This window comes from Bidens hawaiensis, unplaced genomic scaffold, assembly GCF_021521415.1.
Source record: "Bidens hawaiensis isolate Kalapana, Puna unplaced genomic scaffold, B.hawaiensis_p1.1 tig00419456_1, whole genome shotgun sequence".
In the NCBI taxonomy this organism is placed as follows: domain Eukaryota; kingdom Viridiplantae; phylum Streptophyta; class Magnoliopsida; order Asterales; family Asteraceae; genus Bidens; species Bidens hawaiensis.
This window is the reverse complement of record NW_027504869.1, coordinates 422,156-494,244: the sequence shown is the minus strand read 5'-3', so window position 1 is coordinate 494,244 and position 72,089 is coordinate 422,156. Positions and strand designations below refer to the sequence as shown.

The 72,089-nt window shown below is 35.2% G+C and overlaps 1 protein-coding gene across 1 annotated transcript; it reads left to right on the top strand.

Annotated features, from left to right (window-relative positions):
- Positions 1-27,801: 27,801 nt before the first annotated feature.
- Positions 27,802-32,480, top strand: LOC143608927 (GDSL esterase/lipase LTL1-like). Its single transcript, XM_077083824.1, has 5 exons — positions 27,802-28,520; positions 28,615-28,742; positions 29,211-29,453; positions 31,770-32,022; positions 32,175-32,480. Exons 1-5 carry the CDS (start codon positions 28,277-28,279, stop codon positions 32,411-32,413), a joined length of 1,107 nt encoding a protein of 368 aa, XP_076939939.1. The 5' UTR covers positions 27,802-28,276; the 3' UTR covers positions 32,414-32,480.
- Positions 32,481-72,089: the final 39,609 nt, after the last annotated feature.

Sequence of the window (72,089 nt, the reverse complement as noted above, 5' to 3'; positions counted from 1 at the left end):
TCTTTTCCAGCCATTCTAAGGAACCAAACTCCAATTCAAGGTTAGTTCTATACCAATGCAAGTCTTTTTCACCCTTAAAACCTTTTATTGAACCCTAAAGATGTCATAAACATGTTAGGGTTTGAGTTTTGATTAAAACAGTTGCTGACAGATTCGTACTCATTTATTGTTTAGTGTGTAACTCGATGAAAATTGATTGTTTTTTTATCTTTTCTTGTTTTCATGATGTTCTTCTTTGAGTCTAGTTTCCAGAAAGGTATAATTTTTAATTTTTTTTAGGTCCAAATTGGTTGGGTCCACTTCTGGAACATCATATTTTGAGTTAGGATTACAACCCAATTGGAATCTCTTAATTTGGTTTGCTAATGATTTTTAAACAAATAAAACAATTTTGTTGTGCACTGAAATAGCTGCACATACCTTTCTGTCTTGGAGGAATTTTTGTAATTTTCGTGTGCACTAGAAAAATATAATAAAACTATTTTTATTAACCTAAGACATTTATGCAACTCTGGTAAAAATTTCATAATTTATGTATATGATTTTCCTATATATTAAAATACATCTTTGAATGCTAAAATTTGCATTGTTATACTCGTTATTGATCGATACGCTCGTTTTAGGCTTAACCGGTGGCTGTCTGATTGTGTTCTTGTCGGGCTGCTTAAAGTGAGGTTTTGCACTGTCATCTTTCTAGGTATGTCATATGTTTTGTACTTTAGTATCGTGAGAATTGAAGCTCGTTTGGTTAGTCAATTGTCGATAGATTGAAAACTAAGATTTCGGTTGTCTAGTTTGTTGATTGTTGCGTTTAGCGCACTGTTTGAGGGGATTAACAACCAATTCAGATTGTGCAGCCTCGATATTTTACACGGGTTGTGAAAAAATTAATTTTTATGTTAATGGGGCTGAACTGGTTGTCGGTTGCTCAAATACAACGCAAATTTGCGTTTATTTGGTAGTTTATGGGTTGTACAAGTGATTTGCCAACCCATTCAACTTGTGTAATTTAGTGTAGACTTGTTGGCTGTAATTATACTTAATTTGGTGCACACGGGGCTGAGTTCGTTGCTAAGTGCATAAACAACTCGTTAGCGCGCATATTCAATACAATTAGCAACTTCCGGGGGTAATTTGGGAATTCTTTGTCCCTGGAATTATATAAGGGTGGTTTCGGTTAATACGAAGCCCCGGGGGCTGTTGTAATTGAAGTTGGTGAGGTCGAGGCTTTAAGTCAATCAAATCATGCTAGAACGCCTCGTAGGATAAACGATTCGTACGGTTTAGTTAGTAATCTTTGTGTGCAATCCGACAAGTTTTGAATTATGGATTTGATTAGAGATTCTCTAGCTCGTTGTTGATTGTGTGCCTCGTGTCAGGTGAGTTCATGATGCCCCTTTTAACTCTTTTTACATTTTGGGATGACATACACACTCAATTACAAATTTTACCCGATTTTAATCATTTAAAACTATTTGATGGATATTGTATAGCCTTGCTATTATTTGTGCATTTATGAAACTAGGTGTGGATTAAATTCTAGGCCTTAAGATATTTTAGACTTGTCTTAAATTCCTTAAGGTATATATAGTACTTATGGTCTACGCTCAAGGATGTCATTACTTCTAGTATTAACTGAATACATGTAGACCTACTTATATAAGTTAATATTTTGGACTGAATTATATATATATGTTACTCCATGGCCTATGATTTGTTTTATTAATTAGCTCTTTGTGTGTTTGGTGATTTTGGCCGAGCCAAACTATACAACTCGGGTTCTTAAATCCCATGGGGGGTAGGCTCGTGTGGCATAATCATCATTATAATTAGTTCTTTGTGTGCATGGTGATCTTGGCTGGGCCAAACTATACAACTCGGGTTCTTAAATCCCGTGGGGGGGAGGCTGGTGTGTCATAATCATCATTATAATTAATTCTTTCTGTGCATGGTGATCTTGCCCGGGCCAAACTATACGACTCTGGTTCTTAAATCCCATGGCGGGTTCTTAAATCCCGTGGGGGGGAGGCTTGTGTGGCATTATCATCGTTATAACGGGTTCTTAAAATCCTGTATCATGTGCTCAGGTCGTACTGTGTGCGGGTCAACTATACTACTCGAGTTGTTAAATCCCGTGGCGGGTTCTTAAATCCCGTGGGGGGAGACTCGTACGCATGTTCGACCGTGTTTATATTATTTGGCTATTATACATATATTTACTTATCATTTATTCATGTGCCTATTATTCCATATACTGTTTTATGCTTATAATTTTGGATTGATTTTTACATGTGATTTATTAAAACTTGAACTCACTCAGCTCAAGCTGACTTTGTATGTATGTTAGTTTGATTTGCAGGGTAAGATTTAGGATTATCGCTTGGACGTGATAGAGACTACTCGGACGGTTGAAGACATTCCTAGTCGAGACCTTATAATAAAAAGAACATCATACCTTATATTTGGTCATGGAATTTTAATACTTAAGTTTTTCCATTGTTTATCGTGTGGTATTTTTCCTGGTTTTGAGAAATTTTTGATACTAATAAATTTTCCACTGTTTATTTACTCTGAACTTGTTTTTAAGTAAAATGAATTGTTTTGGGTTTTAAATTTTTATGAATTTTGGGTATGATAACCAACTGTAGGATTCCTAGGATTTTGAGGTCTTACAAGTTGGTATCAGAGCCTAGGTTCGAGGGATCCGAGCATTCTTGAATGCTTGGACTCGAACTGTAACAGAAGGTACTAGAAATGCCAACCGCGAGTAGTTGTATGCCAAGTGGTAATTTTTATTTGTTTAACTATCCTTATAGGTATTAGGATTTCGTTATGTGCATAATTGTTTAAGTGCTAGATGGGATGCTAATATGGTTAGGGGCAGGGGGTGCTTAGGAAGGGTGGGTAAAGTAAACGATTAATAACACTTGATCAACGTTATTAGCAGTTTACCCTTACCTTCCATGTTCTAAATGCTATTTGTGCTTGACTGTGTTAGGGTTCTGTCTTTGTTGGGATAGGATATGGCTAACGCTCATGTCGTTAGCGTTAAAGTTCATCTCGTTCCTTAAATTCTCCCGTTCGTATCTCATCCTCTCGAAAGCTTTGCGCGTAATTGTTTAGCTGAGCCGTAGCATGCTGTAACTCCAGGTTTCCGTTTTACTTGTTGAGCTTTTAGCTTCGTTCCTGTTTGACTCGAGCGCCAGTAGGCGTTTTGCCTCTACCGTCCTCTGGTATGATTAGATGATTAGGTTTCGTCTCTATCCACGTCCGTTCCTATTGCAACGGGATTCGGGGACGAATCCCATTGTAAGGAGGGTGGACTTGTAACGCCCGTAAATTTTGTTAATCTGATCGATCATTTATAAATGTTTGTTTAAAATTTGGGGTTTCATCTTTCTAAATTAGAGCCTTGTAATACGTTTTAAAAGTCCATCTATCCATCCTTTTGCTCAAAATATCGCCTCTTATGACTTAAAGTGTTAGATTAGTATGTAGCACCCGACATTTTTGTTTATCGGCATGAGACATTTGTAGAGTTTGTATATCATTCGGGATTGTGTTGGCATTCTTCGGGGACCTCCTTGTCACACTCATAAGTTAAATTACTTAACATTTCATCCAAGTTATCACCACTTTCAAACTTGAGGGGCTAGAGTGCAAATTAAATTATTACCCTCCTTGCCACGTTTTTTTATTTTTCCAGCCATCCCAAGGTTCTAAACTCCAATTCAAGGTTAGTAATATACCAATGCAAGTCTTTTCATCATTAAACCCATTGTTGAACATGTTAGGGTTGAGTTTTGATTATAACAGTTTCAGACAGATTCGTACTTGTTTATTTTTTGGTCTGTAAATCGATGAAAATTTATTGCTTTTGATCGATTCTTGTTTCTACTATGTTCTACTTTGAGTATAGTTTCCAGAAAGGTATAATATGTAATTTTTGGACGAGATTTGAATGGTTTTTATGATTTTATACAAACGGGTGTCAAAGCTGATGTGGGGTGACGGATTCTGGTCTGTCTTCCCGGCATCATAACTCTTTTTTGACAAGTCCAAATTGGTTGATTTCACTTCTTAAAGTTCAAATTTTGAGTTAATATTACAACCAAATTGGAATCGCTTAATTTGGTTTGGTAATGATTTTTAAACAATTAAAACACTTTTTCTGCGCGCTGAAGTAGATGCACGTACCTTTCTGTGTTGGAGGAATTTTTATGATTTTTGTGTGCGTTGGAAAAATATAAAAAAAAAATTTTAAAAGCCTAATAAATTTATTAAACTTTGGTAAAAATTTTATAATTTATTTCCATGGTTTTCCTATGTAATTAAATGCATCTTCGCATGCTAAAATCTGCATGTTTTACTCGTTATTGATCGATAAGTTCGTTTTAGGCTTAACCGGTGGATGTTCAATTGTGTTCTTGTCGGGGATGTTTGAAGTGAGGTTTTTCTCCGCCATCTTCCTAGGTATATCATATGTGTTTTACCTTAGTATCGTGGGCTATGAAGCTCGTTTGATTGATCAATTGTTAATAGATTGAAAAACTAGGATTTCGTTTGTCTATTTTGTTGATTGTTGCGTTTAGCGCGTTGTTTGAGGGAATTAACAACCAATTCAGATTGTGTAGCCTCGGTATGTTTATACGGACTGTGAAAAACTAGATTTTTATGTTAATGGGCCTGAATTGGTTGTCGGTTACTCAAACGGGTCGTACAACGCAAATTCGCGTTTATTAGCGGTTTGTGCGTTGTGCCTACGAGTTGCCGACCCATCCAACTCGTGTAGTGTCGTGTGGGCTAGTAGGCTGTGAATTTATCAAATTGGGTCCACACGGGGCTGAGTTGGATGTTAAGTGCCTAAACAACTCTTAAACGCGCACATTCGTCTCCTTTGGCAACTCCCAGGGAAATTTTGGGAATTCTATATTCCCGGAAAGGGCAGTTTTGATGAATATAAGGCCCCGGGGGCTGTTATAATTTAACTTGATGAGGTCGAGGCTTTAGGTAACTCGAACCATGTTAGAACGCCTCGTAGGATGAACGAGTCCTTTCGGTATCGTTAGTAATGATTGTATGTAAACCGACAGGCGTTTGAGTTGTGGACATACTTAGGGGTTCTCTAGCTCATGGTGATTTCGTGCCTTGTGTCAGGTGTGTTCATGATGCCCCTTTTTAACTCTTTTTATGTTTTGGGCTGGCATACACACTCAATTACAGTTTTACCCTATTTTACTCGTTAAAACAATTTGAAGATCATTGTATTGTTTTGATAATGTTTGTGCAATTAAGAAAATCCGATGTGAGTTATATTCTGAGCCTTAGGATATTTAGACTCGTTTGGTCATAAATTCCTTAAGGTTATATACATTTTTATGGTCTAGACTCGAGGATGTTGATGGGCTTGGTAGTAATTGAATACGAGTAGACTTATTTACTTAGTTCATATTTTGGACTGACTATTATATATTACCTTATGGCCCATAGGCTTATTTGTAATATGGTATATTTTGGGATGATATATATATATATATATATATATATATATATATATATGTTTGTGTATGCGTTACCCTATGGCCTATGATTAGTGATGTTAGTGAGTCATTCGTGACTAACGATGGCTTACTTGTGATATGGAATATTTTGGGATTATATATATTCATCTATATATATAGGTATGAGCATGTGCTACCTTATAGCCTAAGGTTGTGTGATGATATTTAGTTCCTTGTGGCTAAGAATGATGTAAGTAGGCTTATTGATGTGTGTGTGCATGGTGAATATGGCCGGGTCAAATACATTACTCGGGTTTTCAAATCTCGTGGTGAAGAGGCCCGTGTGGCGTGATCATCATTTTGGCGGGTCAAATATTTTACTCGGGTTTTAAAATCTCGTGATGAAGAGTCCCATTGTATGTTAAACCGTGATCGGATCAAATATATTATTCGGGTTACACTCGTGGTGAAGAGGCCCGTATCACGTTTTTGGATGTGTAAGCGTGACCGAGTCAAATATATTACTCGGGTTCGACTCGTGGTGGAGAGGCTCGTGTCACATGCTTAGGTCTTACCGTGTCCGGGTCAAATATATTACTCGAGTCTTGACTCGTGGTGAAAAGGCCCATGTACGCGTGTTCGATGATGAATGTATTATTTGGTGAAATATACTTATTTATTTTATTATTATTCTCTCTACTGTTTTAGAGAATAATAATAAAATAAATAAGTATATTCCACCAAATAATGCATTCATGGTCGAACACACGTATACAGGCCTCTCCACCTCGAGTCAAGACTCGAGTAATATATTTGACCCGGACGGGTAAGACATAAGCATGTGACACGAGCCTCTCCACCACAAGTCATACCCCGAGTAATATATTTGACTCGGTCACCGCTTACACATCCAAACACGTGATACAGGCCTCTCCACCACAGGTATAACCCGAGTTATATACTTGACCCGATCACGGTTTAACATACGACGGGCCTCTCCACCACGGGATTTTAAAACCCGAGTAATATATTTGACCCGCCTAAATGATGATTATACCACACGTGCCTCTCTACCATGGGATTTAAAAACCCGAGTAATATATTTGACCCGGCCATAATCACCATGCACACACACATTAATAGGCCTACTCACACAAATCTTAGTCACAAGGAACTAGATAATCTCAACAATCGTAGGCAATAAAGTAATATATATAAGTCAGTCCAAAATAAGAACTAAAGTAAGTAGGTCTACTCGTATTCAATTAACACCAAGCCTAATAACATCCTTGAGTCTAGACCATAAACAATATATATAACCTTAAGGAATTTATGACCAAAACTAGTCTAAAATATCCTAAGGTATAAGATATAATCCACACATAGTTTCATAAATGCACAAATAATAACAAGGCTATACAATGTCCATCAAATAGTTTTGAATGAGTAAAATTGGGTAAAATTGTAATTAAGTGTGTATGCCAGCCCAAAACGTAAAATGAGTTTAAAAGGGGCATCATGAACTCACCTCATACGGGGCACCCAATCACAACGAGCTAGAGAGTCCCTAAGTATTCCCACGACTCAAACTCCCGTCGGATTACACGCAAAGATTACTAACGGAACCGAATCGACTCGTTTATCCTACGAGGCGTTCTAGCATGGTTCGATTTAACTAAAGCCTCGGCCTTACCAAGTTCAATTGCCACAGCCCCCACGGCCTTGTATTTACCAAAACCTCCCTTAGCTAATCCCGGTGGCAAAGGATTCCCAAAATACCCCCGGGAGTTGCTAGTTGAACGAATATGCGTGTCTATGAGTTGTTTATGCTCTTAAAAACCAGCTCAGCCCCATGTAGACCAAATTTAATAAAATCTCAGCTAACAAGTCCACATGACACTACACGAGTTGGATGGGTCGGTAACTCGTAAGCACAACGCACCAACTATCAAATAAACGCGAATTCGCGTTGTACCGACCCGTTTGAGTAACCGACAACCAATTTAGTCCCAATACTTACAAAAATCATTTTTCCACAGCCCGTATATCAAACCGAAGTTACACAAACTGAATTGGTTGTTAATACCTTCAAACCTTACACAAAACGCAACAATCTAACAATCTAGACAACCGAACACTAGTTTTCAATCTGTCACTAGTTGACCAATCAAACGAAAACCATAGCTCATGATAGTAAAGTATTATACACTAGACATACCTAGAAGTTTATGGAGCAAAAAACTCAATCAAAGCAGCCCCGAAAGTGTTCCAATGGACAGCCACCAGTAAGCCTAAAACAAGCGATTTTTTGATCAATACACGAGATATAAGGATGTATTAGGGTGCAAAAGACTAGCATGGACATTAATCCAACCTTGAATTGAAGTTTCACACTTATAACTTAGCTGAAAAAAAAAGAAAAATGAGGCTTTATTGCTGCTGCCTGCTGCCGATCTGACTCAATAGGGGGGGGGGGGTTAGGGGTTTTTTATTATAATATAATATGTTACGCTCTAGCCCCTCAATTTAGAAAGATGTAACAATTTGGATGAAAAGTAAATTAATTCAACTTACGGGAATGACAAGGAGGTCCCCGAAGTATGCCGGGTCAAACCCGAGAATATACGAGCTTTGTTAGGCATAACCCTTTTTACGAAAATGTACGGACGTTACGCTTGTGCCTCAGTTGGTTACACCAGAATCAAGCAAGGTAACTTGTTACATTTGGGGTTTTCCTAGAGAAATTCTAGACATGGTGAGGTCTCATATACCACAAGCCGCTGACTCCGCCATGGAATTGGCCAGTTATCTGAGAAATAGTTTGATTTGAAACAAGGAGGAAGATAAGAAAGGAGCAGATTGTGAGGGAAAGAAATATAATCATTTTAAGGGTAAACAAGTGGAAAGGAAGAAGGGAGGATTAACTCCAACCATCCCTTTATGCAAGACTTGTAAGATACGCCACATGGGGTGATGTAGATATGAAAGTTCTTCTTCAATAACCAAAGTCTGCGATTCATGTAAACGGGCAGGACATGTGGCGGCCGACTGTTGTAAGGGAAACATGACATGTTTTAACTGTAAAGAGTTGGGGCACCTTAGTTTTGATTGCCCCTAAGAAGAATTTTATTGGAGGACGTACTAGTGGAGGAGCTGAAGGAAGCAGAACCAAGAATGACCCCAAGAAAGGAAATGCTCGAGTTTTTGTACTCGACACTAAGTAGGCTGCAAACATACCAGGCGCCATAACTGGCACGTTCTTAGTTAATAATGTTTATGCAAGAGTTTTATTCAAATAAAAGTTCTATAGATTATAATTTTTATAGTATATTAAACAAACCTTTAACAAAATCAAATAAAACCTTAAACGTTGAGACAGCCAATTGTAAAGTAGTCAAAATTTCGAAAATCTTAGAAAATGGAAGAATCATGCTAGTAGGTTACGTTATACCTGTTCAGTTATTACCTATGGCATTAGCCGGTTTTGACATAGTTCTAGGTATGGACTGGTTATCCGATAATCATGCTCATATTATTTCTAACAAGAATACCATAGAACTTCAAGCCCCTGATAAAGGAATCATTCTAATAGTAGGTGACAAAATGCAGGAAAAGTTAGCCTAATCTCCATGATTAAATCTAACAAATGTTTAAACCAAGGTTGTTTAGAATTTATCGCATACATTACTGAAGAAGCAAAACCAAAAGAAATTAAAGATGTACCCGTCGTATCTGAATTTCCAGACGTTTTCCCAAATGAACTTCGTGGTATACCACCTAATAGAGAAGTACAATTTAGAATAGACTTAATTCTAGGAACCACTCCAATAGCCAAATCTCCTTATCGGTTAGCTTCGGCGGAAATGAAAGAATCAAAGAAACAACTGGATGAATTATTGGAAAAAGGATTCATTCGACCTAGTTTGTCACCATGGGGAACTCCGATCTTAATCGTAAAAAAAGGACAGATCAATGAAAATGTGTATCGACTATAGAGCATTAAACAAACTAACAATTAATAATCGATATCCGTTACCTAGAATTAATGACCTATTTGATTGATTGCAAGGAGCGGGTTTCTTTTCCAATATCGACTTATGTTCTAGATACCATCAATTAAATGTTTAAGAAGAGGATATTCCAAAGACAGCCTTTCGCCCAAGGTATGGAAATTATGAGTTCACCGTAATGCCATTTGTACTTACAAATGCACCAGCCGCTTCAAATACATGATAAATAGAATTTGCAACCCTTATTTAGATAAATTTGTAATCGTATTCATCGAAGATATATAATTATTTATTCTAAATCGGAACAAGACCATAAAATTCATCTGAGAATCTTACTTGAATTACTTAGAAACGAGAAACTGTATGCCATATTCTCTGTGTCACACCCCGATTTAGAGCCTAGGCATGACACCCGTAGTTGGTACCAGTTTTGAAAACATATCAGAGTTGCGGGTTATTAGCGGAAGTCTTTGATTATAATAAAATATTAATTTATTTTAAAATATCTTGGATAAAAACTATCCAAGTATTTTGGGTTTACAAACCTTGTTTATTCTTATTTACAATATTTTATTTATTTAAAAACTGAGCCATCTCCATTTGCGAGCATCTATCTCCATGAATGACTCTAATTCCTTGCTATCTGTGCTATACTTGTTTTCCTGTAATGTGGGGAAAAAATACGTCAGCGATATGCTGGTGAATCGTTGACTTTGAAAACATTTGACCGACAAGATAGTTTTGGAACAAACTCAGCACAAACGTCTCTTATTTCTGGGAACTTGTGCCACTGCCATACACACACAATTATGGTTCTCCAAGAACTCATGCCTATTGGAGAACTTTTGTTATGTCTGTTAGCCTGCGGCCACGTAGCCTTGATTGATAGGTTAACAGATATGTTTGGATCCAGACACATGTGTACTCGGTCTGAGTTGCTTTTATTATCTACCTTGTGACTTAGGGATCACGTAATCCCTGAAAATTTAGAGATCACGTAATCTCATATTTGACTAACTGTTTAAGATAAACAACCCGTTTATCTGACTGTAAAAGGTTTAACGTATTCACCTGTGATTGTGATTGTGATTGTCTTTTCTGAATGATGTGGTGATCTCGTTTGAAAACCCTTGTGAATGATTGATGATTGATCTATAATAAAATAATTTTATATAAATGCCCGGATTGTCTCTTCATCCAGCTACAGACCTTTAGTCTGGTTTTGATAGCTATAAACCTTGACTGATTATTTGTTTGAATAAAATATTTAAACCCGTAGTCTTTTCATTTGTTTACAAATCAAGTGTAAATTTCTTCTTCATGAAAAAACATCTATTGATAGGTTTCTTCTTCAAGAAGAAACATTGATTTGACTATAACCTTGGTATGTAAAATCTTACGTTTCTTTGTTGTGAAGAAACTACTATATCTGCTTGTATGTAAAAGCTTATGTTTCTTAATTATGAAGAAACATTATTTTAACTATAACCTTTGCATGTATAAAACTATTGTAAACGTAATTATGATCAAGGTTTTGGGCTATACCCCTGATTATGGTCTAAGCCGTATAATAATAAAATAATATTAAGGCAGAACCCCTACCTTATACCGGTACTCAGGAATGCTAATTACTAAAGCAGATTGACAACTTGACTGGCAGAACCTTGTTTTCCTATTCGCTTAATCGATCTACGAAGCGTCAGAACTCCGATTCTTGCACGAACTTCTGGAAAACTGAACCTCAAACTTCACGAAAGCTAGGCACACTCTCCAATGCTAAATGTGTGTTTGTAAGAGTGAGATTGTGATGAATATGGTTCAATCCCGTAGCCCCCTTTTATAGGCAAAGTTTTGGGGACCGTCGCGTAGCGCGATGGTCTTTTCTCAGGGCCATAGCATAGCGCGACGCCGCAATTGCTAAGGTGTTGCCACGTGGTGACACGTGGTTGGCCACATGTCCCTGGTTTGCTTAATGGGGTATCGCGTAGCGCGATGCCCTCTTGATCCTGGGTCGTCGCGTAGCGCGGCGCCCCTTTTTTCTTAGCTTCTGGGAATATGCATCGCGTATTGTGATGATCCTGTTTATCTGCCCATCGCGTAGCGCGATGGGTCCGGGAAAATAAAATTTTTCATTTTTAGTCCTTTAGGTTTCAGAATTGGCGTTTTTGGTCCAAAATTGAACAGGGTCTTCTCGTGGTGTTACATCCTCCCCACCTTGGAATGAATCTCGTCCTCGAGATTCGCTAACTTAGATTTAACTCCGAATTTTGATGTATTGTTGAAACCGTTGAATTCTTGCATCTTAATTGATATTATCAGTCAACGGTTCAGAATATCATAAGTAATTATAAATTGCTAAACACAGTGGCCAGTTGTGTTTAATTATTTACCATACCTTTTGTATTCTAAACATTTAACGATGTTAAATAAAATGTCTCTTGGATTCAGTCTTATCGAATCCTTTCAATTTATTCATCTTGATAACTTTCAATGGTACTTCTACTTTTCTCAAGTTGTCCTTTACTTTATGAACTTGACAGATTTCTTTCGTTTATATCCATCAGTTATATCTTTGGACTTTCAGTATTCATACAACCGATACTCATTTTTATCCAATTTATTGCATCCTTTTCTTTTCTTCATCTTTCTATAGATGATGGACTATATTAACTATATAGTCTTTACAATCTTTTTGTATTTCGGATAAAACCGTCTCTTTTATGAATATAAGCATTATTGTGTAAAGACACCTTCTATATGTTAATATCTTTCTTTATTTACATTAGGGATTTAAAGACCCTATTACGGTTACAAAACTTCTCGTTTAAAACGAGTTTTACAAGCAGTTTTTAAGAGCTAACTTAACTATTAGTTATTTCTAATGCCTTGGAATCTTGCACATTCATTTGGCATACTTTTATCTGCTTTTATTCTTGATTGCCAGATGCCTCTTGCATGTTCAACATATTTATTCTGGCGTTTCCTTTCTTAGCTCCGCTTCCACTTGCATTGTTTGTCTTCTTTGGACATTCTGTGCTGAAATGTCCTTTTTCTCCACAATTAAAGCACACCACTGTCTTTCTTCTACAATCATCTTTTGAATGACCAATTTTCTTGCAGAAGGGTGCATGTGATAAATGGATTGGTTTTGGGAATGTTATTTGATCTCAAACATCTCCCGTGGTGTCTCTTTCCACAATTTGAGCAGATTGGTCTTGTGAATTTAAATGATCCATCTTCCTTTTTTTGTTTTTATTCATTCTTTTTACCTCATTTTCTTTTTCCTTTCGCTTTTCATTTTTATCTTCTTCTTGATTTCTGATAAGTCATTCATGAGATAACCAGACAATCCATGGCGTTTGTGGTAGATTGGATCTCACCATATCTCTAATCTCCCTAGGCAATCCCCAAATATATCGGGTCACTTTGTTGTATTCGGGTGTTACCATGTGTGGTACCAGTCTACAATACTCATGAAACTTAGTATTGTATTCTCTGAGATTTGTGACTTCTACTTTGTGATTTAAAAACTTGGTTTGAATAAGATCTCTTTCATGCATGGGACAGAACCTTCGTATTACAAGCTCTTTGAATGCTTCTAATCCCGTTTGGTACAAGATTTCTCTACCCTTTGTCATGATTAGGTCATTCCACCATTCTAGAGCTTCACCCTTGAATAGTTGAGACGCATACTGAATCTTTTGAATCTCAGTACATTGACTTATGATGATGATAGACTCGAGTTCTTCAAGCTATCGTAATGCTGATATGGCACCTTGATCGCCATAGAATTCTTTTGGTCCATAAACTTGGAAATTCTTGAAATTACAACCTTGAATGACTAAATTCTTTTTAAAATCACGATTGAGGGACTGTTATCAGTGCTAGAACTATGAACACTTCCTTCATGGTCAGCAGGATTTTGTTATGGATGAGTTCTAACAGTTTTGTTTGAATGCAAAGATTTACTTTTATGTGATCCTCCTTTCATTGCATCGACGAGAGGAGTGATTGCATTCTTAATCATTTGTTGTACTTTGACCATAAATTGCTTAGGAATCTCCTGGGCATGTTCTGATACTTCTCTGTTGTCTCTTTGATTTGAAGCCTCATCATTGTTCCCTTGATTGATTGGATTTGACATTTCTGTAAACATAATTTATTTAGTATGAAAGAAATATATGTTATTGATAATAAACGTTCACAATAATGGCGTGATACTGAAATAGATGATATAAGTATGAAATATCTATTTATGCTACGTTTAATGATTTTGTCGTATTTCGAGAAAAATTATGAAAGATATCTTGTTGACTTTTCCTTTCCTTTTCTCAAATCTCATATATCTCTTTCTTGAGATTATCTATCTTACATAAGGCACACTCTCGATGTTTTCTCTTTGATTGAAGAATGATGTTTGGATAATCGTGTAAATGAAAAATTCATGTATCTCATCACCACTTTGTGATTTTCTGAATATCTTTGTTCTTGAATCAGCAGACTTTGAGAATTTCTCTTATTTTTCTTTCTAAGTCTGTTCCTATTAAAATATTTTATCTACCGTTGTCTTGGAGCAAATTATCTTTTGAAATCTGTCCACCTGGACCTTTCCTCAATCCCATTGATGGATTTTCTTTTACTTCCAATTACTTGGAGAATTTGTGCTTTCTATTCTTGACATACTACAATAAAATTAAATACAAGTTCAATATTCGGGGAAATTTAAAACATATCTTTTATTCATCTTATTGCAGTTACCCAAGAGTGCACAAAATTATTATGGCTACACTTGTCTATAGCTACTACTTTTCTTATTATCTATTTCTTCCAGCGGATAATTCATTTCTTGATCTTGCTATCCTTCTTGATATTCTCGGTTGTCTTCTTTTCTTTTCCTTTTTCTTTTTCTTTCTCCTTCTCTTCTTCCATCTCTATATCGTTGACCATTGCTTCGGCTATTTTTGTAACATCGACTCCATAACATGTTGAATCATCTTTGATGTACATTCCTTCATAATCGGTGCTTCGACGTTCATTGTGAGGATGAGCAAAGTAAGGGTCTTGATATATCGGATAATTGAAATATTCCTGCCCTTGAGGATTTTCTTCCTGATCGGTCATTATTCCTTTTCCCTTAGACTTTATTGATTTCTTTGATTTACTTGATCCACTTGATCTTGCTCCCTACACATCTTGTCTTCAAATGATATGAGCTAGTGGGATGTTGGAATCGAAGGAATCTGAATTTTCTTCCATTGAGGTCTGATACTAGTCTTCACTACTAGATATAGGGATCGGAAGTAAAGCTGTCCCTATAGGCCCTTTTCCTTTACCTGACCGAGGTTGATATGATCCTTGGCTGGATTGACTATCAGACATCTGTATGATGTTAGATGTGGAATAGGATCGCGTTCCTATCTTATCCGTAACAGTTTATTATTCAGCGATTGTATGTAGATACTTTTAATCAAGTACCTATAAGTATCGGTATGGTAAGATTGAGTCTTATGTTTAATCATTTAATGACTATATTAGTTAATATCCTTAATTGAATATTAATATTTTCAGCATAACCTTATTTCTGCTCAAAGCCTAGGTATACTCAATACCTAATTCGCTAAGAACGATGGCTCTGATACCAACCTATCACACCCCGATTTAGGGACTAGGCGTGACACCCGTAGTCGGTACCTATTTTGAAAATATATCAGAGTTGCGGGTTATTAGCGGAAGTCTTTGTTTATAATAAAATATTAATTTATTTTAACATCTCTTGGGTAATAACTATCCAAGTAGTTTGGGTTTATAAACCTTGTTTATTCTTGTTTATAATATTTTATTTATTTAAATATTGAGCCATCTCCATCTGCGAGCATCTATCTCCATGAATGACTCTAATTCCTTGCTATCTGTGCTATACTTGTTTTCCTGTAATGTGGGGAAAAATACGTCAGCGATATGCTGATGAATCGTTGACTTTGAAAACATTTGACTGACAAGATAGTTTTGGAACAAACTCAGCAGAAATGTCTTTTATTTCTAGGAATTTGTGCCACTACCATACAAACACAATTATGGTTCTCCAAGAACTCATGCCCATTGGAGAACTTTCGTTATGTCTGTTAGCCTGCGGCCACGTAGCCTTGATTGATAGGTTAACAGATATGTTTGGATCCAGACACATGTGTACTCGGTCTGAGTTGCTTTTATTATCTACCTTCTGACTTAGGGATCACGTAATCCCATAAAATTTAGAGATCATGTAATCTCATATTTGACTGACTGTTTAAGATAAACAACTCGTTTATCTGACTGTAAAAGGTTTAACGTATTCACCTGTGATTTTGATTGTGATTGTCTTTTCTGAATGATGTGGTGATCTCGTTTGAAAACCCTTGTGAATGATTGATGATCGATCTATAATAAAATAAGTTTATATAAATACCCGGATTGTCTCTTGATCCAGCTACAGACCTTTAGTCTGGTTTTGATAGCTATAAACCTTGACTAATCATTTGTTTGAATAAAATATTTAAACCCGTAGTCTTTTCATTTGTTTACAAATCATGTGTTAAGTTTCTTCTTCATGAAGAAACATCTATTGATAGGTTTCTTCTTCAAGAAGAAACATTGATTTGACTATAACCCTGGTATGTAAAATCTTACGTTTCTTAGTTGTGAAGAAACTACTATATCTGCTTGTATGTAAAAGCTTATGTTTCTTAATTATGAAGAAACATTATTTTAACTATAACCTTTGCATGTATAAAACTATTGTAAACGTAATTATGATCAAGGTTTTGGGCTATACCTCTGACTATGGTCTAAGCCATATAATAATAAAATAATATTTAGGCAGAACCCCTACCTTATACCGGTACTCGGGAATGCTAATTACTAAAGCAGATTGACAACTTGTTTGGCAGATTGACAACTTGATTGGCAGAACCTTTATGCTCATATCAATTCGATCACTACAAGTTTTTTTCTCCTGAAAAGAATAGTTTATTAATTTTTGCAACCTGGTAATTTAAGTGAATATGTTTGGATTTATCTTGTATTCTTAATAAATAATTCTTACTAGCAAGCAATTCAGTCTTGTTTTTACCATGGCATGGCAGTGTTTTGAAATTTGCATATATACATAAAAGAAATTAATTAATATTCATAACTTTAATATTTATAGAGATACAATTTGACTTTGTCTATGATATGATAGAAAAGACAATTATATTAGAAATAAATGATCTGCAAATATATAATCAATTATAATCTAAATATGTTTTAATATTCAAATATTATCATTAAGTTGAACTGACTTTAGATGGCTTCCCTAATATGATTTCTTTCTACTTGACATTAAATTAAATATTCTGATTGGTACATATGGTTTATGGTATTGTTTATTTATATTAATAGTATATTAACACTCTCATGAGAAAGTATAAATATACTTGGATATAACACCGAAGTTTATAATCTCATTATAAAGTTATAAATGGTCGTGAGATGTTAGACCGATAAAACTTATGACTCAGTCATGTAACTAATTCTCAATTTGTATTTGTCACATTTCAATTATGCTCAAATAGAAATATCAATGAAAGTGCTTGAAAGGTTTTGAAGTGACTTTATATCCATATGTATAAGGAGTTAATAAAAAAAAGCATTGAATTGTTTGGTTATACTTCATTCCCTGAAGTGAATGTGACTATGAATTGATCGTTGTGATCATTGAGAAAATTTTAATGATGGTCATGTTAATCATGAGATTGATCATTATAATTTTAATGATATTCGTGTTAATAATGAGATTGACCACCATTGACAAAGAGATTGATCATATATGTGAACAAAATATGGAGATGTGAATTGATAGAACATGATTGTTGAAAACAATAGTATAATGTTCTCTCATGTTTTCTATCTTGTGTTAAATAAGCATAACACATGTACAATCATAAACCAAAAGTTTATGGGTCATGATTATCTAATGGCATTGTTGGTTTGACAACACCGACTCAATGATGTGAAATATAATGAAGAACGAGAAGATACTCCGTGATAATTAAGCATGCAATGTTTGTTTTCAGAAAAGGCTAATTATTTACCAACTAAAGTAGGGTGTGATCCCCTAAAAATTTTGGAAGTGTGTATATATATATATATCGTTTATTGTTATAAAATCGATGCATCGTCTATACATTTATCGAATTTACAACTTGAAGTTTGTGAGAATTTCGGCTTAACTAATGAGATAGCAAGCACATTATTCCAGATTATCATATTTGACTTGGTAATAATGGTGAATTTAATTCATTAACCTTCAATGATCTTCTAAATAAGTGTTGAACTTATTATAGTTTATGTTCACATAAAAATTGCTTTTGTTGAGACAAGTGACCATAAAAGCAACTATTCATTTTTATATTTGGATACGTGTATTTTACAATCAATACTAATTCACATCAAGCCAAAGGTTATAACACTTACTTCCCATTGCTGTCGGCTTATTGTCAGAAACCAAGTATTTTTCATCTAATATTTGGTGTGTTTTATATGTTGAAATTAATCCACCACAACACACAAAGATGAGACCAGAAAGGAAGTTGAGAATTTATGTCGGGTATTAAATATAATGTATGATTAAATTCTTAGAGCCATTAGCGAGATATATTTATTTATGGCTCATTTGTTTTCACTTTAGTGAGTCAGCATTCCCAACATTATGGGGAGAAATAAAAGTAATTGGAAAACGAATTTAGTTGAAACGAATTATCATTGATCCTCAAACTTAACTATATAAACCAAAAGTTCAAAGGATAATTCATTTATAAAGATTAACAGATCAATTACTAGATGATTCACTTACCCAAATTGAGTGTCTAGCTAAGACACCTATACCAACTACTGATGCTCCAATTAATATATGTTCCAAAAGGATAAGCGCATATTGCTAATGATTCTAACGCATTTGTGTAGCGTGACTGATCGGTTGAAAAGGTAAAATTTCCTCAAAAATTGGAGCAAGTAATGAAGATGGTTAAGTTAAGGTATGGTAATAAAAAGTCTCTTGAAAGACATTAGATATTATAAATATTGAAAAACCTCATGTACCTGAAAACAAAAAGCTCTTAGTAAATTATGTCGTATCATGTCTACAAAGATATATGGAATTGAAATAAATTCGACGTCGTTATAATTTTATATATATAATTATTGCTTCAAATGATGATGATGATGATGATGATCAAGATTTAAGATCTGCTTGTGAATGAAAACATAAAAGTTTTTATATTGAATCAATAGGTTCAATATAAAATTACACATCTAATGAAACTCCCAAACTCCAATGAAACCCCCGATGTTTAACTACTTCCTTCAATGCTCCATTCCAATCATCCTCCTTATTTATCCATTCTAATCTGACACTATTTGATTCACACCCCAAATATAAAATTACCTTTTTTCTGTCATGCACACCAACTGTTCGACCTTTGCCTCAACCAAACTTCTTGATTTTTCACTCTTGTTCTTTCTATTTTCCTTTTGGGTGCTTAAGGGGGTATTTTGAGTTGGAGTTCTACCCATTTTGCTTTGTTTTGGAGTTATACCTTCCTCCTCTTATGCCTTAGCGGTTGTTGTGGGGTGCTAGATGGGGGTGAGCAACCCGTAGTTGCTCCCCTCCTTCGAGTGTGAGGGGTTTGGTCTCTGTTTTTTGCTCTAACTCATCTCGAGTCGGGGTCTTTAGGGGTCCGGTGTCTTTTGTGATTTGTTTGTTTCTGTTCTCGTGTGTACATGGCTACCATAAAAAGAATTCGAAACGTAAATACAGGAGGGCTTGGTCCTAGCTCCACTTACGGTTTAAGGCCATGCCCCTTTAAGCATTTCCACGAGTGTAAGGATGGTAGACCTGGGTCCTCGGGGTTTTTCCGCCTAATTGAGCACATGCAAAGTACCCATTTCAAAACGGATACTCGGAAGAACCTTTTAAAAGACGCTATCTCTAAGGATTTGGACCTTTTTATAGATGTTGGGGAAGCCCTTCGGGAGGGGGATAAATGGTTATGTGGGAGGTGCATGACGTTGCATGCCCTTAGCAGGGGGTGCAAGCATGCTGATGGTGTCTATTCTTTTTCTGTGGATTCTGGAGATACTGGAGAATTCATTGTTGGGATCCAGAAACCTAATCGTGTGTCTGTGGATAGGGACCCAAGTCCATCTGTAGGAGTGGTTGGGGATGTATCCCTTTTGGAACGGGTTTTCTCCCTTCCCATTCAAACGGTTAAGAGCATCCCCCCAAGTTGTCGTTTGGCGTTTGCTCAGACTTTGGCATGCGCTTTACGCAAGGTAGTGGATTCACCAGGCTCGATTGAGAATTGGGTCAAATTACTATTGTTGCCGCGTTGTACTTTAAGGGTGGTGAAACCTTCCACTAGGCAGGAACGCAGGTCAGGGAATCGAAAGTCTTTGCAATGTAGTAGCATTCAGCAAGCACTTGCGGTGTGGAAAGATGGATCTGGTTTTGCTGACTTGGTTCTTTCTCTCTTTGATAACGTGGGGGGAGCACTTTTTCTAAAAGAGAGGTCAGAGGGGAGGAGGGTTCTGAAAACAGCCTTAATATTAAACAATGTCTCAGGAAAGTCAGGGATGGTCATTTCACAGCTGCAGTCAAGGTATTATGCTCAAGTGGGGTTGCCCCTCTCGGAGATTCAACCATGAAAGCCCTCATTGATAAACACCCAGTGGTGCCGCCTCCGTCCTTGCCTTCTAGCTCTGTCGTCCTGCCTACTCTCTCTGTGGATGGGGACTGTGTGCTTAGATGTATCCGATCATTTCCTAAAGGGACCTCATGCAGGAGAGACGGGATGCGGGTGCAACACTTGTTGGACGCTCTTAGTGGTGAGGGATCAGTGACTTCCATGGGTCTGCTCTCAGCCATCACTGAAGTCGTCAACTTATGGCTAGGGGGTCTGTGCCCCAAGGTGCTCGCTGAGTTTATTGCTTCGGCCCCCCTTACCCCTTTATTAAAGCCGGATAATGTAATTCGGCCCATTGCTGTGGGGGCTATCTGGCGTAGGTTGGTTTCTAAAGTGGCTATGAAGATGGTTGGGAAGGAAATGACTCAGTATTTAGGGGACTTTCAGTTTGGGGTGGGGACACCTAATGGGGCAGAGGCGGTGCTTCACAGCGCGAACCGGTTTCTTAACTCCTTTCACGCGGACGGCTCTTTAGCTATGCTTACCGTGGACTTCTCCAACGCCTTCAATATGGTCGACCGCACAGCCCTTCTCCGAGAGGTTCATCATCATTGCCCGTCTATCTATCTATGGGTCCAGTTCCTTTATGCCCAGCCGGCTAGGTTGTACATTGATGATGACTGTATAGGGGCTACTACTGGGGTTCAGCAGGGAGACCCCCTTGGGCCCCTCCTCTTTGCCTTAGCATTACACCCTCTTGTTCTCCGGGTACAAAATGACTGTAACCTCCCATTTCATGCTTGGTACTTGGATGATGGGACTATTATTGGTGGTGCCAACGAAGTCGCTAAAGCCCTAGACATTATCAACTCGGAAGGGCCATCATTGGGGCTGCAACTTAATATTAAGAAAACCGAGGTTTTTTGGCCAGCGTGTAATGGGGTGAAAGTCAAAGATGGGCTCTTCCCTAGTGGGATTGGTAGACCAGAGAGAGGGGTAAAGCTCCTTGGAGGGGCTGTTACTCGAGATCCCTACTTTATTAAGGAGTTGGCGAGGCGGAGAGCATCTCGTGCGGTTGATCTTATGAAACTCTTACCTTGCCTTAGGGATCCCCAGAGCGAACTCCTCCTGCTTAGGTCTTGCATGGGGGTTGCTAAGTTGCTTTTTGGGTTACGAACATGCCACCCCCATATGATGGATGATGCGGTATCCTGTTTTGATAAGGGGCTACGAGAAGCCATCGAAGACATAGTTGTATGTGGAGGCCCGTTCTTTGGTGATTTTCAGTGGCGACTTGCATCTTTACCGATGCGCTTAGGGGGTTTAGGCCTTCTTTCGGCTCATGATGTTGGGGTTTACGCTTTTGTAGCGTCGAGGGCTCAGTCTTGGAAGCTACAGAATCACATCTTAAGGAATAGCGGAGTTGTCGACCTGGACCCAGACTACGTGCAGGCCCTGGAACACCTAAATGGCGCTCTCCCAGACTTTGACATTGGCGGTTTCTCTAATATGGACACCGCCCCACCAAAGCCTCAAAAAACTTTGGCGAATGCCCTTTTTGGAAAAATCGCTCAGAGCCTGGGAGAAGTTTTTGGATTGTCCCCTCGACAGAAGGCGGTTTTTGAATGCTTACAAGGTCCTCATGCCCAAGATTTTCTGACCGTTATCCCGATTGATGGCTTGGGCCAAAGCATGTCTGCGGTCGAGTATAGGGCCATTCTTAAGTACCGTTTGATGGTCCCAATGTACCCAGAAGACGAAACATGTCCGATCTGCCGTAAGGCCTGCCTGGATAAATTCGGAGAGCATGCGGTTCATTGCAAGGAGATGCCTGGGTTCAAATACCGACATGATTGGGTGCGGGACGTTCTTTGGGACATCTTAAGGCGAGCTGGGATATCAACTAAAAAGGAAGCCCCCGTAAACTTCCTTACAGACCCCACGGAAGGGAGATCCACTCTACGACCGGCAGATTTGCTCGTCTTTGGTTGGGCCGGGGGAAAACACGCTTGTGTTGACCTCACAGGGGTATCTCCCTTAGCTGGTTTGAGGGATAATGGGTTTGTAGCTGGGCAAGCAATGAAAAGGGCTGAAACGAAGAAGGTGGAGAAACATGCTAAAGCCTGCGAAGAGAACCAACATGTTTTTGTCCCTCTGGCTTTTGATACATTTGGCTCCTTGGCACCGGAAGCTATCCGTTTTCTAACCAGGGTCCAACAGGTTGTGCATAGCAATGTGTCGACTCCAAAGGGGCAGGGGTATGTCTTTAGCAGGTTAGGGTTTGCAATTCAGAAAGGGGTGGCGGCGCAACTTGTTGCCCGCCTACCTGCTATATTGATGTAATATCTATGTTTCTACATATTGGAACCCAAATTAAAAGACGCGAGTAAGGCAAAATTAAAATTCTTAAAAGAAATGTAAATTTTTCGGACCAACAGTCCATACAACTGAAGTTGTAAAAATGCTAGGTACAAGCGGGTCTTTTATGGGAACCGCGTGAAAATCTAATTAAGTGATATAAGATAAAATTGGTGACACAAGGATTTTGTAAAGACTCATGATTGATTATGAGGAGACGCATTCTCTAATGGTGGAAGCAAGGACTTTTAGATACCTAAATAGTATGGTAATATAAAGAGACAGTTGATATACTTCTAATAAATGTTGTGATTCACTTGATATTGAGGTTTTACATGAAAGTCTATGAAGGATTTAGATTGTTAAATCATGAAAAATAAGTTCTTAACAATACTATGACCATTATGTACATATTCAAATTTAAATACGTTATTGTTATTGAATATGTTGAATATAAATGGAAATCATGAATATTTTTCTAAAGTAGTTGAATTTTTGAAATGTTAATTGAAACCTCTTAAGGATGTAATTATTATGCATCAATAATTATACACATAATATAATGTACATGATGAGTACAATATCTTAATAAAGGAAGAAATGGTACAATATGGATTTTTTATATGTGATACAAAAAATTGAAGTATTAAATGAGTAAGTTTATGCAACAAAAATCCTGGAAAAGTGAATGCACATGCATAATTTGTGAAGATGGAAAGACGTCCATAATGGATTGAAATTGACTTAAAAATTGATATAAAAACCTCAATTGCACTCTATGAAGTTATGCTTATTATGATAGATTAAATAGTTTGGTTAAGCGTGGTACAAATCACAATATATTTTGATAAAGAGAGATATATGCTTTTATCAAAATTTCACTCTAAAAAGTTCATATAATCAGAGTTTAAAGTGATTATGTACACATCATCGAGAGAAACTGTAAGGCCCCGATCCGGGGAGCCTTACTTTGACGTTGGATTTACTCATAAACACAGTTCTAAATATCAAAGTGAATTAAAACCTTTCACGAAATCATAAAACATCAACGAATATATTACAAAACAATAAATCTTGTCTTAAAAAAATTAGCTTGTCTCAAACATGACATAAATTTCATAATCTTTCTTCTCAAAATGCCAGTCTTCCAGTCCCTACCATGTACCATCCTCAAGCCATCTCCTTTAACCTATTTACCTGCGTGCATACTAAAACTCAGCTACGCTGAGTGAGTTCTAGTTAATCGGTAACATACATTACACTAACATTCTTACATATACATATCCGAAGATACGTAATACATACTTAACCTGTTTACCTTTCTTTTAAACATACTTACATACATTCTTACTTTCATACTTTATCTTACTTTCATTAATTAGTACATACATGATCGTTCTATGTTTTAAAGAGCCTTTCACCCTATAACCTTCGCAGATATTATTTGGGTCTGCAACCCTTTATTCTTCGCATATATTATTAAGGTCTGCAACCCTACACTCTTCGTAGATATTATTAGGGTCTGCAACCCGTTATTCTTCGCATATATTATTAGGATTTGCAACCCTTTACTCTTCGCAGATATTATTAGGGTCTGCAACTCTTTACCCTTCGCAGACACTATTAGGGTCTGCAACCCTTTACTCTTCACAGGCATTATTAGGGCATGCAACCCTTTGCTCTTCGCATATATTATTAGGGTCTGCAACCCTCATTAACCATTCAATCATACAACCATACAAATTATACATTCTTGCCATACAACCATTCATGCCATACATACATACATATATATATATATATATATATATATATATATATATATATATATATATATATATATATATATATATATATATATATATACTCGTATACATCTTCATACGTACTCTTAACTCTTTCAATAACAAACAAGCATCAATTATAACATTCATATGTCTTACACTTACCACTTAAGGTAAGTGTATTAACTAAACACATAAAAGTATGCACACAGCCCCGAAAACATAACAGAGAATTGGGGCTAGAAACTCGCCTGTAGTCGGTTCCGCTCGGAACTAATAGTAATGCTCTTCTTCAATTGAGCTTGGCTAACAGTTTAATAATTACACGTATTAATTCTTAATTCTAAATATCTCATATTATTCTTTATTTGACGATCCAATCTTATAACTTTAACGAAGCCGAACTTTATCGGTTAACGAACTGAACGCATAAGTTAAGAAATTGATCATTTATAGGATAACGGTAACTTAACGAGTCAGGTTACTTAATGAACAGGGGGGTTTCTGGCTTGAAAACGCCCGACTCAAACCATTCGAGTCGAATAGTCCATTCGAGTCGAATCTCCCATTCGAGTCGATCTGCCAATAGAGTCGAATCTGCCATTCGAGTCGAATCTCCCATACGATGCGAATCTCCCATTTGAGTCGAATCTCCCATCGAGACGAATCTCCATTCGAGATGAATCTCCCTTTCATTTCGAGTGGTCCATTCGAGTCGAATGTTCCATTCGGCTTGTTTGGTTATGGCTCGGCTAGATTTGGGTCCTATTTTGCCACTTCTTGCGTCATGTTATGCCCGATTTATCGTTTGGACAAGTTTCAGGTTATAACAACTCCATTTCCTTGCTCGATACGACCTGAACAATACTTGTTCAAACCAACTAAACCCAAGTAACTTTCTTACTTTAAAGTTCACACTTTTATTGTTTAGCAAGACCCGATCCATCTAAATCTTTGAATCTTACACCATCTAACACGAAAACCTAATTTTTAATCTACAACATACCTTTTAAGATTTGGCTTGGTTTTGGATTGAACTACTTGCATATGTAGACGGGTTTTCTTGTTTCTTAGGTAAGTATTAACTTGCTACACTTTAGACCTTGGATGAAATATGGAAGGAAAGGGAGGGTATGTTTGTGTGTGTATAGAGAGAGTATGTGTTTGGATGTTGAAGATGGATGAATGAGGATGCTTGGAGTCTTTAGGGAGAGTAGGAGCTTAAATACTACCAAGCTCATGAACCTTAGGCATGTAAGCATTCTCAAGTCCATATAATGAATCTAAGCTTAACACTCCGTCCCATGATTATTTATCCGAAATAAAAGCACGACACACAATAAATAAATAAGAACTTCTCTTATTATGATATTCTTAAAAACACGGATGTTACAGAAACTAATGATCTTTTAGAGGGAGAATTTTTGAAAGACCTTAACATGGTATGAGTATTACTCGACCCGCAATTCGGGTGTATATATACTCATATGTTAATCAATTCATCAAAATGTATCTAGAAGCCGATGAGACATTTTACCATGAATAAATTTCACCCTCTTAGTGTGTTAAAGGATGTCCAACAATACACTCTAAAGCATTTCCTAACAAATAATTAATTAAACATTATTGGTTCAGAAGCACCATAATTAAATGCATATGCACATTAATAGTTATTACTAACTATATGTGATTTCTATATCTTTTATTTATATTTATCAACATGTGTCCAACTAGGAGACATCGGAATGGGTTAATACACATATTTCAAGTATGAAAGATATGGGCTTATATTTGACTAACATATTCAAACAAGTTTGGTTAGCCTTGTTGATGCAGAGAAACACAATAGGATTATGGATACAATTGATATATTTACAAGATGAAGCAATAGATGTATTCACGTGAAGATCATACAACATTGTTCAACTTAAGGATTCCCATGCCAAGGGATAAAGACACAAATGATTGACTACAAAAGTCTTGGGAAACTTTTACAGAAGATCGATATTTATCATTTTAAGGGATATATAAATCATGGGGAGACAACATGCCTTGTACTATTTTTCTCTTAGCTATGCTTTTGTCCCACTAGGTTTTCCTAGCAAGGTTTTAAATGAGACAACATCTCCAGGCATATTAAGTTGATAACCAAGTGGGAGTGTTATAAATATATCAATATTATAGCTATCAATACTTAATAGATTGGTTTCCTCCCCAAAATTTTCTATCCTATATACATACATCCTATTCATTGTAATACACACCTGGTTAATGAAACATGTCTTTCTCCCTACATCTCTTTCTTTTATTTATTTACTACTAGGGTTGTTTCAAACCAATTTTAAAATATTAAAGAACTTTTTATATAGAAATTGGTTTTATCCAAATAAGATATGAGTGAGAAAGAGAGGGCTTTTAAAAGATACTTATTCTGGTAAACAGCTTTAAAATTTATTATTTTATTAAATACTTTTTCCATTATTCCTATTTTGATAAAAAGAAAAAAGAACTCAAGAAATAGGCCATTTTATAATCATTTCATTTCCTAAATTTGGGGATTTGGGAATATAATGGGTTATATGTACCTTATGTATTAATCCTTGTAATAACTTAAACTATCAAATTTATGTAAAATAACTTCTTGTCCTTAGCATATGCATTATAATTTAATAATATAAATAATGCCCGGTTAGAATTCAAGCCTTGAAAAGAGTCAAATCAAAAACCACAAATTCGTATTTGATTACCTGACTCAAATTCCAATCGAATATTCAAAATCCACATTCGCATCTGAATTAGAATTTGGAATTGAAATTTGAGTTTTTCGTGTTGATTTATATACTTAACAGTTAACACCCTTAACTAGGAGTGGAGTTACGTGCCCATAACCAGCGGGCGAAAAGGTCTCGACGAACGATTTGACCCACCTGTGCCTAAATTCTTTTATTTAAGGCTCTACTTTCATCACTCAATTTTTTTCTCCTATTTGATCAATTTTCAATGCTTTTCTTGCTGGCATAAAACTGGTGAATTGTTGGTTAGAATAATCTACACATCTATTTATCATTTCCATTTCAAGAACTATTAGGTTGATTGTAAATTTGTTTAATTTGTCAAACCTGTCAAATTTAGGCTTCCTATAAAACGGTACCTCGTGTTGTACTTTTGCATTCCAATTTCAATCAATCTCTTTGAGAATTTCTTTCATTTATCTTTTGTGCTTATGCTCTCCGTCATAGTCACCGGCAGCACTATTTTGTCGACTAATGTGTCCGTCAGAAGTACGTCGGTGAAAGCAGGCCTCGTCCATGATACTCTCTCGATGAAACAAGACATGCGTAAAATTTTACCAATGGATAATTATATATTTAAGTTTTTATCTTTTATTTCCTTCGTTTATTTGTCCGAAATTACTGATAACAATGTGATATATACTCACTCACTCAGTTTTCTAGTAGTGTGGCCAATGTGGCATTCCGTGGGGTTTACTTTTCCAATACTAAAGGTACAGATGCATGTTTTTCTGTCTAATAATTTCACATAAATTAGCCTGCAGCCTTATTTCTCTAGAGAAGAATAAAACAAAACTGACTTTGTTTTTTATGCTGTTCTAGAAAGTAAAAAAACATCTTGGTAACACAATCTAGAATCCAGATTTGAAGATTGTGGGGGCTGACTCAACCAGTGTCTGTGTTTGTGTAAGAGTGGCTGGCAACTAACTGTCCAATTAAATACATCAGAACAACTGCAACTTTGTTAGTTGGGATTGGCTCTACACTGACTACATTGTATGCCATCATCAATTCCCAAAATGCATATATATAGACTTCACTCCCTTCCTTGTTTTTCAGAAAACACCCCAAAACAAACATTTCTGTGTGTTTTTTATATTCATTGCCACTTATAGTTAATCACATACAATAATGGCTAGCTCAAAATCCTCACTTGCCATACTATTGTGTCTAATGTTAGTAGTTTTCGGTAATGTTGCTCTTGAAGCTGAGGCTAGAGCTTTCTTTGTGTTTGGTGACTCGTTAGTTGATAATGGAAACAATAACTACTTGGCTACGTCTGCACGGGCCGATATGCCTCCTTATGGGATTGATTATCCCACTCATCGCCCTACAGGCCGGTTCTCCAACGGATTTAACATTCCAGACCTTATCAGTTGAGTTTTATGTTTTTATTAGCTCTATAATTTACAAATTATCATTAGTTTTACAGATAAATTTTTAATAAAAATTGATTAATTAATTATCAGGCCAAGCCATTGGTGAAGAATCAACATTGCCATACTTGAGTCCATTTCTTACAGGTGAAAGGTTACTTGTTGGTGCCAATTTTGCTTCTGCTGGTGTTGGCATACTTAATGACACAGGAGTTCAGTTTGTAAGTTCTCTCTTCCTTCTGAAAGAAACAGTTTTCATGTATACTTTTACTTAATTAAAGTCTTTTCATGCTACAACCCACCGGCGAATGCAGGAACTTTTACTAAATGAATCGAGTCATAATAAGGCTTTCCTTGAAAAAATAATTTTGAGCTCCAATAGAAAAATAATTAACAAATAAGAAAGTATTCAACTAAAGCAAAAGACAAAAGACAAATGAGAACGACCTTCAAACAAAATACAAATTTAGAAACATGTAGGGTTGCAAAAATGAAAATTAATTTCCAGTTTCTTTGTGTGCACCCTTCTAATGCTTCTGATTCCCAAGTCTCCGTGCCATAACAATTAATTACACTAAAAAATCCAGACCTGTCCAGTAAGGCTGGATCTGCCGGTGAATGCAACCTACATTAAAAATGTATTTTTCTGTATACTCAAGAAAACTTCTTAAATGATTTTTGTTGTGCAGGTTAACATAATAAGGATCACTCTGCAAATGCAATACTTTGAACAGTATCAACAAAGGGTGAGTGATATAATTGGCCCTGAGCAAACTCAAAGCCTTGTAAATCAAGCTTTGACACTCATCACATTGGGAGGCAATGATTTTGTTAACAATTACTACTTAGTTCCATTCTCAGCAAGATCTAGACAGTTTTCTCTGCCTGATTATGTTGTCTACTTGATCTCAGAATACCGTAAAGTGTTAACGGTAAGTAAATACAATTCTTTTAGCTCATAATTCATTTATTTTAACCTGGAAGAAAAAAGTTTTAAAAAAAGATTGGTACCTTATTGGCATGTTATGCATGGTTCCTTGATTGCGGTCCATGCATTTTTATGACTAGCTTTATTATGATTTCTTGAATTAAATGTTATGGTCTGGTTTTTAGGTCAGTTTTGAGTATTTTAGCTAGATTATGATGCATTCTTGCATGATATGATGCTAAATTTGCCATAAATCTATTGATAGAGAAGGGAAACACATAATATAAAGAGACAAAATTCTCCAAGAATAAGTGATATATACTAAATGATTGAAACATTTGTATTAAGGTCTCTTTCATAAGGATTTCTTAATTTGATAGGTATTGCTAAATTTTTGGAATTATAGATGTCTAGTATTAAGGATATAAATAACGGATATATTAAGAAAATTAGAGACTTGCACGTTTTAGAATAAAAAATAAAAGAATAAAATAAACTAGAGCATGATGCAGCTTGTCGAGACTTTTCTGTCCAATACTTAATAGTGACGGCCCAACCATTTTGGTGGCCTAAAGTGGAGAAAAATTAGAGGCCTTTTACGTTGTCTTTGTTTAATAAACAGTTTTGAAATTATTCAATAGACCCATTAACAAAGTTTGATCTATTAGCTATACAACACAATCCAAACCGATCTTCTCAAGCCCACCTACAAATATATGTAATTTGCTAATAAAGATTCTAGTTTAAGTTATGTTCGATAATTTGATACCAAAATATCTTAGTGCGCGTTTATGTAAGTAACAAAATAAAATATCCCTTTACAATACAAATGGTGGATAAAATATACACATTATATAATTATATAAACAACAGCATAAATATGTCATGAGGACACAAAATAATTGATGGCTATACCTAGTTCAGTATTAAAAGCTAGATAGGTAGTTGAGGAGTAATAAAATTAGACATCCTTTTTTGGCCAACAGGTAGGCCTGCAAACGAACTGAATGTTTAGTGAACATTCGTGAACCATTTGGCGGAATGTTCCTTTATGTTCGTTTATTTAATAAACGAACGAACTTGAACAAAAAACTTGTAACGAACGAACATGAAAACATGTTCCGTTCGTTCAACGTTCGTTTATGTTCGCTTATTTATGTTCATTTATGTCTGTTCATTTATGTTCGTTTATGTATTAATAAAAAATAATTAAATATTATCTAGATAGGTCATCTGCTTAAAGGTTTTATATTTGTCAATTTATGTTCATTAAGGTGTCTTCATTTAAGTTCGTTTATGTTTGTTTGTGTTCATGTATGTTCGTTTATCTTTGTTCAGTTATGTTCGTTTAGATTTTAAACAAACGAACACAAATGTCCCTTTTTAAATAAATGAACGTGAACATAAATATTTGCTCAATTAAGTGTCTATGTTCTTTTAAATTAAATGAACGAACACGAACATGCCATTTTTCGTGTTCATTCGATTTGTTTACAGGCTTTCAATATTCACATTGATGATTACATCAGTCTCATTCTCCTAGGCTTTTCCAATTTTATTTGTGTTCGTTTGTGTTTGTGAACCGTTCGTGAACACATTAATTTTCTTAATGAACGAACACGAACATAAAATCTCGTTCGGTAAGTGTTCGTGAACTATTCGTAAACACATTATTTTCTTAACGAACGAACATGAACAAGGCCTTGTTCATGTTTGTTCGGCTAGTTTACAGCCCTACCTATAGGCCTGTCCATAGGGAAAAGGAAAAACACAATGAGCTCCTATGGTTCGAACGTGGATATTCAGGTTCCTAGACAGTTACCTTACCACTATACTACACAAAGATACATGTTTAAGATATTAAACTAATACTAATGTACATGATATATATGATTTACATTTTTACTTCAAAAGCGAGGCCTAAAGCCCTAACTTTACTTGCTAACCTTGTAGGGCCGGCCCTGATACTTACAATCCCTTTATAACTCTACTCGTAGCTCAAGTTATGTCAGTATTATGGGGGGCCTCTTTCTACCTTGTTTTCCCTTTTTAGCTTATCCTGTCTAGATGGTCCATGTAAGAGCCTAAATATCATCTATTGAGGGAAGCTAAAGTAGTTTCATGTCATTATCATATTTAATTGCTAAAGAAAGTAGCATGCACCTATACCATGTGCTACAATCATGTCAGTATTAATGCATTTCATAAGAATCAAATGAATCCTTCAATGCACTCACTTAATACCGGTCCTTTTGATATATATGTTTAAAAGTTCACCAAAATTTAGTTGATTGAACGTGTTCTTAAATAATATTTGCAGAGGCTTTATGAATTGGGATTACGACGTATTTTGGTCACGGGTACCGGGCCATTAGGGTGTGTGCCTTCAGAACTAGCCCAACGCAGCCGCGACGGCAACTGTGATCCTGAGTTGCAAAGAGCAGCAAGTTTGTTCAACCCTCAACTCCAATCAATGCTTGATAGTCTCAACAGTGAGATTGGGAGCAATGTGTTTATTGGTGCCAATATTAGACAATCCAACATTGACTTCATTTCTGATCCTGGAAGATATGGTAAAGCTCCATTTTAATTAATATTATAAATTTTGTATATAAGAAAAAAGAAGTTTATTCTAATCTAAAGAAAGTAGGAAGGATATGAAACCGAGAGATTGTGATTATAAGTTACAATGGTGATAAATATAAATGTTTATTTTGGTGAGCAGGGTTTGTTACATCAAAGGTAGCATGTTGTGGACAAGGGCCATATAACGGAATTGGGCTATGCACGCGGTTATCAAATTTGTGTCCGGATAGAGATTTATACGCGTTTTGGGACGCTTTCCATCCGTCAGAGAAAGCTAACAGGATCATCGTGAGACAAATTCTAACCGGCTCAACCGACTACATGTCACCCATGAATCTTAGCACCATTATGGCGTTGGATGCTGCTTCTAACGTGTGATTGCGTACACCATTTATAGGCTAAAGTATCTGCACCGTACGTGCACCTATTTGGAATGATATATTGTCTGTGTATGTCTTATTTTTTGGATTGATTTCAAGTAGTAATGTTATAACTTATAGATTGTAAACTTTAATATTTTGGGTAAAAATGTAGCTGCATCTGTAGCACCGTCAAATGTTTGTATGTTTAGTAAAGTCAAATAAAGAAACAGCATGTATGCAAGCTAGCATGCATTCACAATCCAAGACTCCATTTTTTTAGTTTTCTTCACAAATTTAATATGATTCATATGAATCGGTGATAAGATGAGTAAAATATATAGATAATATTTTTAATGTTAGTTATGTCTGAAATTATGTCTCTGTCAATCACATGTTGTTTTAGGTGGGAGCCTTTAATATATGGAGATATTTTTGAATTGAAGTAGTTATGATAATACATAATACTTTTATGATCAGCAACAGCAAGCATGATAATCTAAAAATGATAGAAAAAAATAATAAATCAAAAAATAAAAAAAGACAGAGTAATGTAGTACGGTGTAAGTTATAGCAATGATTAAATAAATGAGGTTATTATTATTTGTGTACAAAAAGTGTGTTACTGTGAGTAATAATAATGTGGCATAATCCATTTAACTATATATGCTCTATAAAAATCATGATATTAAATACATTTATTTGACATTTATATAATTTTGTTATTCTTTTCTAAATACAGTAGATCATTATCTTCTTCAAGTTCTGATTACAGTTTTGGGTTTGGGTTACAAATAGTATTTGAATAAATGAGTAAATATTAGTTAAATGGATGAAGTTGATTTTCAGATGATTAATAATTTGTTTTTTCAATTTGCCTAACACAAGAGTATACATATAAGACAAAATAGAAAAGATATAATAATGTGAAAAGTCTCTAGGCTACAAAATACACATGAACTCTCATTAATTTATAAGGAATTGAACCTGACATGTATGATGAGAAGTGGTGTTTGCAGGATTTGAATTCAATGATGTTATGTTTCTGCAGTCCTGTGACACATGAAAGCAAGGAATAGCAGACATGTAACCTCTGCCCCACCGGAAGCAGTAAATTAAGAGGAAGTTAAAGATTTTGAACTTAGCATGCAGCATTTAAGGTTTCGGGTTAATTTGACTATAATGAATTTTGTAGATTATTTAAAAAAGGGTTAATGGGTAAATACGTGATTAGCGATTAGTAAAGCCTTAGCGTCTATTCAAGCGTTTGATTATGGCAGGCAGGCCCAGACCAGGGGGCTACGGCTCTGGGCCGGCCTTCCGAAGGGCCTAAATCCTTATTTTTTTAATTATTTATGCTTAAAGTAATATATTTAGTTTATACATCTAGTTGGTGCACATCATGGCTTCCATAGTTCCGTTTATTATAAGAAAATGCAAAGATCACAAGTTCAAATCTTGGAAAACAACATATTATATTTTTTTATTGTCTTATTTTTCTTTTCTCTCTTTAAAAGATTGTCCCACAACAACCAATAATAATTGTTCAAACTATTAATGAAAACAACATAATGTATTTTTTTATGTGTCTTATTCTTTTTTTCTCTCTTTAAAGATTGTTTCACAAAAGAGAATAATTATTTAAACTATTAAACCAAATCTAAAGACCACACGAAAATCTATCACTTGTCCTGCATTTTTATTAATTGTTCCAAGCCTAAAACGTTCCGAGGATTCTTAAAGCCAGCTCTGATGACATTGGTGGAACTACCCATATTCAATGAGGGTCGGCTGCACCCCATGAAAAACTAAATTTTATCAACTATATATACCCTATTTTGACACTAACCCAAAAGAAGTTTTCTAGAATTACTTGGATTTTTCGAAAAGCTCTTGACGTTTTGTTGTGTAGAGATTAGAGAAGGCTGATGTTAATATTAAAATATATTACGTGACAGTAACGTGACGAATAACAAGCTCTTGCTATGATCATTTAGTCCCGGTCTACCATAAACAAGGTCTATGTGTTTAAAGTTTTATACTTTATTCATTTATTTTGGATTAAATTTTTCAAACCTCATATAATATATATTTCATAATTAAATTATCCACGTCCGTCCTATCATTTCCTATCCTACTCTACTAACAAAAAAATAATGGTGGTGATGATGTGTCAAACACATATTCTTTCCTACCCTATTTTTCCCTCCAAAAATCCTAGGGTGTGTTTAGTATAACGTAATGGAACTGAGAAGGGAATGGAATGAAAGAGGTCATGGCATGAAAAAAGGAATAGGAATGGATCAATACCATTCCATTGTCTTGTTCGGTTACCATGTGGGAATGAAATGAAACGTTACTTTGTGTTGTTTAGTATGCATAAAAAGGCGAAAGAATAAAACAAAATTGATAAGGAGTAGTGGCGATGGTGGGTTGTGGTTATGGTAGTGGTGCGCAAGTGCCGATGGTGGATGGTGGTTGGCGATAGCTGATGACGATGAAAGTGGTGGTGGTCACGGTTGTCACACCCTCAAATTTCGCCTAACGGAGTTTTACCATGAGGCATGTAACATAATAGGATCTAGCTCATTCGTTATACCAAGCAACCAAATTAAAGTACTCACAACATTATTTAAGTCTCATTCAAACATGAGAACAAATCCAAACCAAACAACTTAAAAGTCTTACGAAAGCGTTAAAGTGTTTAGATAAACAATAAACCTTATGTTTGAACATGCACAACCCATCATATGTAAACAGTTGAAACAAAAGTTCATGCGACAAGTGTGACTCCAGACACATGTAATGCAATCTGCTCCTTAGCACATCTAGCAACCTGGGAAAGTATAAATACTCACGGGTCAACACGAGGTTGGTGAGTTCATAAGTTGTAGTAAAAGTAGTATATATAGTATAGATAGTATACGTAGCATAAGTAGTTTATGTAGATTTAGCATTTTTCAAATATACCAGGGTAGCTAATCCATTTACAAGCTACTACACGTTTGAACCGAAGCTGACTGTCTGTATGCCTTCTTACCAGGTCTATCACAAAACACTGGCGATGTATGTTAGGACAATTTACACCCGTCCGACCTCCAGTCAAGTTATAGCAGGTGGGGTTTCTCAAACCCAGTAGCACTACTTAAATTTCCCCGCGATCCCATCCTAACGGTTCAAGGTATATAAGGACTTTAAGAGATATGAGGGCATCTAGTATACACTTGTGATATATAAAAAAACTAAAAAATCCAAAATAAGCCGCTACGTTTTTCTACAGAAAACCAGTATGTAAGTATGTCTGAGTTTTCAATCCATAAAACAAATATAGGCAAACGTTTTGTGTTTTCAATCCAGAAAACAAGGAAAATGCTTTGTTGCTTTCAATCAAGAAAACAAGTATACGAAAATAGTTTTGTTGTTTTCAATTCAGAAAACAAGTTGGAAAAAGCATAAACTCACATGGTGTCGCGTGTAATAGACTTTTCTCAAACCAAATGAATGCACTTGTGTAAGGCTCCGAACCCCGGGAACCCCATAGTTGGTAATCATTCAAAACACTCGTAAAAATAATTAAACTTAAAAACAATTCTTTTCATTAAAATAACCAATTCAAAGTATAATTCAGCGGAAAACATAAATAATAAAATAAGTTCCCAAAATCCCGGGAATATTGCCCAAAACCAATTTAGTTATATTTTATAAAAACTTTTTAAAATAAAATGTTCAATAATAAAATCTTCCATCCACGTATGCCCTTCACCGTCCACGTAGCTTCATGCACGTCCAAGCGATAAGGCATCCTCCTCCTAACCTGAAACTCGCACTAACATGCACACAAAGGCAGCTTTGAGCTGAGTGAGTTCAAGTTTTAATAAATAACATCAATAATAATAATCATCCTTATATATATATATACATATATATAAACATCCTTATAATTATATACCTACATATATATCATCCAAGTAATAACATCAGGGTCGAGCAAACGTACAACCCAAACACGTAACATCAGTGCATGCAAACACAAAGTAGGCATACACAACATCAGTAGTCGAAACGACTACAACATAGCCAAATACAGGCCAAGCAATAATGTATATATATATATATATATATTTAACATCCCAAGGCCTACCATATACTAGCAAGCCTATATAAATTCGTTTAAAAACATTTCATCATGTAAGAAAACACTTAGGTGTGCATGCTAGCCCAAAAGTAAAAGAGTAAAAAGGGCATCATGAACTCACCTGGAATCGATCGAACACCTGCAACGAGCTAGGAAATCTCTAAGTGCACACTCACAAGTAAGGGCCTGTAAATAGTTCACAACGCGTTACTAAACTAGACCGTAAGAACACTCTTGCCTAATGGGCCGATCAAGCCCAACACTTTGGCCCAAGGCCCAATACTTTGGCCCAAGGCCCAACAACTTGGCCTAAGGCCCAACACTTGCCCAAGGCCCAACAACTTGGCCCAAGGCCTAACAACTTGGCCCAAGGCCCAACACGTTGGCCCAACCCAAGGCCCAACACTTGGCCTGTGACATTTGAGCCAAAACAAGGTACACCTCAGTATGTATTTACCGATTAAGCAAATAAACGCCTTTTGCGTAACAAACGAACGATTAACCGAACGGGTCGGGTTATGACCCAGAATTCTCGGGGGGGTATCTATAAGTGATATACGATCTATACAAGCTAAAATATTAGAAATATGGTCTTAGTTTGATAGCAAACAAGTTAAACGGAAATATGCTCGTTTAACTACCCGCTATAGATTTAAACGCAAAAGATAGTTACAAACCAAGCATTGTATCGTCCGTTAAGCCGAAAAAGACTTACCAAACACTTACTTGAAATGTTTTAAGCGATCTGTGAAAATATTTTTGATTTTTACAAACATATAGTATGTTTTTATAATTTTACACAAAACTAGCCGAAAAACACTTGTTTTCGCGCTGTTTAACGCACCCGATAAATTTTTCGCGCCAAAAACCGAACCCGAACTAAATTTGGACCGGGCTTTTCATATTTGGGCTTGAGAAATCAGAATATTGGGCAAAAACAGCCCAAAGGAGGCCCATAAGGAATCCCGGCCGCAGCCCACCCCCACCCCCATTCTTTTTATAAAACTTATTTTGGAAGCTTGTTTATTCATTTTAGTTGATAAAAATTGAGGTCCAAGCAGCTCTAAACCTGAGTTTCCAGAAAACCTTCAAACCCTAAGGTAAGGAGCTCAAATAAGTAGCTTTTATACTTGTTTAAACTCGTTTAATAACATAAAAACATGTCTTGGTTACTAAAAATCATTCCTAACCGTGTAAAAATCCTAAAAATGGTCCATAAACATGTTTTGATCATAAAAACGGTAAGGAACCTGTTTTGATAGTTTTTTTGGCCATAAACACGGATTAAAGGGTTGAAACGGCATTTTTACGGTTCAAAAGTTTGTTTTTGTGCACTAGCCGAAACCCTAAGTTAAGGGCTGTTATGTTGATGAAAAATTGCTTGGGTTGTGATATAGGACTTGTACCTAGCTTGTTAGAAGCACAAGAACCTGAAAACTTGATTAAAAAGTCGGAAACGAGCCAAACCCGCTAAGGTAATACCGAAACACTCGCTTCGGGCTATTTAGGTTAAGGTTGTGATGTACATATTTTTAGGACTTGAAATTTTCCAGGGACATCAGGGACCATGTCAATGAGTCCCTGTTCAAATTTGGTAATTTTTCGACCATCCAAGAATATTTGGCGAATTTATTACCGAATTGGGACGTTTATTTGGGAAAAATAGCTAAAATACTTCAAAAATTATTAAAATTTCTGGGAACTCAGATTTGATGTATTTTGATCACATATGAATTTTGGGATCATTTGGAGAAGTTTAAAGGTGTTTTGTTTATTTGCGTTCGTGTGAATTTTTATAGCCGAATTTGGGCCGAAAAGAATATCGCACGAGCTATTTATATTCTGGAATTGATACAGGTTGATTTGGGACATGATTTGAGCATTCAGGAATTTTTTTAGAATTTTTGGAAATTGTTTGGGGTAAACGGACGATTTTCAGGCGAAATATAGCTGATAAAATGAATTTTATAAATTAATAAATCAGTAAATAATTCCAGAAATATTTTTATAAAAATCTATATATTTTAATTAATATGTGGCTAAATTTTCATATTTTAATGATTAACGGTTAATTAATTATGCTAATTTCAATATTAAACAAATTCAGTTTTTATAAAACCAGCAAGTTCGCGACCAACGAACCTGCAGGAATATCAAAACACCAAGAGTGATCAAAAATCATATTTTTGGACTAATTAAGTGAAAATGAGCGTTTCTATGAGAAACCTGGACAATCCGGGTGGATTGTGCGCGTTTCTTCTCAAATCAAACTGAATAAACGGAAACGGGCCCCGTGGCTAATCCGGGATCCTAATAGGTGATCCTTCTTTATAACTTAATCATTTTGTTAACCAATACATTTACCCAACTTATTTCCCCATAACTGTTTTCTGAACGCGTAAACGAACAACTTGGCCCAGCTGGGAAAACGGGAATCTGAGCCAAGTTCAGTTTTAAGTATTAGACATTGAACAACATCACAACCTAAGCCTATTGCCACTTTCTGGGCGTTCCAGCTACACCCAGATTAGTTATATAGCCCAGTTTAGTATTGAGATTATAATAACATTAAAATATTAATATTATTATAATATTGATTATAGGAACTACTGATAGCAGACCGATCAAACCACGAGCTGATACAGTACTGAATATCTACTAAACCGTGAGTTTCATGACCCCACTTTTAAACTGTTTTACGAACTTTTGGGGTGAAAAGCATGTTTGCTTATATCTATATACTTATCTGAAACATGTGATGATGTGAATTATCTAAGTGCTAACACACGAAAGTCCCCACGATCACAGTGATTAACTTCGAGCCGGTGGCTTGTGAATAGTATTATTGGTTTGACAAACCCAGGCGGGGCCATCACGGTTGCTGAGACATTATCCCGTTTGCACATGTCCATATTTTTACGAACCAGCTATGTAGTGTTAGACATAGCTACCGGGGCTTGTTGTGGGCGGAAAGGGGCCACAGTGGTTGATTGAGCGTGGGAAATGGAGGCACGCAGCACGAACAGTCCAGGCTTCACTGTAGCTTAGCATAATTACATCACATACATCATTTACATACATACATACTTATTTCATGATTACAAGTGTTGACTTGTGAATACTCATTATTGATTTCTTGAAACTCGTGAAACTCACCAACTCTAGTAGTTGACCCGTTTTAAACTGTTTTTCATGTGTACCTAAATTGGAATGATTTGGTGATCTGTTATTTGCCCAAGATGTGCGGTTGATGCTATGTGAATAGAGGCAAGGGTGTAGTAGTAAGAACGTTTAGTTAACAAACCAGTTTTGTTTGTATTACCTAGATTGTAAAACAATGATAGAACAATGAGTTGTAATATATTGTAAATTAGTTTGTAATGTTTCTTTATAAACAATGTGTTGATACCAGAGGTGTCTGTTACATTCCCGTTTTACGCTTCCGCATTGTGCTAGTCGGGGTGTGACATGGCCCAAGGCCCAACCCATACCCAATTACTTTACCTCAGCCCCTAAAACCTTTCAACTAACCAAATCCACCGGTTAAGCCTAAAACGAACTTATCGATTAATAACAAGTAAAACGGGTAGATTTTAGCATGAGAAGATGCATTTAATTACATAGGATAACCTTTGAAATAAATTATTAAATTTTTACCAGACTTTAATAAATGTCTTAGATTTATAAAAATATTTTTATTATATTTTTCTATTGGACACAAAAATTATAAAAATTCCTCCAACACAGCAAGGTTCGTGCAGCTATTTCAGTGCGCAACAAAATGGTTTTATTTTTATAAAATTCATTACCAAACCAAATTAAACCATTCCAATTGGGTTTGGTTCCTAACTCAAAATACTAACTTGCAGAAGTAGAACCAACCAATTTGGACCTATCGAAAAAAGGTTATGACGTCGGGAAGACAGGCCAGAATCCGTCATCCCGCATCAGCTTTGACACTCGATTTTATAAATTCATAAAAACCATTCAAATCTCGTCCAAAAATTACATATTATACCTTTTTGAAAACTAGACTCAAAGTAGAACATCATGGAATCAAGAATCGATCAAAAACAATGGATTATCATCGCGTTACAGACCCTACAATAAACGTATACGAATCTGTCAGCAAACTGTTATCATCAAAACTCAACCTTAACGACCAATAAGCGCTTTAATATGATCAATTAAGGTGTAAAAGACATGGGGAATCATAGTACTAACCTTTATATGGTGTTTAACGCTCACAACTTGGCTGGAACAAGAAAAATCGCAGGGGGGAGGGGTCTTGGAAGCTGCCGATCGCAGGTTTAGAGTGGGTTAGGGTTAGGTTGTTTATGTTATAAACAATTTTCACATCTAGTCCCTTCAATTATAAAGAATTAACATTTTGGTTGAAAGGTTAAAGGTTATAACGTACCGGGATGACGAGAAGGATTCCGTGAAGTGTCGGTTAAGTCCCGAGATTTATACATACTACAACTTTAAATCTTTAAACCGTAAATTAACGGGCGTTACAACTTGACTCGTTAACTGTTACATAGTACAAGTGTTTTAGCTATGAGAATGTGTTTAACAACACAAGATCTAAAACTTATGTATGGACTCATACACAAACACAAACTTGACCCGACGACTCGTTGGTGATAATAAGTAATGTCAAATGTACTAAAAAGTCCTAACATGTATCCACACATTATATCATGGCAAAGAAACCAAATATTCATCATACAACTTAACTTATGATCAATTTAGTTCACGAGACAGATTTTAGCAAGTAAAACTGATTAGTTCACAAGACAGATTTTAGCAACTCAAAGATAAATTCAATAAAATTTATGGATTAGGTTTCTCAAAAAAAATTTATTACGTTTTTATCATGTATAAAATGCTCACAATAATTCAATCATTGCAGATAGGTACCAACAATTTAGCAGATTGCGCAACAAAAAGTATTTTCATGGTTCTCTGAACTCATTTATCCAAATTATGCAAGGCCAATTGGATTGTCTCTAAGCTCATAATACTAAGTTCCAGAAGTGGAAACAACCAGTTCGGATTTGTCATTAGGGAGTAATGGTGTCGGAAAGACAGACCAGAATTTAACTCCCCGAATCAGCTTTGACCTATGCTTTTGTAAAATCATAAAACCCATTCAAATCTGGTCCAAAAATTACAAATCATACATTTCTGAAATCTAGACTCAAAGTATAGCATCATGGAAACATGAATCGATCAAAAACAATAAAGTATCATCGAGTTACAGACCAAACAATAAACGAGTACGAATCAGTCAGCAAACTGTTATCATCAAAACTTACAACCTAACATGTTTACGACATCTCTAAGTTAATAATTCATCAATTAATCATCATAATTATCAATACATCTAGGGTTTCACAATAACTTATCAAAACATGAAATTGATGCATAAGACTTACCAATTAACGTTAGGAATGATGAGAATCAATCAAAGACACCACCAATTGCAAGAATTAAGATTGAATTGGAGGTGATTAGGGTTTATTGGTGGCTTGGATGTTTGAATTGGGTGTTTGTGGGAGAGGGGAGCAGCTGAGAATTTGTCGATGGTTTTGGTGGGATTAGGGCTGGGAATTTTTATTAGTTAAATTAATATTAATCAAATTTACAAGAATGACCATTTTAAAATTAATTTCGGCTTAAAGCGAACCTTTTTTACACCAAACCGGGTTATAACAAATCGTTAGGACTAAACTACTAACCCAAGTTAATAAAAATAAGGACTCGTTGATATATTTGTTAAAACTATTTAATAAAAGCCGAAAACATACAATTTATGCGTTATTAATTGAAATTTCACACAACAAGCTATAAATTAAACACATAATTATTTAGCATGTAATTTCACATAGATAATATTATAAACATATTCTTGAGGTAATATATATATATATATATATATATATATATTATTTAATAACTAGTAACATGTTAAGCGAACATAATGTACTAAATCGTATAACACGTATAATCATCTAGCACATAACAATTATATCCAAATTATTAAACATATCTGATTCGACATTAAGCATCAACTCGTACTGACAGACTCATGTGTGTGACTTGTTACTGATTTGTGTAAATGTTATGTGTGACGTGTAATATAACGGAGTTGGGTTGATGGAGTTACCATGGAAGAGCGAGGTGTCAAACCGGTGGTGGGTGACGGTGGCATGCGGTTGTGTAATGGCGGATGGCGTTGGCAGGTGGCGTGTGGGTGGAGCCATAGGGGTCTGCATGGGTCGGTTTGGGGCGGTTTTTCGCCAAACCAATAACCGTAACCGATGTGTCGGTTAATAGAAATCAATAACCATAATCGACCCATTATGGCGGTTTCAGTTAATCGGTTTTATGGGTTGTAGTGAGTTGTTAAGGGTCGGTTAACCATGACCAAGAAAAATACAATTGGGCCAAAAACTTTGGTACCAAATATTAAAAAGAAAAAAATGACACCATCAAATAAAATATATAATCCAAATGAACATCGAGAACAAAATAGCAATGAACAACGAAATCTATGGTGATATCAAGCGAACATATTGTCTTCAACCATTTCGTTGCACTAAATGGGTCGCCTATTTGAAAAGGTAGCAGCCTAACAACAAATGATTGTGAATACTAAATAATCATTGAACTGAAATTCAAATTAGAATATATATATATATATATATATATATTTATTTATTTATTTTTTTATTTATTTTACAACTTGTAACATGTTAAGCGAACATAACGTACTAAATCGTATAATCATATCACGTATAATTATCTAGCACATAACAATTATATCCAAATTATTAAACTTATCCGATTCGACATTAAGCATCAACTCGTACTGACAAACTCATGTGTGTGACTTGTTACTAACTCGTGTAAATGTTATGTGTGACGTGTAATATAACGGAGTTGGGTTGATGGAGTTACCATGGAAGAGCGAGGTGTCAAACCGGTGGTGGGTGACGGTGGCATGGGCTTGTGTAATGGCGGTTGGCGTTGGCAGGTGGCGTGTGGGTGGAGCTATAGGAGTGTGCATGGGGCGGTTTTTCGCCAAACCAATAACCGTAACCGATGTGTCGGTTAATAGAAATCAATAACCATAATCGACCCATTACGGCGGTTTCAGTTAATCGGTTTTATGGGTTGTAGTGAGTTGTTAAGGGTTGGTTAACCGTGACCAAGAAAAATATAATTGGGCAAAAACTTTGGTACAAGATATTAAAAAGAAAAAAAACGACACCATCAAATAAAATATATAATCCATAATGAACATCAAGAACAAAATAGCAATGAACAACGTAATCTATGGTGATATCAAGCAAACATACTGTCTTCAACTGTTTCGTTGCACTAAATGGGTCGCCTATTTGGAAAGGTAGCAGCCTAACAACAAATGATTGTGAATACTAAATAATCATTGAACTGAAATGCAAATTAGAATATATATATATACACACATATATATTATTTAATAACTAGTAACATGTTAAGCGAACATAATGTACTAAATCGTATAACACGTATAATCATCTAGCACATAACAATTATATCCAAATTATTAAACATATCTGATTCGACATTAAGCATCAACTCGTATTGACAGACTCATGTGTGGGACTTGTTACTGACTCGTGTAAATGTTATGTGTGACGTATAATATAACGTAGTTGGGTTGACGGAGTTACCATGGAAGAGCGAGGTGTCAAACCGGTGGTGGGTGACGGTGGCATGCGCTTGTGTAATGGCGGTTAGCGTTGGCAGGTGGCGTGTGGGTGGAGCCATAGGGGTGTGCATGGGTCGGTATGGGGCGGTTTTTCACCAAAGCAATAACCGTAACCGATATGTCGGTTAGTCGAAATCAATAACCATAATTGACCCATTATGGCGGTTTCAGTTAATCGGTTTTATGGGTTGTAGTGAGTTGTTAAGGGTCGGTTAACCGGGACCAAGAAAAATATAATTGGTCCAAAAACTTTGGTACCAAATATTAAAAAGAAAAAAAATGACACCATCAAATAAAATATATATAATCCATAATGAACATCAAGAACAAAATAGCAATGAACAACGAAATCTATGGTGATATCAAGCGAACATACTGTCTTCAACAGTTTCGTTGCACTAAATGGGTCGCCTATTTGAAAAGGTTGCAGCCTAACAACAAATGATTGTGAATACTAAATAATCATTGAACTGAAATGCAAATTAGAATATATATATATATGTTAAGGATCATAAGAGAATCCTTGGCAAATTGAGAACTTTGAGAACCATTTTGAACCACTAAAAAAAACCTCTAAAAAAATATTTAAAAAATTATAAAGCAAAAATTTTTAAAAAGTAAAAAAACCAAAATTCTTATATTTCATTCTGGTTTCATTAAAAAAACCCGAATTTTTTTTTCTTTTTAATTCCTATTATACTTATACACATATGTATACTTTCATTTAATCTCTAGTTACGTAATGTACACATATGTACATTATCATTTACCTTAAATTATACATATACCTATAGGAAAAAAGCATATGTGTACATATTATACGTATATGTATAATAAAAAAAACCGATTTTTTTTCTTTTTAATTCGTATTATACCTATACACATTATGTATACTTTCATTTAATCTCTAGTTACGTAATGTACACATATGTATGTTATCATTTACCTTAAATTATACATACTGTATAGGAAAAAAACAATTGTGTACATATATGTACATATTATACACATATGTATAATTTAGCTAAACCGAGAATTTTTTTTACGTTTTTTTAGAAACCGGGATGATAAATAAGAACTTTGGTTTTTTTACTTTTTATTTATTTATTTATTTTTTATGATTTTGTTTTATTTTTGGGTTTTTTTTGTGGTCAAAATGGTCCTTGTAGTTCTCAATTACTAAAAGGTTTTCACATGATCCTGATCCTATACATATATACATACATATATATATATATATATATATATATATATATATATATATATATATATATATATATATATATATTCTTTTAACTTCAATTATGGAATATATATCTAATTGATATATTGAACAATGAAATGCAATGTCGAACGAGGATTCAGAACGAAGACTATGGAAGTTTTGGAATTAATTTGGAAAGCACTAACAGCCAATATTACTAACTAGATTTTATTCCCCCGTATTACGAGGGTTGTTTTACGTTATTTGCTTTTAACATTATATATGTATATTTGGATTTTAATTTTATTTATTGTAAGAAAGTTAATAATTAATATACTTGAAGTTTGATGATAAAATGGTTTCACAAATAAATGATATGTTATAATCCAGTTTAAAAGCTATCTGCGTTTGGAGATACCCATTACCCGCTTATTTTCTTTATTATAAAGTTATTTCTTAATTATAGATAATATTTTTTTTAAATAGAATAGGATATTAATTTTTAGTATATCCCTATTTTATAGGATTTTCATATCAAATATTTTATGAGATTACTTTTTAATATAATGAGATGTTATAACCCATTTAAGAGCTATCTGGGTCTGGTGAGACATTTACCCGTGAATTCGGGTCAAATGCGTGAGAAACTTTCATTTACAAATAAAGCAATCTGATGGCTTGAGAGAATGGTTGTTTTACATTTTTCGTTTTTTAATACTTATTTTTTGGATTTTAATTTTCTTTATTGTAAGAAAGTTAATAATACACTTAGGGGGTGTTTGGTACAGAGAATGGAATTGTAGAGAAATGGAATAGAGAAATGGAATTACAGAGAAAGGGAATTGGTCTGGAAAATGAGAATTGACTGTTCTGTTTGGTAGTACAGAGATTTCAGTAGAGAAATATAGCTAAGAATCATTTCTCTTGTTTGGTACATAGGAAATAAACAGATAATTATATCAATTTTATCATTAGCACAAGTATTTTTTTCATAACAAATATTTATTAAAAAATAAAAAACATATAAAAAGATGCATAAATTCCAACCAAAATATGCATTGATCAAACCAATTCACATACAAAACATAGTTTTTAAGCAAAAAACATCAACCATAGTTAAAACCAATTCACATACAAAACTATTCTTTAGTCCCCCTCTAGTTTCTAGCATATCACAAAGTGTTGTAAATGCATGTATATTCATTCTTATGTTAACAACACTCGTAACATCACTTTCATAAACCATCCTCACCATGTTTTCACGCCTATTATGGTAACTCATTAAATATTTTGTACGTAAAGTCATTGACTCAATCGACCGACGCAAATGATAAGTACACAACATCCACCAACGAATCGTAACATAAATGACATAAAATGAACCTATGGCAACTATTCTTTGTCTGGAAGGTGATCTTGCCATCTACACATAAAAATATAAGAAAATTCAAGAAAAGCAAATAACTCCAAAATATAATCCAAATATTAGCAACAAAGTGATCATGAAAGCAAGAAAAATGATTACAGGCTACTTTATTCACTGACTTGCTGAATGTTGTTTAATTGCCAATGTTTACATCAATATATATGTTATTTTGGATGAAATTGAACATCCAAGTTTCCATGTGAGTTACAAGTCAATGTTATACAAGATCCCTAAGGTTTCCATGTGAGTTACAAGTCAATTTCTAGATAAAAATGGTGTAAAAAGTGATGATTTGTTGATATGTAGAAATCTGAGTTTTTTGGTCAGATTTGAGTTTGTAAATATAGATTTATTTATCAACAAAACAATTTAAATAAATTATGAAAATATTTTCACAGAAACTTCAACATCTCTAGGTGTTTATATATTTTTCTCAAATTTTTAAAGTATGCATAAGGTTTTCAACTAAAATGCTAATTATCAAAGGTATCTAAAACTTACTGTTCAGAGTTTGTAAATGTCAAAATTTCTCAAAAATTGACTACTCAGGATTTGCATACAAGGCCAATTGGGAAATTTTCTAGACACTTAAAATGTTCATTAGAAAGAGGAATGTCTAAAACTTCAAAAACAAGAGAGTTATGCTCTTTAGAAGGGGACCTAAAATCTATCAGTCAAAAACAGATTTGACCTTCGGTTTTAATTTTCACGTTTGGGTAATCAAAACTTCTCTAAAAATTACGAAACCAGTGGGGTTTGAAACTAGACTCTTTGAACTTAATGTTAGACTCAAGAAACGATCAATTTGCATCTGTTATGATCAAAATATTATTTGAACAAAACAGCATTACAGATTTCATCAGCAACAGCATTCAAGCAACTCATGTAAACATTCAATTTATCGGTTCCAACATTCAACCTAGCATCTAAATATCATTCTAACATAAAATTCATGATTCAAACTCATCAATTTCATACCATATAATGTTCAATTCCCAACCTAGACATCAAAGATTTCATCAAGAGTCGAATTAAACATAAACCATTGAAATCTAACATATCTAAATCGATTACCAACAACATACAAACATCCCACGATAACAATCGACATCAGCAGCTGAGTTTGGATCGAGGTTTAGGTCTGGTCGAGCATAAGAAAGTCGAAAAAATGAAAGTTTCATACCTAAGATCGTTGGAATCGAAGCAAGGATCGCGAATACGAACTCGGTTCTTAGATTGGAGATGATTTGTGGGTGATTAGAGGCTGCAAGTCGATCGAACAGCAGGGAGAGGCGTGAGTTTGCTGCTGTAGATCGAACAGCAGGGAGAGGCGTGAGAGAGTGAGGCTGAGAAATGAAACCCTAGAAATCCAATTCTCCGCTTTTTTTAGAGAAACAAAATCAGAGAAATGGAAATGGTTTATTTCCATTTCTCACCTCTTTCTTTCATAAACAAACAAGAGAATTCTTTCCAATTCCATTTCTCACCCCTCAATTCCCTCTACCAAACACCCCCTTAGGGTTTGATGATGAAAGGGTTTCATAAATAAATGATAAGTTATAACCCATTTAAAAGCTATCTGGATTTGGTGACCCATGACCCGCTTATGTTTTTTACTATAAAATTGTTTATTAATTATAAATAATATTTTTTTCATTTTAAATTGGATATTAAATTTTTGTATATCCCTATTTTATAGGATTCATATCAAATAATTGTTAAGATTAGTTTTTAATTTAATGAGATGTTATAACCCGTTTAAGAGCTATCTGGTTTTGGTAAGACCCATACCCATGAATTTGGGTTAAATCAATGAAAGGCCTCTATTTAAAAATCAAGCAATCTGGTGGCTTCTATAAAGGGGGGGGGGGGGGAGGGGGTGCGACCACATCGTGACACGTAGGATTTTAGGGGTTTCGTTTTTGTATATATTATAGATATTGACCTAATCAAAAAAGGTGTAGAGTTTTTTATTTTATTTAATTTTTTTTGAATAGCAATAGATATAAAGATATAAGTTAAGATTTATATAACTATATGTTAGGAAGCATCAAGCATGAACCCAAAGAGTTAAGAATATCCCTCTTGCACTAATTCCAAATTCTAAACTCCTGTTTCTCGATTAACAGTCATATAAATGGGGCGGTTCGGTTATGACAGGTTTGAAATTATATTTAACCAAAATCGACCCAATTATGGCAGTTTTTAAAACTCACAAAACCGACCCACCGGTTTTGTTGGTTATCGAGTAAAATTGGATTGGTTTTGACGGTTATGGTTCTGTTAACCGTTATAACGGTTAATTTGCTCACCCCTATTGGTGGGCGATGGTGGTGGTGGTTGGCGATAGTTGCGGGTGTAGCACTTCAGATTTTTCATATTCATAACCGTATTCGTTTACTCGGACCGGGAATATAAATAGGGTACTTTGTGTTAATAAAAACTTTTATTTAATTTGGTTTAACTTATTTTATAGTTTAATAATTTTAAATCATGCCAAATAGTTCTTAGCAACTCTCAAAATTTCTTAAAATGGCTAAAATGCATTTTCGGAACATCAGGAACCAAAACTCTCATAAAGGAAAATATCAGACCACCACCACGCCGCGGCTCGACGTGGAGGTACCAACCTGGCCGCGTGGGGCGATCAGGGCAGCAGATTAGAAAATTGTTTATTTTTTAAATCCTAACTGGTGTTTAATGCTAAATCGCTTAATTTTGGACCAAATTGCGTGTTTAAGCTCCAAGCAAACCCTCTTAGAATTGGTATATGTCCATATACATTAGCCCCTTCCTCAAGAATGAATTTTGGTGTTTATTTTCAGTTAAGTTGCTCATTAAACAAGATATTGTTGCTTAAACAAGTTTTTGACTAAAATTAACAATATTTTACTATTCCTATATACACAAGGCCATTATAACATGAAAAACTCTTCTCTAAACCCTAATTTACTCTGCATCAGCCGTCACTTTCAAGAAAAAAACCGTTCTTCCCTTCGTTCTTTATTATTTTCTTTAAGATTGTTCGTATTCAATTTGACTTTGGTGTTTTCCCGATATTTGGCTCCGTTTTCTCATCGATCTAAGCACTTTCCAGATAAGTTATCTTCTTTAAAGTTGTTATCTATTGTTCAATGATCAGTAACCCTGAATCAATTTCTAAGATTGAGGGGAATTGATGATTCAATTGGACTCTGACCTATTTAAGGGCATAATGGTCAACAAAGTTGACCAATCGATTTCTATCACTTATGGTCGGAACTAGCTTTCAGTCCAGAAGACTTTTAGTTTTATCTCGAAACTTTAAGTGTGTTGACCCAAACCCGACTTTCGACTCGTTGTTCGGATTCTGGTCGGTACCAGCTCGCTTATTTACTGAAAATCTCATAACCGGAGTTCTAGACACCCGTTTGGATTGATTCCAACAGCTATGTTCTTGGTTTTAATTGTAGTTTGTTATCTCTATGTTTCAGGTTTGTTCAGATGTAACATTCATTACTTTTCAAATCCAAAAACCCAACCCATTTCGAATTTTTGTTTTTATTTATATATATTATAATATTATTAATTAATTTCTGTTGCATGTATTTATTCGTCATGCCTTACGTATTTGAATTCGTTAAACCGATCCATTTGGTCGTTTCGATATATTTTTGTTACTTGTTAATCATTCATACTATATTCCTTACGATTTACGATCATCGTTCGTTCATTTGCTAATTTTTTTCGATCAATAAACGAAACTCTAGAGATTTATGTCAAATGATTTGCAAACTTTGGGACTTAAATGAAAAACATCCAAGATTATAACTTATTAATACTTTTATATACATTTCAAAGTTCAAGGTCTAAGTTGAAAATTTAGTTTAAAATCTTTTTAATATAAATTGGAAACTAGGACCATAAGTGTAATTAAGTTAAATTATTAATATTATATTCCAGCACCCCCCTCCCCCTTTACTTCCCTGATTCGTTTTTCTGACGACCTTGGAAATTCTGGCAGGGCACAAACAAGTCCGGTGACCTCTTTTTCATCATTAAACGCCTATTTTAATATAATTAATAGCTGGTAACAGCCATAGACCATAACGTACATCGTTAATCATCATTATTAACCTGTTACATTGATCAATTATGTGGTATTTAAACCGGTCAACGGCCAATTCTACCCGAAATTAATTTAAAATCCAATTTCAAGGATTTAATCAATATACATTCCAATTAACCCTATAAATAGCATCTAAATTGTAACATCCTACTTTTGTTAATAATAAATAAGGGATATTATATTAATTTAATTGTGTGTTAGTGTTTGGATTATGTTGGGTTTGGGCATGGGAATGATTAGTGTTGGGTTTTAACAAGATTAACAAAGTTATAAAATCACAATTTTATGAAAAATGCAGTGGAAATTAGTTTTAAATCTTGTTAATTTGATATGTATAAAACCGATTTTACACATGCAAAACCCAAGCCCGGATCCAAATACGAAATACATACTATCAAACACATGCATGTCACTATAAATCCATGCATGTAAGGATACCTTTCAGGATGAAAAATCCGGGTGTCAAAGGAGATGATGGAAGGGCAAGAACTTCAATGGGAAGGTCCTCAAGCTTGCATACCCCAAGCCTCCGAAAATACACCACTTCTAGCTAGGATTTTCACTTGAAAAAATCCTCTTCCTTGCCTTTGATCTTGGCCGAATCCAAGAGAGAAGAGAGGAGTTGAGAGGATTTTTCCTCTTGTGTTTGTTACTTGTATGTTATGTGAGAGAGAGAGATGAAAGAGTTATGAAAGGCACCACCCAAGGCTACCAATCATCTTCCTTGCATGTCTCTACTAGGTTTAAAATAATAATAAAATAAGAGAAGAGTGTGAGAGGGGGGGGGGGTACCCTCCTTCCTTTCTTATTTTTATTATTTAAACTTTCTATTTATGTATTGCATTGTGTTATATAACTTGTATTGTGTCATACACACAAATATTGTGTTATACACAACAATAACATATTATAGGTAACATGCTTAACATATTGTTACTTAACCCCTTTAAACAACAATATGGAATGCTCTTTCTCAAAGTATAAATCATCCACATGATTTATTTATTTCACAAGTACATTTTATTTAGAAACCCCTTTCCAAATAACTCAAGTGTTAATATTCATTTGTTATGATCATATCATATATAAACAAATATTATTGAAATGATTTAGGTACACCTATCATTTATCCTTTTGCCATATATGTCATGTCAAATCCAGAGACACAGAGTGATCATTCTCTGTTGATTTTACTTTCAGGCCTTAGACATATCACTCTCAACGAATAAGAGGGACAAATCCCCTCTTGACTACATACGTCTCTCACAACCACCTTGTACCATACCTGATCTTAGACTTATGTACTGTCATGTTTCAGAGCAGCGAATAAACTAAGTCAAAGTACAATATTCGGTGAATATTAAGACCCAATATGTATCTCAAGTCGGAGGACACTATGATATTCGCTTTTACTCAAATTTACTTATGATCAATCACAAGGATTCCATGTAGTAACATTTGAGAGCGGGTCAGTCCAATATTTATAACCCATAAATATCTATGAACCTTTGCAGCAACCCTTGCTCTATATTCATATCCCATGAATATCCACCAATCCAAGTTCATAATAGTCTTACCTTCATATTTTTTCCCAAAAATATGAGTGACTACGGACATTTAGAATAAGTAACTTATTCACGGATTTAAACATGCTAAAATGGAACATAACTCAAAATGTCATAATCATAAATCATAATCACATGAATGAGTCAAAATAACAATTGTTCTGATATCCAAATACAAAATTCGATCATATCGAATCACTAGAATATTGAAGTCCTAAGGCACAAATATGACCCTCATGCTTTGGCCTTTCAAGGAGATTCGTGAGTGGATTCGCAATGTTTTGATCGGTGTGAACTTTGCGAATACATATCTTTCCTTTTTCAACTTCATCCCTTATGTAGTTGATCCTCCGCTCAATGTGCCTCGTCTTTTGATGTGCACGAGGTTCTTTGATTTGAGCAATCGCTCCCTCGTTGTCACAAAAGATCTCTAGAGGGTCCTGAATGGTGCGGACCACCCCTAGATCGGCAATGAATTTCCTTATCCACGCAGCTTCTTGAGCGCCAATGAGGCGACGATGTATTCCGATTCTATGGTGGATAAGGTTACCACATCTTGTTTCGAGCTCTTCTAAGAGACTGCCCCACCATATAACGAAGACATATCCCGATTGTGATCGAGAATCATCTCGATCGGTTTGGAAACTCACATCCGTGTAACCCTTTACAACGAGTTCCTCCTCACCCGAACCGTATATTAGAATCATGTCCTTAGTCCTTCTAAGGTATTTCAATATACTCTTAACCGCCATCCAATGGCTACTTCCCGAATTATGTTGGAATCTACTTGTCATGCTTAAAGCGCATGACACATCCGGTCTAGTGCATACCATTGCATACATGATGGATCCAATTGCCGATGCGTATGGGATTCCATTCATTTTCTCTTGCTCATCCTTTGAGCTTGGACATTGAGACCTACTCAATATCATTCCTCTTTGAATCGGTACCAAACATTTCTTAGAGTTCTCCATCTTGAACCTCTTCAAGATTTTGTCAATGTATGCACTTTGATTTAAACCTATCAACCGCCTTGATCTATCCCTATAGATCTTTATTCCCAAAATATAGGCGGCTTCACCAAGATCCTTAATAGAAAAACAACATCCAAGCCATGCTTTTACACCTTCCATGGTTGGAATGTCATTCCCAAATAGTAGTATGTCATCAACATACAATACTAAGAAGGTAATGATGCTCCCACTAGCTTTCTTATACCCACAAGCTTAATCACCATTCTTGATGAACCCAAATTTCTTAACTTCTTCATCAAAACGGTGATTCCAACTTCTAGATGCTTGTTTCAATCCATAGGTTGACTTCTTTAACTTGCATACCTTGTTAGGATGTTGTGGATCGACAAAACCTTCGGGTTGAACCATATAGACATCTTCCTCAAGATGCCCATTTAGAAAGGCTGTTTTGACATCCATTTGCCATATCTCATAGTCATAATATGCGGCTATGGCAAACAATATCCTAATAGACTTTGGCATTGCTACGGGAGAAAAAGTTTCGTCATAGTCAACCCCTTGAGTTTGAGTGAAACCTTTTGCTACAAGTCTTGCTTTATAAGTATCCAATTTTCCATGCATATCGGTTTTCTTCTTGAAAACCCACTTACTTCTAACCGGTTTGGAATTAAGAGATGGTACAACCAAATCCCATACTTGGTTGTCATGCATGGATTGCATCTCAACGTTCATGGCTTCAAGCCATTTGTCACAGTCGGATTGTGACATTCCATCACGGTATGTCGTGGGTTCATCCGAATCTACCATATAGCATCCATCCATGAAGAAACCATATCTTTCGGGTGGATGACTAATTCTACCGGATTTGAGAACGTTTTGTGTGTCTTGATCAACCATTTGATCATTCTCAACAACCTCTTGTTGATTGCTAGTATCAACCAAACGTGTATCGATTTGTGGTTCTCGATCCTCCTCGAGTTCCACCGTTCTACTAGTACCTTCAATAAGGAACTTAGTTTCCAAGAACTCGGCCTTTCTAGCAACAAATACCTTTTGCTCGGTTGGGTTGTAGAAATAATATTCCATAGAGTTTTTGGGATATCCTACAAAGATACACTTAGTGGATCGACTTTCAAGTTTGTTTTGGGTGTTGTTCTTGACATAAGCCTCACAACCCCATACCTTTAAATATGATAACAATGGAGCCCTTCCATTCCATATTTCAAAAGGTGTCTTGTCCACTTTCCTGGTTGGGGCCATATTTAGAATACAAGCCGCGGAGATCAAAGCGAAACCCCAAAATGATAGAGGCAATGTGCTTCTAGCCATCATAGTTAGAACCATATCCAATAGAGTTCGATTCCTCCTTTCGGACACACCATTATGTTGTGGTGTTCCGGGTGGAGTAAGTTGTGAGATGATCCCACAAATCCCAAGATGATCTCGGAAAGCATCACTTAGGTATTCACCTCCTCTATCCGAACGAAGTACTTTGATGGTTTTATCGAGTTGATTTTGTACTTCATTTTGGAAGACTTTGAACATTTCAAAGGCTTCATCTTTGTGTCTTAGCAAGTACACATACCCATAACGACTATAATCGTCGATAAAAGTAATGAAATATCTTTCACCATTCCTTGCCATTGCCTTTAACGGACCACATACATCGGAATGTATGATACCCAATAAATCTTTTGCCCTTCCGTTTGTTTCACTAAAGGGGTCCTTGGTCATCTTTCCTAACATATAAGATTCGCATTTATCAAATGAATAATCTTCACTTGATTCCAAAAGACCATTCTTTTGAAGTGTATGTATGAGATTTTTATTTATGCGACTAAGGCAACAATGCCAAAGATAGGTCTTACTCAAATCCATTTTGAGTTTCTTGTTGCTTGATTGGTACAACTTGTTATCAAAGGATATGTTATCATGAACTAATTCATAAATGCCATTAAACGGCATTGCTTTGAAATAAAAGACATTATTCATGAAAACATAAATTCCATTGTCCACAAACATTAAATCAAAACCACATTGTCTTAACAAAAAAATGGAGATAATATTCCTAGTCAAACTAGGAGCATATAAAATTTCTTTCAAAATAACTTCCAAAGCATTTGGAAGCTTTAATGTGTAGTCTCCTTGGGCTTCAACAACAACCTTTGCTTCGTTTCCCTTGAAGAGACTTGTATCTCCTTTCTTAAATCGTTCACTTCCTTTGAACCCCTGCAACAAATTGCAAATATGAGTTCCACATCCGGTATCCAATACCCATGTGTTGGAAGAAACAATATTAAGATCAATGTGAATCATGAAAGTTGTACCCAAGGTTTGCCCCGCATCCCTCTTACCTTTCAACTCTTTGAGATGGGTTGGACAATTCCTCATCCAATGCCCAATCTCCCCACATCCAAAGCATGGATCGTACAAGCTAACCTTTAGCTTCTTTGGTTTGGGTGGTTCCACTTTAGCCTTTCCCTTGAACTTGCCCATGTGTTGTCCTTTGCCTTTGGCAACCTTTGCCTTGGGTTCCGGGTGATGCCTTATCTTATTGCCTCCCTCATTGATTGTGAGAACGGGTAAAACCTTTTTACCCATTCCCGTCTCGGCCGTTTTGAGCATTGTGTGAAGCTCACCAATGCTTTTATCCCACCCATTCATGTTATAATTCATAACGAATGTCTCAAACCTCTTTGTTAGCCCATTTAGGATCAAATCCGTGGCTAACTCCTTTGAGACGGGACAATTAAGGCGCTCGAGAAGATCAATGTGGCTTTTCATCTTAAGCACATAAGATGAGACCGATTGGGTTTCTTCCATTCGACATGCATGAAGTGGTCGAACCGTTTTGAAGCGTTCCACTCTAGCTTGTGTAAGGAACATTTCCTTAAGTTGGGTGATCATGTCATATGCCCCATGAAGTTCAAAATCCTTTTGAATCTCGTGAATCATAGTTCACACCATGAGGCAAGAAACTTGCACCGAGTCCTCATTGTGCTTAACCCAATCGTTATGGTCTTGGACTTCGTCAACGCTAGGTTCATCGAGAATAGGATCCTCTAATACGTAGTATTTCTTTTCTTGCTTGAGAACGATTCTCAAGTTTCGATACCAATCCATAAAGTTGCTATAGTTTAGACGATCCTTATCAAGAATAGATCTTAGTGATAGGTTATTAACGGGTGGAATAATAATGTTAGGTGGATTGTTGATTGTGGCCATCTACAAATATAACAAAGCTCAATTTTAGTATTTTCGATATCAATAATTTTAATCCTTAATACCCTTTATGTCTCCAAGACAATTAATGATTAAAATCTAGAACCCAATGTTACATTCAAATAGTAGTTAGGTGACCTTTATCCTACTATTTAGATTAACAAGGTAGTCAACGATTAACGATTGCAACCCTTTACAACTTTTAGTTTTATGGGATCAGTTAAACATCTTATGTTTAGTCGGCATGTTTAATCCCATCAACACCATTGTACTCCATGCTTCGGTGACCTTATTCACATGGTTTCCAATTTAAGTCGTCCTACTTACACACACGTGTGAGTTTACACATACAAGTGGTTAGGTGACCTTTATCCCACAAATATGGAAAACCCACCTCAAACTCACAAGTTTCCTCTAATGCGGTTAGGTGACCTTTATCCCACACCGAGTTCCCAAGTGATTCGAGTGTCGTATAAAAGGATGGTGTTCAACTTATTTTATAAAAGGGATTTTAGTTTTCAAAATTCTAGATTGGAAAACCTTTTATGTACCTTTCATTTGCATGCATTCAAATGTATGGTACTTAGTTGAAAAACCCATTTTTCAAAGTTCCTATTAATAAAACCCATTTTATTATGAAATCATTAGCCTTTAATAAAACCAATTTTTATTACCTAACGATTTCTAAGGAACCAATTTTATGCTAGTTGTTGATTTTAAGTTGTTAACAATCCAAATTGTAATACCAAACAAAGAAGTAAATCAACCATGCAAGCATAAAATACACAACCACAAGTTCATAACCATAGCCTCCTAATGTTGACTACACTTGTTGACCGAAGACAAGTGTGTCAAAAAGTCTCTCCTAAGGGACTCAAAAGGACATAAGCTTGTGTCGGTGAACTCCCACTTGATCCCGCATCCAAATGCTCCAAGTGTTCACCCCCTTGTTGTGGTCTCCTTCATTTTATTTGGGCCTCCTTCCTTGCATCTTCTTTTACAAAAATATATCCTAATACATTTTTCTCTAGTAAAAGAAATGCATCTAATTTACTTAATATTACAAACCAATTGAAATAAATAAATAGATTACAAACCCAAATAAATATTACAACCATATTGAATGAACAAACAACCATTTGAATGAACAAACAATCAACACAAACATTCAACCAAACACAAGGCCATCGCTAGGTTATGAACATCTATTAAACATCCAAATATGTAATAACACAATGACCCAAAATGGTTCCCCTTCACCCCTTGAAACTTTCGGCCAAACTTGACAAAACCAAAAGTTCAGGGTTTTGTCCAAACAACACAATCAATCATCCAAATGACTTAATTTTTCAAGATTACCACATGCATGTAAAGTATAACCTTGAAAAACCATGGGGTAACCAAAACCCCGAAAATTTTGGCCATATGGTAAACCCCAGCATAAACCCGAAAATTTTTGGGTCTAATGAAGCATGCATCCGTATAAGCGGCTCTTGATGCCATTGTTGGGTTTTAACAAGATTATCAAAGTCATAAAATCTCAATTTTATGAAAAACGCAGCGAAAATTAGTTTTAAATCTTGTTAATTTGATATGTATAAAACCGATTTTACACATGCAAAACCCAAGCCCGGATCCAAATACGAAATACATACTATCAAGCACATGCATGTCACTATAAGTCCATGCATGTAAGGATACCTTTCAAGATGAAAAATCCGGGTGAAGAATGAGCTGATGGAAAGGCAAGAACTTCAAAGGGAAGGTCCTCAAGCTTGCATACCCCAAGCCTCTGACAATACACCACTTCTAGCTAGGATTTTCACTTGAAAAACTCCTCTTCCTTGCCTTTGATCTTGGCCGAATCCAAGGGAGAAGAGAGGAGTTGAGAGGATTTTTTCTCTTGTATTTGTTACTTGTATGTTGTGTGAGAGAGAGATGTAAGAGTTATGAAAGGCACCACCCAAGGCCACCAATCATCTTCCTTACATGTCTCCACAAAGGTTAAAATAATAATAAAATAAGAGAAGAGTGTGAGGGGGGGGGGGGCGGCCACCCTCCTTCCTTTCTTATTTTTATTATTTAAACTTTCTATTTATGTATTGCATTGTGTTATATAACCTGTATTGTGTCATACACACATATATTGTGTTATACACAACAATAACATATTTTAGGTAACATGCTTAACATATTGTTACTTAACCCCTTTAAACAACAATATGGAATGTTGTTTTTCAAAGTATAAATCATCCACATGATTTATTTATTTCACAAGTACATTTTATTTAGAAACCCTTTCCAAATAACTCAAGTGTTAATATTCATTTGTTATGATCATATCATATATAAACAAATATTATTGGTGTTTGTTTAGCTTGTTATTGGGTATGACCCGACTTGAATCATGACGTACTAGCCATATCAATAATAATATGTGTCTTGGGCATACTGAGTCCAACAGTTAGGAGAGGGTTATGGGCATATCAATAATAATATGTGTCTTGGGCATACTGAGTCCAACAGTTAGGAGAGGGTTATGGGCCATATGGCCCATGGACTCCCTATATAAACCCCAAATTTCCCAAACACTCCTCATTTCTCCATTATCATTTCCTTCCTACACACTCTCTATCATACAAGCTCTCTTTCTCTTATATTCCTCTAATATCTAAGTATCACCAAGGTGATTTCGTGACTTAACATCCTCAAGCAAAAATAAACACCACCAGATCTACAGGTTGTTCAGATCTGAATCCAAACCCGAGACCGTATGGTGAGCTTTGGTTAGAAAGGTTAAGTTTTACGATCGGTTTCGACAAGCAAACTGATATAATAGTAGATCGGGCAGTAAGATGTAAGAAAAATATAAAATTTATGAGTCATGAGCTAACGGGTCCGATATAGGAAGAAACGTAACGTTCAAGCCTTGTAAAACACGGGTAGACAAAGTTGGTAATACCCAAAACCCATAAAAAGGGTAAAATCGGGTCACAAATAAGGGTCATGGAGAAGAATGGATGGAAAATAGTGTAATAAACGAAAAGAGGATTATGATCGCATAGAAAGAAATCGCATCGCATGAGCATGCGATGCGATTTGTTAAGAGTCATGCGATGCGATTTGTTTAGAGTCATGCGATGGGATTTGCTTATCATGCGATGCGATTAGAATTCAGCATGCGATGCGACTGGTTTTGTCCATGCGATGTGACTTGTTTGCGTCCATGTGATGCGACTGGTTTTCATCGATGCGATGCGACTGGTTTGTGTCCATGCAATGCGATAGGTTGCCTCCATGCAATGCGAATGGTTGCATCCATGCGATGAAATTCCATTTAGACATGCGATGCGATCTGTTTTACATGCGATCAAAATTGTTGTAAAACTTAACCCGACTCGTTTTTCTGATAAATTTTTAGTAAAGACTTATTATTGAAAATAAAATTTTACCAAGTTGACTTCGCAGTTCGAGCCTCGCCAAGGCTCTGCCCCTTGGACCCTGCTAGGGGCTGCCGCCCCTAGAACCCGCTACCAGGGGTGCTGCCCCCGGACCCCCGTTAGTTATGGGTTTCATTAACTTAGAAGTATGAAGTAGAAGCAATAGATAATTTGTAACATCTCGGATTTTTCAAAATCGTATTCGTTTACACATAACCCGATCCGGGAACATTTTTGGATCTTTATTAATAATTAAATCAAACAATTTTAAGTAATTAAGATTTACATTTTTATTTTATACCCTTTAAGTTCTTAAAGTTGTTCATGTTTTGTTTAAACTTTAAAATAATCAAAACTATTTATGAAAGTACAAGGACCTAAGTTGTAAAAAAAATCAAACTTCCCTCTTCCTTGCCGGAGCGTTGTGCAGTGTGTCCACGCGTCGCCGTCAGACATCTGTGTAGTTCGTGTATGTTTATTTTGTTTCCTAGTTCGTTTTTGACCGAAAATCGCTTATTTTAGGACTAAAACAAGTGAATTAAGCCCCAAGAAAACTCATATAGCCTAAGTACATGTCCATGTTCATTAACCCTTGTCCAAGAATGAATTTTGCAGAATATTATATTGATTTGATCAATAAAAACATATTTGGTTTCTTAAACGAGTAAATAACCATATTTGGTTTTTTTTAGTGTTTTCTATGTAAACAACACCTATATTTTCTGTCATCAACTTTCCCTAATCCTAATTCATCATTCCCAACCGTCACATACTTCTGGCCATCATCATCTTCTTCGGTTTTTGCTTATTGTTTGAAGATACAAGCTTAATCGGTTGACTTTGCTTATACATCGACCTTTGACTCAGCTTCTTAGTTGATCCTTTCACTTTCCGGGTAAGTTGTAAACTGTATCGTTCATACATATTCCCTAGTCAATAACCTTCAATCAATTTTCATGGTTGAAGGGTGTTGACTGGTCAATTCATTGAAAACCCCTTAAGGGGCAACATAGTCAACAAGTTTGACAATTAGATTTCTCATATTTCTTGTCAGAACCAACGTTCGGTCTAGAAGACTTTCATTCTTGTAACGAAAATTTAAGACTAATGACCAAAACCCGACTTCCGACTCGCTGTTCGAATTCTAGTCAGTACCGACTCATTTAAATCATTAATTTAATATAACCGGAGTTCTAAACATCCCTTTGGAATGATTCCCGCGGCAACGAGTTCTGCTTTACTTATATTTACTTATCTCAAAGTTTAGGTTTATTTGGTTTACTTTATTTGACGCGTTAGTAGAAGATCCATTTATTATTGCTTGTTTATTCATATTTTTATTCACTTGCCTTCAATTTAAGGTGAGTTTATCATTCCCTTATTTTAGTGAATTTTCACAAGTGTTGGGGACATATTTGTATTATACGTATTTTGTATTATTTATGTATCTCAAAATAGCAAACGTGAAATTGTGTGTGATTTGATCAAATATACGTGTTACATGCTTACTTGTTTATGTGCTAGTATTCATTCATTTGTATTTAAAAGAGGTCCAAAATATTCTCATTTATAGTATGCTCATACTATTGAACAACCCCCGATTCACTTGGTAACGGTCAAATAACTTGCTTATGATTTGATTTATTTACCGCAATTTATTACGTTATGCTTATTTATCATATTATATCATATCATTGCAAAACTGGTGATAATCTCACTCAACTTTATGATGACAAACTCTATTGTATTTTCTACGCATATGCAGGTTATCATGTGAATTGAAGATTGAAGTGTGGACACCTAGACAAGACCTTGGGGTTTAATGAAGACAATCATTATTTAATTTATGTTGGATTATATTTATTTATTTTAATTGTTTTTTCGTATTTGTATGTTGTGTGTACTCTTTGAAATAAAGTAATTGACTTAATAGATATGGTCATTTTTATATTATGATAGTACCTTTAAGTTGTGAATAATCATGCTCACGCACCAGCATTTCCGCCTTAGGTTGGGATGTGGCAGATTGGTATCAGAGCCGAAGCTTTTAAGATAAGTCGTTAGAAATTATCCTAGTCATATGCTTAGGACCCTATGCGTACTTATCTAAACTGCCTTATGTACTATTAAATTATTTACAGCTTATTTAAGTTTTTTGTTTTATTTATCTTATTTATTTATTGCACACACACATAAATTCTAAGGCTATGCCTCACATTCAAAACATTATCTACATCTTTTATTTTTAGTAGTTTATCTTTTCATTTTGGGAAATTCCTTAAGAATTCATGAGTTTTGTTTTTATTCCCTCTTCTTAGGGCATGGGAGTATGACATGTTGGGTAAGTAACCGTAGGGGGGTGCGAGAAACGGTGAGTTGGGCCTTGGCAAAACGGTTCCAAGAACCAAAGGTAAGACGCTATTCCTTACCTGGAGGATAACCTGACCACAGTACTCGAGTAGGGGTGCAAACGAGCCGAGCTGCTCGCGAGCTACCCAAGATCGGCTCATTAAAAGCTCGATCGAGCTGAGCTTAATCGAGCCCGAGCCTGAGCTCGAGCCTAAAAGTAAGCTCGTTTTATAATCAAGCCCGAGCCCGAGTTTCACTTATCGAGCTCGAGCCGACTCGCGAGCCTAAACGAGTCTGTTATTTGTTTAATTTTTTAAAATATCTATTCGATATTAATTAATTAATATATATAATGTTATAAAAAATAAATAAAAATAACTAAATAATATATATTTTTTATACATAAAATTATAATAGAAAAAAATATATAAAAATAACTATAATTATATAAAAAATAATCGATACATAATAAACGAGTCGAGCCCGAGCCGAGCTTGAGCTTGAGAATCTACTCACGAGCTCGAGCTCGAGCTTTGAAAATAAAGCTCGGAACAAACTGAGCTCGAGCCTAATCGAGCTCGGGTTCTGCTTGGCTCGTTTGCACCCTTATACTCGAGCCTCTAGGCCAAAGTAGAACAAGATGTCATACGACCGGACCCCTAAGCGGTTAAACGTAACCGGTTAAATGGTAGCATTCCTTTTATAAAACCGAATTCACGGTGGTTCGTGGCTAAATTCGGGAAAACTTCCAAAGTTGTATTTTTAATTATTTTAAATGCTTAATTGGGTGAAAATCCATGTAAATCCATGGGCACTCCAACTATCTATTTCTCAACACGTTTTCAATTTGATTTTTGGTCGTAACGTATCGTCCGAGGTGGTTCCCGAGATACTCCAACTACTCATATTAGATTCGTTGATTCGATATTTAGTTGGGTCGGTTAAATGCCATGTAAGGCTTATGGGCTGACCAACTCCATTTATTTGATAATTTGTTAATTAGTTGGGTCAGTTAAATGCCATGTAACGCTCATGGGCTGACCAACTCAATTGTTTGTTACTCGTTATTTTAATTAGGCCAATAAATTGCCATGGGAGGCTCATGGGATGCCCAATTCACAAAATTTATGTTGCTTTACTTAGTTGGACCATTCAAATTTCCATGGAAAACTCATGGGAGGTTAACTCATTAGATATGTTTCTTAATTTTATTTGGGATCTCGAACTACCATGGGAAGCCCATGGAAAGCCCAACCCAATATCATTTTACTTTTGGAATGTTTAAAAACATTGTTTTTTAATTTAAATGCCTCAAAATTATTTACATTATTTTAAATCCTGACTCATCCTCGAGTCATCACTAACACAATTTTAATACACTTCTCTATTATCTCACATCAACTGATTCACACAATTTACCCATCATCTTATAACATTTCACTGTTAGTCCTCATAGAACGTCTTCACTACTTCATCGTCGTAATCAACGTCGTCCATCGGATGCTCATGATCACTATTTGGCTGCTCAAATCACGAGGGAATGTACTGCTGCATTACCCGAGGTTGTGTCCCAACTGCAAACTAGTAACTCCAGCGAATTCGCTACTTCGGCTACACTAAACAACTACCACTACAAGAACTTTACAAGTGCTAAACTCCTTATCTTGGCGAGGAAAATGCTACTAAGCTCCTCCGCTGGTTTGAGAGGATGGAGAATATCTTTATCCACTGTGAATGTCCGGACGACAAACAGACTAGGTTCGCCTTGAGCATTTTTGAGGAACGAGCTCTCACTTGGTGGAACTCTTTTAAGGCCCTCCAAGGTGTTGAATAAGTTTTGGCTATGCCTTAGGAGGAACTCAAGGATGCAATGAAGAGAGATTTTTGTCCCGAGATTGAACTGCAAAGGCCTGAGACGGAGTTTTGGGAGCTTAAACAAATCGGTGGTGACAATTTAACCTACTCGAACCATATTAAGGAACTGAGCCTGATTGTACCTCACTTGGTGACCCCTATGTCCCGCGGTATTCGAAAGTATATTCATGGATTTTCGATGATTTTCCGTGATGCCGTGGTTAGTCGAGACCCTCTCTCAATCGAAGAAGCTATTGCTGTTGTCGCTTCACATTCTGATGACCATGTTAGAGATGGAACCCTACCACGTAAGGACTCTAAACCTACCCTTGAAAACTCCAAAACCGAATCCTCAACTAATGCTAAGGCTGAACCCAAACCTACTCCGCTAAACTGTAACCCTTCTCACCCCAAACGTAAATCCAACCACCAAAACTATGTTGTTAACCAAGCCAACCCTCAACCCTCTAACCAAAATGCTCCTAACAAGAAAACCTATACTAGACCTTTCCCGTTATGCTCCTTTTATAACTACCATCACCTGGCTCAATCTCCATGTCGCGTTTGCACCATCTGGAACCTTTATGGTCACCTTGCTAACACTTGTCGTGCAACTGCAACCGTTATGGTCACCTCAAGTGCTCCAAGTCAGGTGAATCAAGTTAACCGTAACTAAAGCTTCTTGAAGACTCAGAAGACTTTTGCTGCTTTCATTATTTCTGTTATCTTATCTTTTCTGTTGTATCAACTCTTTAGTTATTTTTGGTATTGGATTATTTTAATTTGAACTATTTTGAGCGTTTCATATTATGAATAAAGTATCTTTTATTAAGGATAATTTGTTAGGATCTTGTACCATTATCATATTCTCTTATTCGTATTCATCATGATTCATAATAACATCTACTTAAGAAATTCGTTTCCTTTCAATCTCCAATATTCTACTTTTATGAGCAAAAGATGTTATAGAAATTACACGGTTTTATTTATCCAACTCGAACATTTATTAATTATCTTTTGAATTTATATTTAAAATTATCATAACGTTTCCTTTCTTTAAAAATGATGGTTTTCAATGTTATATAACCAACATGATGGAACGGATTATGCGGACCATCCTACGATAAGAATAATTATGGTCTGGAACATAATATCCAAGTCCTCGCATGGAAATCACAATACGTACAATTGCGTGTCATGATCTGGAACCTAAAGTAGTTTGAGTAACGGTACAAATGTTAAGATGATAAGGACATGGTGGGAACGCCGCTGGTACATCCTATATATAAGTGCCCTTATCAGATTGTCATTTGGAGCGTTGCTTCGATTATTAAAAGTTCTATGTTATGATATTTTCCTTAAAAGTTCAATTCCTTTCAAAACAATTATGTTTGTTTTCCTTAATTTAGGGACGAAATTCCCTAAAGTAGGGGAGACTGTAACATCTTGGATTTTTTGAAATCCTATTCGTTTACACATAATCCGATTCGGGAACATTTTTGGATCTTTATTAGTAATCAAATCAAACAATTTTAAGTAATTAAGATTTACATTTTCATTTTATACCCTTTAAGTTCTTAAAGTTGTTCATGTTTTGTTTAAACTTTAAAATAATCAATAAATGACTATTTATGAAAGTACAAGGACAAAGTTGTAAAGGTTTACACATAACCCGATCTGGCAACATTTTCGGATCTTTATTAGTAATCAAATCAAACAATTTTAAGGTATTAAGATTTATATTTTCATTTTATACCCTCTAAGTTCTTAAAGTAGTTCATGTTTTGTTTAAACTTTAAAATAATCAAGAAATGACTATTTATGAAAGTACAAGGACTTAAGTTGTAAAAAAATCAAACTTCCCTCTTCCTTGATCGAGCGCCGCATGGTGGCACTCCTTTAGAGTGGCCACGCGCCGCAGTGAGGCATCTGTGCAGCTCGTATATGTTTATTTCGTTTCCTAGTTTGTTTTTTGCCTGAAATCGCTTATTTTAGGACTAAATTGAGTGAATTAAGCCTCAAGAAAACTCATTTAGATTAGTACATGTTCATTTTCATTACCCCTTGTCCAAGAACTAATTTTACTAATTATTATATTGATTTGATCATTAAAAACATATTCAGTTTCTTAAACGAGTAAATAACCATATTTGGTTCGTTTTAGTGTTTTCTATATAAACAAGACATACATTTTCTGCCATAAACTTTCCCTAACCCTAATTCATCATACCCAGCTGTCACATACTTCTGGCCATCGTCATCTACTTCGGTTTTTGCTTATTGATTGAAGATACAAGCTTAATCGGTCGACTTTGCTTATACATCAACCTTTGACTCATCTTCTTGGTTGATCTTTCACTTTCCGGGTAAGTTGTAAACTATAAACTTGTTCATACATATTCCCTAGTCAATAACCTTCAATCAATTTTCATCGTTGAAGGGTGTTTACTGGTCAATTCGTTGAAAACCCGTTAAGGGGCAAAATAGTCAACAAGTTTGACTATTTGATTTCTCATATTTCTGTTCAAAACCAATATTCGGTCTAGAAGACTTTTATTCTCATAATGAAGTTTTAATACTACTGACCAAAACCCAACTTCCAACTCGCTGTTCGGATTCTGGTCAGTCTCGACTCGCTTAAATCTTTAATTTAACATAACCGGATTTCTAAACCCCCGTTTGGAATGATTCTAGCAGCAACGAGTTCGCTTTTACTCATATTTACTTATCTCAAACTTTCAAGTTTATTTGGTTTACTTTGTTTGACGCGTTAGTGGAAGATCCGTTTATTATTGCTCGTTTATTCATATTTTTATTCACTTGCCTTCAATTTAAGGTGAGTTTATCATTCCCCTATTTTACTGAATTTTCACAAGTTTTGGGGACATATGCGTATTATCCATTTTTCGTATTATCTATATGTCTCAAAATAGCAAATGTGTAATTGTGTGTGATTGGATCAAATATACGTGTTATATGCTTACTTGTTTATGTGCTAATATTCATTCATTCGTATTTCGGAGAGGTCCAACATATTCTCATTTATTGTACGATCATACTATTGGTCAATTGCCGATTTGCTTGGCAATAGTCTAATTACTTGGTTATGGTTTGATTTATTTACCGCAATTTACTACGTTATGCTTATTTATCATATTATATCATATCATTGTAAAACTGGTGTTAATCTCACTCAACTTTATGTTGACAATCTCTATTGTATTTTCTACGCATATGCAGGTTATCGTGTGAATTGAAGATTGAAGTTTGGACACCTAGACAAGACCTTAGGGTTTAATGAAGACATTCATTATTTAATTTATGTTGGATTATATTTACTTATTCGAATTGTTTTGTCATATTTGGGTATTGTGTGCACTCTTTGAAATAAAATAATTTACTTAATAGATATTGTGATTTTCATATAATGATAGAACCTTTGAGCTGTGAACAAGCGGCTCACGTCCCGGTATTTCCGCCTTAGGTTGGGGTGTGAAATAATTGACACTCGTAACTTGTTACACAGTTAGCCGTGCACAGCTAAGGAAAAGGTGTTACCATTAACTTAGAGAGAAACCGACTACAGGTGAGTTCTAGCACCTTTACTCTGTGACGTTTTTCAGGGGTGTGTGTATACTACTATGTGATAGTTAATACACTTACTTAGGTGGTAAGTGTATGATTATGTATTAAATGTTATTATTATAGAATGTTTGTATGAATGAGTATGCCTATATTTATATACATAACTAAAAGATATGTAAAGTATGCATGTATGATAACGAATGTATGATTGACGAGACAGATATGGTTGTATGGTGGTATGGTTATTCAAGACAGAGGGACAAGACCCTAATAATATCTAAGACATAAGGGAGCAGACCCTAATAATATCTGTGATGATAGAGATAGCATAGCTTATGGTATACCATAGGGAATTATGAAAGAAAGTATATAAGTACGTATGCATGTATGTCAAGTATGTATGAAAGAATTAATAGTAAGTAAAGTACAAATGTGTATCTTCAGACATGTATGACTAAGGATATGAATGTAATGTATGTTAATTGATTAACTAGGACTCACTCAGCGTAGCTGACTTTTAGTATGCACGCAGGTAAATAAATTTAAGGAGCTAGCTTAAGGATGACACTGGCAGGGACTAGAAGGCTAGCATCTTAAGAAGAAATATTATGAAACTTTTATGTTATGTTTAAGAAAGTTAACCTTTGTTAAGACAAGATTTTAATGATTTGTAATATGTTGTTTGATGTTTTTATGTTTCCTTGAAAAGTTTTAAATTAAATCTGATTTTAGAACTGTGTTTATGAGTAAATTCAACACCCAATGTAGGGCACCGGGAACGAGGCCTTACATAAATCAACAACCAAACTCGCTCATAAAATTAATCTTCACTAATATACTCATTAAATCCGCAAAAGTGATCTTCAAAGTTTGTTTTCCAGCGACTATGGTTCACCATCAGGCCATTTAACTTTTTTATTTCTTTTTAGTCATTTTTTTATTTTATTATAAACCATATTAAATTTGTATAAATAATTAAAAATAAAATAAAAATCATTTTTAAATTAAATAAACTTAAGTATAAATTAATTTTATCAATTTCATCCAAAATACCCAACTTTCTCATATTTGTAATGATTCGTAAGAACACGTTAATATAATATTACATTATTATTATTGCATTTCGTTAATCTTTATAATACACTAGCGTAATCGTTTTCGAGCTAAATTTGACCGATAAAATTATATTCTATTAATATTAGCATTCCATTATTAATAACAGACTATATTATGATATTTAAATAATATATTTTATTAAATCATTAAAATTACTTTATATTACGATTCGTTAGCTTAACTCGACAACCTTAACTTGTTAATTTTAATTCGTTCGTTAAACTTTAATTCATTAGTTTTTTATCCCTTAAACTTTGATTCAGTAATGTTAATTCATTAAACCTTAATCCGTTAGCTTTAAAACTCATTAGATTTATAATTCGTTAGCTTTAACCCATTAACACAATTATTGTTTGAGATAAAAATGTGTGCCTTGTAAATACCTTAAATCTCATAATAGCATTAGTTATAATATTAAAATAGTTCATTAAAATGCCGATAAAGTTTAAATATAATATTATAATTCCATAAAATATATTAAAATAATGTAATATCCCGTTAACCAAATATTTATAACCTTCTCATTCCCGTTAGTTAGATTTTGTTTTTGTTTTAATTATAGTTCGAGAAGTTCAATCATTTCGGATTCTTTAACACATATTCGGTTGCTTTGGTTTTGTTATCGTGCTTTCGGCTTTTATTGCATGTTTATCTTTGATTTCGAGGTGAGTTTCTCACACCCCCTTTTTTAACGTTTTTATACTTTTGGGGGTAGCATATATATCCTATCCAACTAAACGGTTTATTATATTCCTTTACAAAACTGCGATTTGTATCATGGACTTGTGTTTTTACTTGATTACTTGCTCAGAATTACTTGCTCATGGTTGCCTCAATAAGTATGATCATCCATTTTGTTATGAGTGGAAAGGGGACCCCTGATCTGAGTACGTTAGTTGTCACCGACTGGAAAGGGCATTGCTGATTATTACACTTGTTCATGGAATTGCATGGTTTTTACGTGCTTATATAAAACTTGTGTGAACTCACCAACTATTCAATTAGTTGACCGTATTTGATATATATGCTACAGGAATGATTATTAGAGGATGATGCTTGATGAAGACACTAGAGTTAGGATACTTTATATAATGGAAAAGTTGATTTCAATTTTATTTGGTTTTTCTTTTATTGAATATATTTTTTTGTTTGAACTTGTGTATTTGAATTATTATCAAATTAATGATAATATTGTCTCTTAATAGTGGCACATGTGTTTTGAACAATCTGAACGTCACACTCAGTCGTTTCCGCTTAAGCTGGGGTGTTACATCGTATTAACTCTGTCAGCGCGTTAAAAGACTGTTTACTCATTTCTTCTTGTTACTATTATCTAACCTAGTCAAAGTAATAAGGTGAGAAGTCATTCCCCATATTTTACAACTTTTAAACGTTTTGGGTACACTTGCGTATTTATCCATATTTACTACTTATATATTATTCACACTAGCAAACTGTGAGTGTTGTGTGTTAATCATCTAAATGATTTAATTGCTATTTGTTTAATTGTTTGTTTATTGTACTTCGGAGAGGTTCATCAGAAGTCTAGCATGTTAGTATGATCATACACCGTCTTAGTAAACAAAGCCCGATTCGCTAGGTGATGGTCAACTGACACCCTTATTTGTATTTGCTTGTCTTAGTAGCCAAAGCCCGATTCGCTAGGCAATTGTCAACTGACACAACTATTTGCTCATGGTTTAATTGATTTATACTCACAATATCAGTTTTGCTCATTTTACATATACATTATTATTATATCAAAACTAGTGACTTTTCTCACTCAGCCTTGTGTTGACAAATTTATATTATTTTGTACGCATTTGCAGGTTATCATTTGGTTTGAAGCTAAGATGAAGAAACACTTAGAGAGACCCTAGTTAATGAAATAAAACATATTTGTGTACTTTTTTATTTTGGTAATTTGTTAAACTTTGTGTACTTGATTGAAATTTTATAATAAATAAATAATTAGATATTGTCATATTTAAATTGTATGATAGTACCTTATGAGCTGTGAACCAAAGATTCGCACCCCGGCATTTCCGCCTTAGGTTCGGTGTGACAACGGGGAGAAAGGGCGGTGGTGGTAGTTAGTTTCACACCCCAACATACGACGGAAATGTCGGTGTGAGAACCGGTTGTTCAAAGCTCAAGACACTAACATAACAATATTAACGTCAATATCTATTTATTTTATTAAATTCAACCATATACACATGTTAAAAAGAAAATACAGTCAATAATCCAAATAATACAAAATAAGCTAAAATCAACAATAATCTATTTATTAGATATCCTAGATCCAAATCTAGGTTCATGCAACTTTAATATCCACTAAAGCAACCTGCAATATGCGTAAAAATAGGTTTGTCAACAACATATATTGAGTAAGTAACCACAGTTTCATAAATATAATGGTAAACAAAATATAACAATTCAATTGCTTTATGTGAGTACAACAATTAATATATATGAAATGTTTGTCTTTTAGCCATGCCACGCGAACACGGACTACGGTTACTCGAACGGTGTTTGATCATACTGCATGAGATATATTAATTGGCCCAAGGCAACCTTTATTTTACAAAAAACAAAGCTGCATTAGGTGAAGTTGCATCAGACCTCATGCAACATTTTTATTAGATAATGAAATTGTTTCTTTCAAATGCAACATTCTAAAACGGTTGCATTTGAAAGAAATAGTTAAATTATCTGACAAAAAGGTTGCCTAAGGTATAATGCAACTTCACCTAATGCAGCTTTTTTTTTAAAATAAAGTTTGCATTAGGCCACATTTTTGTAGTATAATCAAATAATTGTATAGCAACATATAGACAATATATGAATTGTTTTGAGATATAAAAGGGATCATTTATACGCATAAAGGCCCCGAAATAAAATAGTAAAAAAGGGGATAGTGATTACTCACCTTCGAGTTATAAGCGAGCTGAT

Coding starts and splice junctions, on each gene's coding strand:
- LOC143608927 (XM_077083824.1), top strand. CDS start 28,277: ATGGCTAGCTCAAAATCCTCACTTGCCATACTATTGTGTCTAATGTTA. Junction 28,743..29,210: donor ATGACACAGGAGTTCAGTTT/GTAAGTTCTCTC, acceptor TTTGTTGTGCAG/GTTAACATAATAAGGATCAC. Junction 32,023..32,174: donor TTCTGATCCTGGAAGATATG/GTAAAGCTCCAT, acceptor TTTGGTGAGCAG/GGTTTGTTACATCAAAGGTA.